This window comes from Lynx canadensis, chromosome D1 (assembly GCF_007474595.2).
Source record: "Lynx canadensis isolate LIC74 chromosome D1, mLynCan4.pri.v2, whole genome shotgun sequence".
NCBI classification, from domain to species: Eukaryota; Metazoa; Chordata; class Mammalia; order Carnivora; family Felidae; genus Lynx; species Lynx canadensis.
Window position 1 is genome coordinate 60623066 of NC_044312.2, and position 72089 is coordinate 60695154.

At 40.5% G+C, this 72089-nt stretch overlaps 1 protein-coding gene across 1 annotated transcript; it reads left to right on the plus strand.

Moving 5' to 3' along the window:
- The first annotated feature begins 35136 nt into the window (after nt 1–35136).
- Nucleotides 35137–36090, plus strand: LOC115524468 (olfactory receptor 52M1-like). Its single transcript, XM_030330783.1, has one exon. It carries the CDS (start codon nt 35137–35139, stop codon nt 36088–36090), a length of 954 nt encoding a protein of 317 aa, XP_030186643.1.
- The last annotated feature ends 35999 nt before the right edge of the window (nt 36091–72089 follow it).

The following is a 72089-nucleotide window of genomic DNA, read 5'->3' on the forward strand; positions in this document are numbered from 1 at the left end:
CACGTAACACCCAGTGCTAATCAAAAGTGCCCTCCTTAATACCCTCACCCATTTAGCTTGTTTCCTACCCACATCCCCTCCAGCAACTCTTGGTTTGTTGTCTGTAGTTAGGAGTCTATTTTATCATTTGCCTCTTTTTACCTATGTTCATCTGTTCTATTTCTCAAATACTACATATGAGTGAAATCATGGTATTTGTCTTTCTCTGACATTTCCCTTACCATAATACACTCTAGCTCCATCCACATTGTTGCAAATGGCAAGATTTAATTCTTTAATGGCTAATATTTCATTATATAGATATATACAGATACGTATGTATGTACACACACACACACACACACACACACACACACACACACACACACACATCTTCTTTATCTATTCACCAGCCGATGAGCATTTGGGCTCTTTCCATAATTTGACTATTGTTGATAATGCTGCTATAAACATTGGGGTGCATGTGACCCTTTGACTCTATTTTTGTAAATACTTAGTGCAATTGCTGAGTTGTAGGGTAGTTCTATTTTTAGCATTTTTTTGAGGAATCCCCATACTGTTTTCTAGAGTAGCTACATCAGTTTGCATTCCCACTAGCAGTGTAAGAGAGTTCCCCTTCCTCCTCATCCTCACCAACATCTGATGTTGCCTGTGTTAGGTTTAGCCATTTTGACAGGTGTGAGGTGGTATCTCCTTATGGTTTTGATTTGTATTTCCCTGATGAGTGATGTTGAGCACTTTTTCATGTGTCAGTTGGCCATCTGGATATCTTCTTTGGAGAAGTGTCTATTCATGTCTTTTGCCCATTTCTTTACTGGATTATTTGTTTTTTGGGTGTTGAGTTTGATAAGTTCTTCATAGATTTTGGATACTAACCCTTTATCAGATATGTCATTTGGAAATATCTTCTATTCCGTTGGTTGCCTTTTAGTTTTGCTGATTGTTTCCTTCACTGTGCAGAAGCGGTTTATCTTCATGACGTTCCAATTGTTCATTTTTTGCTTTTGTTTCCCTTGCTTTTGGTGATGCGTCTAGTAAGAAGCTGTTATAGTCAAGGTCAAAGAAGTTGCTGCCTGTGTTCTCTAGGATTTTGATGGTTTCCTGCCTTACATTTAGGTAAATTTTTAAGAATATTTTAATTTATTTTTGAAAGAAAGGTCATCCATTTTGAATTTTTGTTTATAGTGTCAAAGTGGTCCAGTTTCATTTTTCCACATATTGCTGTCCAGTTTTCCCAAAACCATTTGAAGAGACTTTTTTCCCCAATGGATATTCTTTCCTGCTTTGTTGAAGGTTAGTTGACCATATAGTTGTAGGTCCATTTCTGGGTTAATTCTGTTCCCTTGATTTATTTTTGTACCAGTACCATACTATCTTGAAGATTATATCTTTGTAATGTAACTTGAAGTCCAGAATTATAATGCCTTCAGCTTTTTATCAAAACTGCTTTGGCTCTTTGGGGCCTTTTGTGGTTCCATACAAAATTTTAGAATTATTTGTTCTAGTTCTGTGAACGATGCTGGTGGACAGAACAGATCAATCAAACTAGAAAGTGGTTCTTTGCAAGAATTATTAAAATTAATAAACCCCTAGCCAGACTTGTCAAAAAGAGAAAGAGCTCAAAATCACAAATAAGAGATCACAACTAACACTACAGAAATACAATTATAGGAGACTATGAAAGATTATATGCCAACAAATTGGGCACATCTGGAAGAAATGGACAAATTCTTAGAAACCAACTACCAAAACTGAAACAGGAAGAAATAGAAAATTTGAACAGACCAATAACCAGCAAATAAATGGAAGCACCAATAACAAATTTCCCAATAAACAAAACCCCGGGGCCAGATGGCTTCCCAGGAGAATTCTACCAAACATTTAAAGAGTTCATACCTATTCTTGTGAAACTGTTCCAAGACATAGAAATGGAAGGAAAACTTCCAAACTCATTCTACAAGGCCAACAGTATCTTGATTCTAAAACCAGAGACCCCACTAAAAAGGTGAATTATAGGCCAATATCCCTGGTGAGCATGGATGCAAAAATTCTTAACAAAATACGGCAAATTGAATCTAAAAGTACATTAAAAGAATCATTCACCATGCTCAAGTATGATTTATTCTTGGGCTGGACTGGTTCAATTTACAAATCATATTATATACCACATTAATAAAAGGATAAGAACCATATGATCTTCTCATTCAAACTAGAAAAAGCATTTGACAAAGTACAACATCTATTCTTAATAAAAACCCTCAAGGTAGGGATAGAGGGAACATACCTCAACATCATAAACACCATATACAGAAGACCCACAGCTAGTGAAATCCTCAATGGGGAAAAACGGAGCTTCTCCTCTAAGGTCAGGAACACAACAGGGATGTCCACTCTCATCATTGTTATTTAACAGAGTACTGGGGGCCCTAGCCTCAGCAATCAGACAAGGAAGAAGTCACTCAGCAAGGAAGAAGTTAAACTTTAGTTATTCAGAAAATGTGATATTCTATGCAGAAAACCTGGAAGATCTCATCAAAAATTTGCTGGAACTGATACGTGAATTTAGTAGATTCACAGGATATGAACTTAACATACAGAAGTCTGTTGCATTTCCAGACACCAATAATGGAACAACAGAAAGATCAAGGAATCAATCCCATTTACAATTGCATCATAAACCATAAGATACTTAGGAATAAACCTAACTAAAGAAGGTAAAAGACCTGTACTCTGAAAACTATAGAACACTTATGAAAGAAATTGAAGAAGATTACACAAAGAAATGGGAAAACATTCCATGCTTATGGATTGGAAGAATAGTGTTAAAAACGCTTATATTGCCCAAAGCAATTTACACATTTAATGAAAAATTTTCTGTAGAAAGTTCTGACATATACACGAAGTACTTTTGCCATCACTGTTAGTAATATAGGATATTCCATCTATGAGAACCCTCGAGATTTCCTAATTTTTCACACAATATTTTCTCTTCTCTATCCTTATTGTCAGGCTCTGAACTCTTATTTCAACCTCCTCACCTGCCTTATGGGCTCTTACTTTCCTAATTCTCTTCTCTAGTACTCAGGTGCCATTATGAAAGTACAGAATTAGTTTATGGGATATCAAACAGCTATATCCTGGGTTAGGAAGTTATAGGCAATGCATTTGCAAAGCAGAACACTGCTTTCTGGCCTTGCTGTTAAGTAGAAAAGCAAAGCATGGCATGTTGTTAATGTGTATCTAGGGGGCACACCACACTTCCCTTACCTAGTTAATGTATACCTAGGGTTAGGTCCTGCCTCTGCTCATAAATTCCTTAGACCATGTTATTTCATAGGATATCTTATGCTGTTTTCTACCCTGTTTCCTACATCTGCCCTTTTGAAGTTTTGGGAAAGCCTTAACTTGTTTTTCTGCACATTTTCAATACATTCTTACTGTCACATAGCCCATTGACGTATTAATAGCACATTGTTTCCCTAAATGTATGCTTAATAAATAGGTGAGCTTGAGAGAAACTAGGGGAGACATCCTTTAGCCTCCCTCTCTTGACTTGAATAGAGTCTGGAGTAATTCTTTCTGCCACCATCGACTTTACAGCATAAAGCAAAAAGCAGAACCCACAATAGGTGACCCCAACATGATAGCCACATGACTGAGATCATGATCACTTAGATATGAAGACTCCAGATGTCAGAATTGACACGTTCCAGGAGAAGAAAGTTAAAACCACCTGGACTTCAAACATACCTCATCCCAGTAAGGGACAGTAGTACCTGCTTGGGTTAACTGGCAACATTTCAAGTATTCAGGGAGAGTATTTTTCTTTACCATGGGCCAACAAATGACAAACAGCTTTTATATTTAAGAAACTTCACAGCAGTTTTTAAAAGTTTTTTTTTTAATGTGAAATTTATTGTCAAATGGTTTCCATACAACACCCAGTGCTCATTCCAACAGGTGCCCTCAATACCCATGACCCACCCTCCCCACAGCAACTCTTAAAGGCAGCTCACTGTACTGTTACAGATTAATTACATTGTTACAAATAACAGGGAAGGTCTAACTCTGGTTTCCAGCCATGGTACAGTTGATCTAGATCTATGGGAACAAGTAGGAAGAAATTTAAAAAGAAACATGAAAAGGGAAAGAAGGTTCCTGCTTCCATTTTAGTGACCTGGAGTTTAGTCCCTATAGCATTATGTCACAGGTAGCTCTAGAGAATGAACAAATTATAAAAGAAAGCCTAGGGGCGCCTGGGTGGCGCAGTCGGTTAAGCGTCCGACTTCAGCCAGGTCACGATCTCGCGGTCCGGGAGTTCGAGCCCCGCGTCAGGCTCTGGGCTGATGGCTCAGAGCCTGGAGCCTGTTTCTGATTCTGTGTCTCCCTCTCTCTCTGCCCCTCCCCCGTTCATGCTCTGTCTCTCTCTGTCCCAAAAATAAATAAACGTTGAAAAAAAATTAAAAAAAAAAAAAAAAGAAAGCCTAACATCTGCTTCTCCTATGGCACCTCCTACAATGGAGGACAATTTCCCTCTGCCTCCTCCTCCTGTCTCTATTCCTCCTGATTGCTTAAAGCCAATACCTATATCGGAGGGACATAAGCCATCGGTTATGCAGTAATGTTTACAAGAGGGATATGCCTCTGGGGAGCTTCATGCATTCCCCGTCATTACCACTGCTGTACATCAACCTACGCATGAGTCCCTCCCTTTTGCTGTTTTTAAGGAATTGAAACAGTGTTGCAGAGAACGGTATGCAAAGCTCCTTTACTAAGGGGATAATTGAAGCATTAACAGATATGAAATGACCCTTTGGGATTAGAAGGCATTAATAAAAATCATACATTCCCCCACTCAGCATTCTGTGTGGGCTTTAGAATATCAAGGCTGTTCCACACAGGCAATTTGTAATCGAGATTTGAGTATTCCAGTAGGAGTAGAAATGCTACAGGGCATAGGCCATGATACACAACTCAAGCCCATGCTCATGTTAGGTTATTCCAACAGTACTCTACTATTGTGATTGCTTCCTGGTCCCCAGTCCCCTGACACAAAAACAGGTTCCTTTGCCTCTATGTGGCAGGGAGCCACTGAGCCTTGTGTTAATTTCAGGAATAGGCTACAATGGAGTGTTTCCAGACAGATAATGAAGCTGCTCAAGTTTTACTGCAGCAATTGGCCTGAAAAAAATGCTAATGAGGACTGCCAGGCCCTTCTCTCTGGTGTAGGTCTTCAAGCCACAGGTATACATGAATTCATTAGGATGTGCCAAAATGTGGGGACTGAAACACATAAAGCAGAAATTCTTGCTGTTATGAAGCCCTCACCAGCGTCTCATGCCTGCTTTAAATGTGGAAACCCAGGGCACATACAAAAGGACTGTCAACCAACAAAGGGACAAACTAGTAAGTTATCCATTAAGGATTGTCCCAGATGTGGAAAAGGAAAACACTGGCAAAGCCAATCTAAATCCAATAAGGAAGGACTACCTCTCTTTGGGAATAAGAGGAGCGTCAGCCCTTATACCCCCAATCCCAAGTTGAGCAAAACCATACAACCCCTGCTCCTCGGGTTTTTTTAAACCAGGTCAAGAGGAGTTACAGACTTCCAAGTGGCCACCACAGGAAGTGTTGGACGGATTTATGCACTACCTCAGCATTTTTAAAGGAACAAGATCAGTCTATATAATACCCACTGGAGTATCTGGCCCCTTACCCCCTAACACAGTAGGAATTATCCTAGAAGATCTAGCATGAACAAAAAAGGCGATCTTTATAACAGCTAATGGATTACATGTCATTCCTCCAGGAACACAATTAGCACAACTATTCCTAATCCCTTTCAAAGTTCCAGGAACTCTAGCCCAACAAGGGGGCAATAAAGAATCTGGAAGCCCAGGATCCACTGAGTTATACTGGACTCAAACCATTCAATCTGACAAACTTTTTAAACTGTTACTATAATTGGAAAGCAATTTACAGGGCTAATTGATATTGGAGAAGATGTTTCCAATGAATGTAGCTTTCCATGAATGGCTTGTACAATGGGAAAAAAGACCTACCCTCCTAGCTGTTACTAGAGTGGGAGGCACCCATGTACTATTCTAAAGCAAAAGGCCACTCATATGTATCAGGCCAGAAGGACAAACGGATTATGTTCGTTTATTCTACCAGTTCCTATGTCTTTATGGGAAAGGGACTTAAAGAATGGAAAGTAGTCAGTCTTTTAATAGGGGCCATGGTTAAATTCCTCCCCTTCCACTGGTATGGAAATCTTCCATGCCTATTTGAACAGTGGCCCCTAAAAGGGGAATAATCAAAACAAACTAAGAATCTAGGTTTTTAACTGTTGGAGGCCAGTCATATTGAATCTTCCACTAGTCCTTGGAATACAACCATTTTTACAATTCCTAAGAAATCAGGAAAATGGAGATTGGTTACATGACCTCAGAGTTATTAATGCCATTATCCAACCTATGGGGGGCGTTACAGCCAGGCTTGCCCAAACCTGCTATTATTCCTTCAACAGGGCCCATTGACCTTAAGGACCGTTTTTACCATACCTCTTGAAAAAGACAAAGAATGTTTTGCCTTTTCTCTACTTGTGACTAATAGCCAAGAGCCTTTGTCTAGATATCAATGGACAATGTCTAGATAACTCAAGGAATGATTAATAGCCCGACTATATGTCGATACTTCAATTCAACAAGCCTTACTGCTCACTCAAATTAGGATGGAAATCTTACCATTATATGATGATATTCTTGCTGCTCCTACACAGACCTTACTTTCGCAATATATCAACACTTACAACTTTCCATAAAAGAACATGACTTCAAATAGCTCCTGAAAACGTTCAAATGCAGGAGCATTGGCAATATATAGGACATGGAGTCCTTTGCTCAGACAATATGTCCTCAATGCATCTCTTTTTAATGGTTACTTTTCCAACATAGTTAAGTGATTGAAAACTACAGAAGACCTGGTGGTTAGGTGTCATTACCCTAATTTTTTAATTTAGGTTCCAGTTAGAGTGTAATATTAGTTTCAGGTGTACATATAGAACACTTCCACACGTTACCCAGTGCTCATCCCAAGTGCACTTAATCCCCATCACCTATTTCACCCATCCCCCCACCCCACTGTGGAAACCCTGTTTGTTTCCTAGTTAGGAGTCTGTTTGTCACTGTCTCCTTTTATTCCCCCCTTTGTTTTGTTTCATTTCTGTGTGTTAGTGAAGTCATCTGGTATTTGTCTTTCCCTGACAGGCTTATTTCACCCAGCATTCTCTCGCTCCATCCACCTTGTGGCAAATGACAAGATTTTGTGTTTTTATAACTGAATAATATTCCATTCCATATACTACGTCTCAATTTATTCATCAGTTGATGGGTACTTGGGTAGTTTCCGTAATTTGGCTGTTGTAGAAAATGCTGCTGTAAACATCAGGGTGCATGTATCCCTCTGAAGGATTATTTTTGTATTCTTTGTGTAAATACCTTGTAGTGAAATTGCTGGATAAGGTAGTTCTCTTTTCAATTTTTTGAGGAATCTCCATAATATTTTCCAGACTGGCTGCACCAGTTCGCATTTCTACCAACAGTGCAAGAGGGTTCCTCTTTCCCCATCCTTGGCACCACCTGCTGTTTCATCACTCATTGATTTTAGTCATTCTATAGATGTTCAATTGGTCAAATTTGTTTCCATACAACACCCACTGCTCATCCCAACAGGTGCCCCCTCCTCAATGCCCATCACCCACTTTCCCCTCTCCCCCACCCCCATCACCCTTAGTTTGTTCTCAGTATTTAAAAGTCTCCTATGGTTGCCTCCTTCCCTCACTTCCCCCCCCTTCTCCTCCCCCTGCCGGTCTTCTGTTACGTTTCTCAGGATTCACGTGAGTGAAGACATATGGTATCTGTCTTTCATCTCTTTTTAGGTACTACTCATTTACGTACCTTAAATGATTTTCAAGAATTTTTTAGGAGCTATTAATTGGGTTCATCCCAGTTTGGGAATTACTACAGGACGGCTTTATAATATTTTAAAAAGGAGACACTGCTTTAGATTCTCCCCACAGTTTAACCCCCAAAACAAAAAAGGAATTATTCAATAATCATTAAAAAAAATAGGCAACTACATCACTGACGGTTTACACTCTTTATTAAAAAAGTTTTTTAACTTTTTTTTGAGACACAGAACATGAGCAGGGGAGGGCAGACACACACACACACACACACACACAGAATCCGAAGCAGGCTCTAGGCTGAGCTGTCAGCACAGAGCCAGACGTGGGGCTTGAAATCCATGAACTGTGAGGTCATGACCTGAGCTGAAGTCAGACGCTCAACTGACTGAGCCACCCAAGTGCCCCACCACATTTATATTTCCTGCTTTCCATACACCCACTGGTCTCCTAGGCTAGCTTATAAAAGAAATTCAATGATTAGAATGGCTTTTTCTTTCCCACTCATTTGAGAAAACCCTCACTTCCCTATATACAACAGGATTATTGAAAGACAGATATTATTGCCAACTGATGGGATACGATCCAGATTTCATAGATCCTGGGGTATCTTATGAATGCTTTCAAAGGATTCTTACCCAATCTATGGAACCCCAAAGCGCTATGGCAGATTTGTCGGCTAACCTGTATACTCCCTGCCAGACAAATTACACAATTACCTATTTTAAACATAACCTTACCCAACAAGCTATCTCCACAGCCAATTTCACAGGCAATCATGATCTCCGGTCATGATCTCATGGTAGTTCAAACCCTGCATCGGGGTCTCTGTGTTATCACAGGGCCCAATTCAGATCCTCTGTTCCTCTCTCTCTGCTCCTCCCCCAGTCTCTCTCAAAGATAAAAACAAACCAACAAACAAACAAAAAAACAACGTAAAAGAGGTAGAAGGGCCAGGCAATGGTGAAGAGGATAACTAAATGAGTAGTAGTGTCTTCTCTGCTTTAAAATGGTTGAAATAGCAAGTGTATACATAAAACTTCCATTTACTCTTTTTCTTCTTTCCAAGTTATTTAAATTCCATTAAAGTTTAAATTTAGTTTCAGGTGTAGAATTTAGTGATTTAACACTTATATACAACACCTGGTGCTCAGTACAAGTGCCTTATTAATCCCAATTACTCTTAAAACCTACTGAAATCTAGGAGTCAGTGCTATATAGGGATATCTCCTAAAATGTGGAAATAGGAGATTTAAGTGTGAGTAGGATGGGAGGAGATGAAGGCAAAATGGTATCCCAAAGAACATTTGAGATTCTAGAGGTAGAGAATCTGAAAGAAGGTGAGAAGAGCTGAAAGATAGAGGGAAAAGTTATTGTCATAATCCTATGTTGATTTCTATGAACCTCTTTCCTGAAGCCAAGAGATGTGAGAACTGCAAAAGTTCTCTTGACAACTAGGAAGTCTTGTAAACAAACCCTTTGAAGAAATAACTGCAGAACAGAAGTTAAATCCATGAATTTGGGTGAGCCTCTGGTTTATTTGCATATACTTCTATAATAGGGTAGGATTTTTCCCATAAGGAGACATCCCACTCAGTTGAAACGTTGTTTCAATTGTAGAAGAATGGCTTGAGTTAAGAGCTCTGATCCTGGATATTTAGAGATGTTATCTGGTGAATTCTGCTTATCTGACATACGAATTTCTGTCAGGATTCCTAGTGGGAAATTTAACAGGTTATTGTAAACACATTCCCTTGATCATCCCAAGGATCTATACAGTCCAAAACCTACACCTTTAGATTTTTCTGAGAACTAGCCATAATGGGGCTTTCCCTCAGCTCTTTCTAGAAAGGGCCTTAGAATATGCCTCCTATGGGATGGGGAGAAAAAGACTCCTTTGAGCACATGGTCTCAGCCTGTGCCCATGCTGGTGGTAACATGGAAAACTTCAGCGTTTTCCTAAGTCAATAACTTCATCAAGATATGGCAGCTCTAGGAATGTTATATAGCTACTATTGTCCTCTAGTCTGGCCATTTCCCAGGACCTTTGTTCTGTTTGGGGGATTAGGAAATGATCCATACCAAAGACTTTGACTTCAGGAAGTGGTACAAGGACACTCCTGGGGATTCAGGGCATGACCTCCTCTATTTGAGTAAGAGGTTCTGTGAGGCATAGCAGCCTCAGGATGTTGGCAGTTTGAACATCAATACCCTGAGGAGAGCCGCTTTCTAGCAATCGATCTTAAGACTGTCTTGGCTGACTTCTGAAGCCACATTTTAGGAGATTCTAGCAGCTGTTAGGGTTATTCAACAGTGAAGTAAATTTGGCTTGGTTCCATGGCCTCACATCCATTTCACACACCCTTTCTTTTCCACCCTTATGCTTACAGAGTTCTCAGAAGTGCTACTCTCCATCTAGGTTATTAGAAATTTCCACTGCTGGGAACTTCCCCCTCTAATGCCTTTTCCTTACCCCACTCCATTCTCATCACCAGAAGACTTTGGTGAAATAAGATAATGAAATAAGTTGTGTATAGAAAATACATGGAAAACTCAAGATCTACTGTTCTCCTAGGGTCATTCATAGGAATGAAGTCTGGATGCTAAACTATAGGAGTCCTCTACCATATTCCCAATAAACCTAATCAAGTTTGTTTCATATGACTTTTGTGAGAGAAGTTTTGCAAATTAATAAAGTCATTAATATAAGATAGCAATTATGAGGCCTTATAGTAAAAATACCAAGAAATGTGGGCTGGGGAATTAATTAACTTCCCTAAAACAACTTAAAGTTCAGGAGTATTTAACTTTTGGTAAACCTTGACTATCTTGTTCTAGACCTTTGACTATTATTACAAGTCTGTGACAGTAACTATTTGCTGTGGTTTATGAACCCTTATTTATTTTGGCATAAGTTTTTATATTTCAAAGTAGAACTTCCCATATAATAAACATTAGATTTTGAGCATATTGCTCCTTTGTCTCTTTTACTTATTTCAGTTAAATGGAACTGCAGATCTATGGACTTTCTGATCCTTTTTACCCATGCTCCCTAATAAGTCTAAAGTTACTTAATGTACATAAATTTTCCATTAAATTGTTAAATTGGTTTCCTATAATTTTTAGTTCAACCATGGTCTCTGGCTGCTATGAGGGATTTATTCTTCCAGTCTACCCTTATTGTCAGGTACTTATGAGTGCTAAGTACCAGGCAGAGAGATACCACTCCTAGTATTTGCAACTACTCTCAGCTGAGAACAACAATGCAGGATAAGGTGGTTTTTCCGAAGAGGAGGGAGGGGCAGAGAGCCAGAACGCCACCACTGGAACACATTCTGTGTGTCTCAGACACATGTTCTCTGTACCAGGCAGCCACATGGGTGAAAATCTGCTTCTCTGAGCATTATCCATTAGTCTGAGATCAGCTTTCTCATTTATAGACTCATATGGGTCTACAATGATTTATTTGTCCTGTTTTGGATGACACCATAGTAAGTTATTTTATTGTAGCTTTAGGGAAGGAAGAATCTTCTGTCTTCTATAACTGAAGAAAGTTTTTGGTGTATTGTGTATACCACTGTTGAATACTGGGTTACATGTGTCATAAGAAAGTAGATTAGGATGGTGAGATAGCTGGAGATTTAGAACAGGTATTTGATTAACAAAAAACAAAACAGGAGATAACATTATGGAGTTTCCCCAAAAAGTTAAAGATAAGCCTACCATGTGATCCAGCAATTCCACTTCTGAGCATATACACAAATGAAATGAAAATGGGACAGATATATACACTGCCATATTTACTGCAGCTTCACAATAGCCAAGATATGGGGACAAATTTAGTGCCTATCAATGGATGAATGTATCAAGAGGTGATACATACACACACAGGAAGATTATTCAGTCATGAAAAAGAACATTTTGCCATTTGCAACAATATGAATGGACCTTGAGGACATGCTCAGTGAGGCAAATCATATGGTATTTGTCTTTTTCTAAAAAACCTAAACTCCTCTCAAAAAAATAAACCTTTAAAACAGCTAAACTCCTAAAAATCAGTACCATGTAATTTGGTAGTTACCAGAGAACTGAGGTGGGGGAGTGGGAGGCAGGGAGGAAGTGGAGAAGACGGGTGTTCAAAAGGTACAAATTTGCAATGAGTAGATAAGTCCTGGATATACAATGCACACTAGTGAATATAGATATTATAGTCAAATTTGCTAAGAGACTGGATCTTAATTATTCCAACCACTAAAGAAATTATGCGATGTGATAGAATTAGCTATTTATTACTACAATGGCAGTCATGGCATAGCATATAAATATGTAAACATATTGTACACCATGTGACATATGTAAATTTAAATTTCAATTAAGAAGTCAGCTGTTTAAGTGCAGAAAGAAAAAACTCTCAATTAAAATTTCTCCATACTATTCTTTTTTTTTATTTAAAAAAAATTTTTTTTCAACGTTTATTTATTTTTGGGACAGAGAGAGACAGAGCATGAACGGGGAGGGGGCAGAGAGAGAGGGAGACACAGAATCGGAAACAGGCTCCAGGCTCTGAGCCATCAGCCCAGAGCCTGATGCGGGGCTCGAACTCCCGGACCGCGAGATTGTGAGCTGGCTGAAGTCGGATGCTTAACCGACTGCACCACCCAGGCGCCCCCTCCAAACTGTTCTTTAAAAACTGAGGTAAAGACATTCCCAGATGGAGAGATTCATTGCTAGCAGAGTTTAATTATCAAGGTTGCCCTTCAGGCTGAAAGAAAAGGATACCAGAGAGTAAATCAAGCATGTGGGAAAGAATGAAGAGCATCAGAAACAAAGGAAATTTCATAACTGTTCTATGTTCCTCACTTATTGACCAGTTTTATGTTACATATACACCTAACAAAGCACCGAAACATAGGGAGAAAAACTGAAGGGAAAAATAATTTGAAGTTTTAATACCATATTCTCTATTTATATAATGATTAGACAGCAAGGATATAGAAAAATTGAACACTACCAACCAAATTAAGTAGTTCACATTTATAAAACACTATACAATTACAGAACACATTATTTTCAGTCACACATGGAACATTCTTCAGGATAACCAGATGGTATGCCATAAAGCAAGTCAATAAATTTAGAAGGACTTCAACTATGTAAGTATGTTCTCCAATACAATGGAATTAAGAAATCAGTAATAGTAAGACATTAGAAAATCCCAAATAGGGATTTTCTTTTAACTTCTAAATAATCCATGGCTCATAGAAAGAAGTGAAATTAGAAAACATTTTTAACTGAATGGAAATATATATCAAAATTTATGGGATGGAGCTAGAGCAGTGCTGTGAGGGAAATGTAGTTTTAAGTGCCTGAAGTATAAAGGAAGAAAGGTCTCGAATGAGGAGTCTAAGCTTCTAACTTAAACTATAAAAAGAGCAAACTAAACCCAAAGTAGGCCAAAGCAAGGAAATATAAATGGCTATCAATGAATAGAAAACAGGAAAGTCAAAAGATACCAAAATCTGATTTAAAATAACTAGTTGACCAGTCTTTAAGACTAAGGGAAAAAGAGACAAATACTAAAATCAGGAATGGAAAAGGGGACCTCATTGCTGACTCTGAATTTTGTGGGTATGGAGAGGGCATGATATTTTGGAAAAGTGAGACATAAGATAGGGCTGGCATAATTTAACTTTGAATGTGTAGAGCTCCTTTAGCACTTCTAATAAGAGACTGGTCTAATTACTAGAGAAGGAATTCATCTCCCCCAAGACATTTGCTTGGCTGAGACTGGGAAGGGAAAAGTTCTGAGATCCCTCTGGACAGAATGCCGATCGATTGATTCACTTATAAAGTCTTACCAAGTCCCATCTACTTCCTAGGTATTTATCAGATCATTCCATTTCCCATCAATTACACTGCTCTCTAAATCTGAGTATAGTTCTCTAGGAATCTACAAATTTGAACAACTTTATGCACCTTCCACACACCTAAAACATGGAGCAACTACAAGATAACTGCAATGAGGTAAAACTAATTAGGAAAGGAAGTTACCAAATGATTACTGACAGCCAGAAGGAAGGTGAATCAGCCTGCTCAGGCTGCTGTAATGAAGTATTACAGACTGGTTAGCTTAACAAAAATTCTCAGTTCTGGAGGCTGGAAGTCTGAGATCATGGTACCAGCATGGGTGATTTACAGTAAGGACTCTCCTTGATTTCAGGCCACCATCTCTTTGCTATGTCTGCATATGGCCTTTCCTTGTGTGCACATGAAGAGAAAAAGGAGAGTGCTCTGGTGTCTGAGGACACTAGTTCCATGGGATCAGGACCCCACCCTTACAGCTTCTTTTAACCATAATTCTTTGGAGGGCCCATCTCCGAATAGCTAACCTAGAGCTTTAAAATTTGGGGATGGGGAAGGGGAATACATTCAATCCACAAATTATCTCATGGACTCCCATTAGACTTTTTACCCATTTACCTGGTCAAAGCACTCACTATTATCAGGAGAGTGGTTGTCAAGTTAGCTGAAAGCTTGCATCCACTGGGAGACCTACCCTTGCACTTTGTCTTTCATAGCCATCCCTAAGAATAACCCTGAAAGGAGTCTCCTCCTAGGGGCCATTTGACCACAGCACAATTCCTATTTATTGGTGGATATAGAAGAACTTTAGGATGGCCTCAGATATTGAGCAATCACAGCAGTCCCATTTCTCCATACTCTGGTTTTGCATTTTAGTAACAACTTCTTTAAAGCCCAACTTGAAATTGGCAGCTTATCAATTTATAAGGACCACTTTGGTTACTGTTTACAGAGGTTATGTTGAATCATGATCTCTGTACAAATCAGTGTTCTGAAGGAATGCAGACTCCATGGTTTAAGAGACAGAGACCATTATCATGGTGTTGGTTTTCAAGTTCAGCAATAGATTGGAGTAGTGAGGCAGAAGTGTTGGTTTTCTTCTATATGTCATAGATTCAATTTGTTGGGATTCATGGCTTGCAGAAGTTACTTGAGATATGGCAGCTAAAAATCAGCTACAACTAAAGCCAGCAGAGAATACTTTGATCTCCACTCACAATCTCCAGCATTATTATACATCTTTGAGTCCAGATTTCTTTCCTTTTGTTTTTTCATCTATTAAAAGTCTCCATTTTCCTAACTTTATTCATGACAAAGTTAGGTCAGATTTTTACCTCAAATTTTGGACTTGCCAGTTTCCCTAGTTGTATTAGCCAATTCCTTAAGATTACCCCTCCAATTGGTTCTGTTTCTCTGGAAAATCTTAATTCAGCTTTGGAAACTATAAAGAACATACTTTAAAGATGGGTTTTCTAAATTGGTTCTGGGTATCTAATTCAAATCTGATTAGATATAGCCACTATTTCCAACAGTAAAGACCATGAGCAGTTCATGGCATGATAGGGCAATAGAGAAACTTGAAGTATTACCATTGGAAACCTGTAGTTAAATAAAGGAGGCAAGGTTACTGGTGACTACGTAGGATACCTTCAAACGTGTGTCAGAGTAACAAGTAGAATGGGATTTGCTGGTTATTCCTGATATCACTGGATAAAGTGGGGAAAGAGAAAGATGAGCTCAGACATTCAAATTCCCAGATCAAGAGCTACATAAGGACCTGAAAGTGTCTATGTGTGCCTTGTAGCCACAGGGCTGAGACTTCCGGGGGCGGGGAGTGAGAAACAGACAAAACCAGAATCTTATCCTGGGACTGGCTAAATTATAATGCAAGCTGAACTCAGCCTTGCAGGGAATCAAAGTAAGGGTCTTGGTTGGGAAAAACTGGAATCCTGAAGTTGAAAGGGGATATATGAGAAGACCCAGATAAAGCTGGGGGACATGGAGCCCCTTCATTCTGATGGAGCCCCTTCATTCTAGTATGGAGTATAAGTCTAGTATAGTGTATTCCTAGAAATGAAGTATATAGGAAGCCTATTAAATTCTTGATCTGTAGAAACAAGATTCTGGTAAGTCTAACCTGAATCTAAAAAAAAATTTTGCCAGTGGAAGTGGCCTCTCCACCTGAGTTGATTAACCCTACAATGGCTGAGGAAACTTAGTTGTTTTACCTAAGGCAATTGCCACACAGGACAATGCAGATTCTCCTTAGGATCCACTCCCACCCCACTTTACTTTTCGGTCCAGCAAGAGCCCTAAAGGTGAGGTATAAAGTACGACCCAGGAGAAAACACACTACTCCAAAAGAACATGAGTTTTCTAGTTCATATAGACAAACCCACAAAATATGTGTGGGAATGGACATTAAGGGTGGTGGATAGGAAAGAAGATAAACTTCATGTGGTCAGTTTTATTGAGGTGGGTCCAATAGCAGATATGCTAGATTTAATGTTACAGCTCAGAATCAAAAGGTCTATAGCAGCTCAGTTTTTTGGCTGAAACACGGACATAAGTGTGGCCCACAATAAATTAACTTGAAATGCCAAATCTGCCTTGGAAAACTAGGAAAAGGAATCCAGAGACTGGAGAGAAAATGTTAAGGTAGATTTTCCATTTAAGGTCAGTTCACACACCCTTACAAGGGTCTGGAAAATATACCTTTCACCACAGCTGTAAGAATGGAGTTTGTGAGAGGAGCCCCAGAATCTTTGAAGAGCTCTGTGATTGCTCTCTTCTGTAGGCCAGGCCTTACAGTCTACCTGCAATGGGAGAAATTGGATGCTGGGATGGCAGGAGCCAAGTGGTAGGGTTTAATTGCCAAAGACAAGGTGGGCATGGTTACTGTGATGGACAGGAGAGTCAAAGTACCAATCAGGATTTTCTGTCTAGTATAGACTTATAACTATATACTTACAGTTATAACTTATGTAGTTTATATATACATATGTATATATACTATTATAATTAGCATAGATTTATAACTCTAAGTCTAGTATGGAGTATAAGTCTAGTATAGTATATTCCTAGAAATGAAGTATACAGAAACCCTATTAAATTCTTGATCTGTAGAAACAAGATTCTGGGTAAAGTCTAACCTGAATCTAAAAAAAAATTCCTGGCCCCTCAGTCAATTCCCAGACTTGAACCAGTTTACGGATTCAGAGCCTCTCGAATGAGTGGGAGGCCAAGTTCCCTTGAGGGGACACTACAGGGTACGTTACCAAAAGTTTATAGTAGTCATTCTCCCAGTCTTCCCCAAAGATACTTATTTTTAACTAGGGTAACTGCATGAGGGAAAATGATCAGACCGTTTGGAGAATTACTAGACACAGGCTCTGAATGGACACTAATTCCAGTATACTCAAGATGTCACTGTGGTCCCAACAGTAGGGATTATAGAAGTAAGGTGATAGAGTTTGTTTAAATCCATCTTAAAGTGGGCTAAATGGGTACCCAAATCATCCCCAGTTTCAGAATACATAACTGAAAGACATACTCAACAATTGGCAGGATCCCCACATTGGCTCTCTGACCTGTGGTGTGAGGGTTATTAGAATGGGAATGGCCAAGCAGAAGCCACTACAACTCCCTCCAGGAAGACCATAAACTAGAAGCAATACTGCAGTCATAGAGGGATTATAGAGATGAATACCACCAAAGACTTGATGGACACAGGGGAGGTAATTCCCAACACATCCCTATTTAGCTCTTGCAGAAGAAGACAGATGGATCTTTGAGGAGGACAATGGATTCTTGAAAGCTTAACCAGGTGGTGACTAGTTGCAGTTGCTATGCCAGATGTGATTCCATTGCTTAAGCAAATTAACTCATTCTCTGGTGTCTAATATTCACCTATTGATCTTTCAAATGCGTTTTTCTACATCCCTTCCAGTAAGGATTACCAAAAGCTATTTGCTTTCAGTTGGCAAGGCCAGAAATACGCCTTTACTGTCCTACTTCAGAGGCATATCAACTCACTGGCCTTAGGTCATAGTTTAATTGTCCAGGATCTTGTTCACCTTACCCTTCCACAAGATATCACACTGGTCTACTGCATTGATGCCATTATGCTGATTTGACCTAAAAAGCGATAAGTAGAACTATTCTAGTGTTATTGGTAAGACATTTGTATGTTAGAGTGAGACATTTGTAGGAGTACAGTGCTATGAGGCATAAGAGGAATACTGATTGGGAAGGAAGAAATAATGTTATCTGCAAACAAATACAGCTTTATCATCTATGTAGATAATCTGATGTCCTATCAACTGAGCAACCACAACCAAGATGTCCCTCAGTAGGTAAATGCATAAGTAAACTAGTGTAAATGAGAACGATTACAGCAAGGGTGCAGGATACAAGGCTAATATACAGGAGTCCATTGATTTCTTATGTACCAGCAATGAACACATGGAACTTGAAATTAAAAACAGTAAGGTCAGAATGGCTAAAATGGTTCCTCAAAAAGTTAAGATCCAGCAATCACACTACTAGGTATTTACCCAAAGAATACAAAAATACTAATTCAAAGGGATATATGCACCCCAATGTTTATAGCAGCATTAGCCATAGACAAATTATGGAAACAGCTCGAGTGTCCAGCAACTCATGCATGAATAAAGATATGGTATAAACAATGGAATATTACTCAGCTATAAAAAAGAAACCAATTTGTCAATAAATTTCATATAAAAAAAAAGAAAGAATGAAATATTGCCATTTGCAACATGGATGGAGCTAGAGAATATGCTAAGCAAAGTCAGATCAAGACATACCATATGATTTCAATCATGTGTAATTTAACAAACAAATGAGACAAGGGGAAATAAAAGAGGCAAACCAAGAAATAGACTCTTAACTATAGAGAAGAGACTGATAATTATCAGAGGGGATATTGATGGAAGGAGGGGGATTTAGTGCACTTGTGATGAGCACCGGGCGTTGTATGGAAGTGTTAAGTGACTATATTGTACACCTGAATCTAATATTGCACTTTAGGTTAACTGGAATTTAAGAACCCCATAATATTTACATTACCACCAAAATAATTTAAATACTTCTTAGGTATAAATATGGAGTATGTACATGATGAGGAAGACTAAAAATGAAATCAAGGAATTACTAAAATGGGGATATAGTCCATGTTCATACTTAGGAAGACAATATTGTCAAGATGTTAATTCTTCCCAATTTGATCTACAGATTTGATGCAGTTCCAATCAAAATCCTAGCAAGTTTGTGGTTATCAGCAAGCTAATCCAAAAGTTTAGAGAGGCAAAAGAACCAGAATAGCCAATCAAATAATGAGAACAATGTTGAAAGACTGATACAATCTGACTTTTAGACTTACTATAATCAAAAGGAACATGATGCCTAGTGAGCTGCTTTGTTTTTGGAGGCAAGATATCCCTCTTCTGGGTGTGTTACTTGGGCCCACTTACCGAATGACCCAAAAAGCTTCTAGTTTTGAGTGGGATATGGAAATAGGATCTGCAACAGGCCCAGGCTGGTGTATAAGCTGTCCTGCCACTTGGCCCATATGTTCCAGAAAATCCAATGGTGCTTGAAATATCAGAAGTAGGGATACTTATTGGAGTCTTTGGCAGGCCTCTATAGGTGAGTTGTAGTGCAGGGCCTTAGGATTTTAGAGGAAATTCCTGCCATATTCTGTGGAGAACTACTTTTCACTTAAACAGCTCTTAGTCTACTATTGGGCCTCAGTAGAGACTGAATGTTTGCACATGGGTCATCAGGTTATGATGTGACTGGAACTGCTTATCATAAACTGGGTCTTACCTGACCCACCAAGCAATGAAGTAGAGCTTAAACAGCAGTGTTTCATCAAATACAAGTGGTATATATATGATCAGGCCCAAGAAGGCCCTAAATGCACAGGTTACATTGTCTTCCTTATGCAGAGGAAGACAAGACTTGGGCCTGACTTAAAGATAGTTCTGTACCATATGCAGGTACCACTCAAAAGTAGACTGCTTCAGCAATATAATCCCTTTCTGTGATATTCCTGAAGGACAGAGGTGAAGGGAAATCCCTGAAGTGGTCAGAACTTTGAGAACTGTCATTTATTTTTCTTGGAAGGACAAGTGGCCAGAGGCACAATTATAGACTGGTTCATGGCCTGTAGTTTGGCTGGATGATCAGGGACTTGGAAGAATAATTGGAAATCTGGGGATGATAGACTTTTCTGAATGGGCAAGGTATTTGTGTCCCAGGTAAATGCTCACCAAAGAGTGAATTTGATAATCAAGCGGATAGGATGACCTGTTCTATGAATATCAGTGAGTCCCTTTCCCCAGCCACCCCCGTCATTATCTAATGGGCTGATGAACAAAGTGGCCATGGTGGCAGGAATGCATGGCCTAAGCACTATGGACTTCCACTCACCAATGCCAGCCTATGGTGACTGCTACTGGCTGATGAGGAATTCAGCAAAGACTACACTGAGTCCATGATATGGCACCATTCCAAGGTGATCAGCCAGCTACCTAGTGACAATGATTGTTATACTGGACTGCTTCCATCATGGAAGTGGTAACATTTTGTTCTTCTTGGAATACTTAACACTTAATGTTTATTTTTGAGATAGACAAAGCACGAGCAGAGGAGGGCAGAGAGAGGGAGACACAGAATCCTGAACAGGCTCCAGGTTCCAAGCTGTTAGCACAGAGCCTGACACGAGGCTTGAACTCATGAGCCATGAGATCATGACCTGAGCTGAAGTCAGACACTTAACTGATTGAGCCACCGCGATACTTAACTCTGGATATGGCTTTGCCTTCCCTGTATGCAATGCTTCTGCCAAATTATATGTGGACTTAGAATACCTCATCCACAATCATGGTATTCCACACAGTATTGCTTCTGATAGAACTCCATTCAAGGCAAATAAAATGTGGCAATGGACCCAATGTTATGGAATACACTGGTATTTTCCCCCACCATCCTGAAGCAGCTGGCTTGATAGTGTAGTGGAATGGCCTTTTGGAGACTCAGTTACAGTACCAGCTAGGTGGCAATATATTTCAGGGTTGCAAAAAGGTCTACAGAAGGCTCCATTGGATACTCTGAATCAGTATCCAATATATGATACTATTTCTCCCACAGCCAGTATTAACAGGTCTAGGATTTAAAGAAGTAGAAATGGGAGTGGCACCACTATTATCCCTAATGACCCATTAGCTAAATTTTATGCTTTCTGTTTCTACAAACTTAGGGCTTATAGAACTAGAGGTCTGAGTTCTAAAGAAAGGAATGCTACCTGGAGACAATGATTCCATTGAACTTAAAGTCAAGACTGCCACCTGGCTACTTTGAGCTCCTCCTGTGTGAATCAAAAGATAAAGAAGGGAGTTACTGTGTTGGCTGGAGTGATCGATCATTACTACAAGGGGAAATTGAACTTACTCCAAAATATAGGTAAGAAATAATATGCCTAGATATACAGGAAATTACTCAGGGTGTCTCTTGGTATTACCATGTCCTATGATTAAGGTCAACGGAAAGCTACAATAACTGAGGTAGGATGATAACTGATCACGATCCTTCAGGAATGAAGGTTTGGATCATTCCACCAAGTAAAGAACCATAACTAGCTGATGTGAAGGCAAAGGGAATACAGAATAATGGAAGAAGGTAGTTACAAGTAACCAGTTCTAGCCACACCTAGAAGGTCAGTGTAGGCAGAGGGTAAAACTAAGGAACTACTAACACTGGGGAGTGTAAAGGAATGGTCTCATTTTGTGGATTAGGATCAGCTTCCTAAAGAACCTTTACCAAAAAGGTATCAGGAGTGTAACTAGTTCGAGTGTTGAGTCATTGGTTTTAAATGCTGCAGAGTGAAGAACATGTCTGGGTTAAAATAGGATCTGCAACTCACTGTTGATCAGATGGCTGTACGTGGTCCAGACACACTGGAGATAATTCCTGAGGAAATGGCCAGCCTGGCAGTCTGGATAAAAACCACCATAATGTGTTTATCCTGAGAAAAGGAATTGCCAAATTCCCCCTGTAAATGCCAAGTGAAACATTCAGGTGAAGTAACCAATATGCTTCTTATATGCAAGTCATGTGGAACTGGCTTTATGAGGACTGGGATATTCTTGCTGAATATGCCTGTTACCCAGGTTATGGTAAATGCTGCGAGTAAGGGGCTCCCTTTGAATAGGCACTCAATGTAATTCAATATGGGATGGATAGAGTGGACAATGATGGAATTGAAACAAAGCTGTTGATGCAGCACTAAGGACTGGGTGGGTCAAAGGCACATCCTGTTGGTCTCCCAGTATTAGAGGTCCCTAAATCTGTTCCTATCTGCCCCAGTTTGGAGGAATTTAAGAAGCAGAAAGGCAAAAATAAAGTTGAGAAACCTGACCAGGAAATGCCTGGGGCTATGATAAAGGCAGATTAATCAAGGGCGCCTGGGTGGCGCAGTCGGTTAAGCGTCCGACTTCAGCCAGGTCACGATCTCGCGGTCAGTGAGTTCGAGCCCCGCATCAGGCTCTGGGCTGATGGCTCAGAGCCTGGAGCCTGTTTCCGATTCTGTGTCTCCCTCTCTCTCTGCCCCTCCCCCGTTCATGCTCTGTCTCTCTCTGTCCCAAAAATAAGTAAAAAAAAAAAAAAAAAAAAAAAAAAAAAGTTGAAAGGCAGATTAATCAAGGTATAGATTAAGGTCTACCACCTGGGGACCCAAGGCCATGGGCACATGTGCAGATAAAATGACAGAGGGAGGAAAAAAAAATTCTGGACTCCTTGACACAGGAGGCCAAGGTATTGTGAATCTGAAATCTGTTGAAGTCTTAATGGGGTATAAGATTATGTTGGGAGGAGGATATGGAAATATAGCAGTTGATAAGATTAAAGGTGGGAGTTTATTTAGATCAAAGTTGGGATTCTTGGGTTGCCTGGGTGGCCCAGTCGGTTAAGCATCCGACTTTGGCTCAGGTCATGATTTTGTGGTTCAGGAGTTTGAGCCCTGTGTCAGGCTCTGTGCTGAAAGATCAGAGCCTGGAGCCTGGTTCAGATTCTGTGTCTCCCTCTCTGTGCCTTACCTTGCTCACCCTGTCTCTCAAAAATAAATGTTAAAAAAAAATTGGGATTCTCAAACAGACTTTTTGAGGTGGTCACATCTCCTTTACCTGAATTATTGGGATGGAGATTATATCCAACTAGATTGCTTCCCCTACCTAATACTGTACAACAGAAGACCTTGAAATCTACCTTCAGACCAGCTTTAATTGAACGTGCTAAGTGGGAATTACTGAAACTGCCTGAGTCCACTTAGAACCACACAGAATACTTAGTAGGCAAAAAGATTACCACTTTAATGACATGCTGGAAGTTGGATCATTGGTACCAACAAATTCCGTGTGGCTCATGAAAAAGGAGATGGTTCATGGAGACTAACCATGGATTATGGAGGCTTAAATAAGTTGTATAGCTCAGCATTTTCAGAACTGGTTTCAATCATACAAAAAATACAATGGAGGGAAGAAGGCTGGTACTTAGTGATTAATTTTACAGATATTTGCTATGTCTTCATGGAAAAGAGCCAACCACAGTTTGCCTTCACCTGGGAAGGAACCCACTTACCTTTACTGTCTGCCACAGGGTTTTCTGAGCTCGCCCACTTACTGCCATAATTTTGTTAGAAGGGATTTGGACTGGATGCAGATCTCAGTTATGGTATCAGTGTAGTGTATTATCTCAAATTAAATCCAGGTAGATTTTAGTGGCCAACTGGGGCTGGTTAGTAAATCCAGCAGATGTTCAAGCACCTGTACAAGTGGTAAGATTCTTGGGTATAACTTGGGCAGGAATTACCTGGGATATTCAAGTGATTATGAACAAACTGTCACTACCCACTCCTAAAACCAAGCCAGAAGCCCAGAGTTTGGTTAGTTTATTTGGATTTTGGAGAACTCATTCCATATCTGGCAATATTGCTAGCTTTTATCTATAAGATTACCTGAAAGAAAGCTATATTTGAATAGGGACCTGAACAAGAACAGCCATGTCTGACTTCTACAGGCTGGCTCTCCTAATGCCTTTGGGTTCTTATGACCCCCACTCAGGATTTTCCAAGTATCTTCCACCTGTACTCATGTAGACTGGAGCTTATGGCAAAAGTCCATGAGGGTCTCTTAGCAGCAACTGTTGGGATTTTGGAACAAAGAATTCTCAGATGTTGCCATCTAGTATATGCCATAAGAGATCTTAGCCTTCTTTTGGGCATTAAGACTGCTTCAATGACTGAAGGACATAATCCTGAAAACTGAGATACCTGTAGGGTCTTGGGTGATGTCAGAGAAACACTAACAAGGAAGGCAATTCCTAGAGGGGTTCAATAAAATGGAATGATTTGTGTAGAAGCATGCAACCAGGGGACTGAAAGGAGGTACCCATCATACTCATGAGCAGGTTATCCCTTTTCCTCTAGGGCCAACTTTGGAGCCACCTGAGGAACTGCTAGAATGAATTGCCACGTGGACAGTATCTGGTGAACAGCTCTTGAGTGAACAACAAAGAGCTGCTTGGTTTTTGGGCAGCAGTTTCAAGATGAATGGATGACATCCCATTTGGGAAACTGCCACATAAGACCACCAGATAGAAAGGCTTTGATTAAAGAAGCTAAGAATAAATCAGCTTAATAGGCTACATTGCACATTTATCTAGCAGTGATGGAAGAATGGTGCAATGGTAAAAAGCCCCTAGGTTTATTTACCAACTCATAGGCTATAACCAATAGCCTGGCTGTATGGTCAGGTAGATTGGCAATGGAAAACTGGACTATTAAAGGGATGCCTAAATGGGGCATGGCCCTGTGGAAGTCACTCCAGAACATAAGGGGCACATCGGAGTAGGACATATTGATGCCCATTGGAAGAGCCTCTTCCAGGTTTGGAAAGGAATTAGAACTACCTGATGGACTTTTCCATGTGCTCGAGGTGGCTATGTAGGTCTATGAAGTGAGTGGACATAGTGGTACTGTAGCAATGTAGAGTTGGGCTGAATCTAGACATTCTTCTTGCACCCTGCAAGGCACAAAATGTCAGAACGGTTCTGTCAACAAGAGAGACTGCATATGGTTATGGGACAAATTCCTGGGTGATGGGAAGGAAGGCCCCACACATAGCTGGCAAATGGATTACATAGGCCAATGCCAGTAACCCTTGAGGGGGGAGCTATAAATGGATCCTAATAGGAATAGATGCTCTAGACTGGGTCTTCACATCCAGTGATAGATATAAGTACCCAAAATACTGTTAAGAGGTTGAAACAGAAGATACTGCACCAATCTGGGCCACTGAATTACATTTGTTCAGACCAAGGGATTCATTTTTCAGCCCATAATGTCCAACAGGGGGGATAAGATATCACATCAAATGGACATGTTTATCACCCTCATAGTAATGGTCTGATAGAGAACTGGAATTGGCAGTTGAAAAATTTGCTGTCTAAAATGGGGAGACATGGGGAAGAGACAAAAACATGAATAGCTGGCTTACATGCCTCCATGAATATGTAGTTATATTCAATATGAGGGGGACTAAGGGAAGGTCCCCACTGGATAGATTCTTCTGTTTTTCATGGAAATTTTGGTGAAGAATGGGGGAGAATACTGGTGTGACCACACAATTCTTTGTATCACTTCAATTTTTTTCCCTACTTGTTATAGTGGTCCAGGGACCAGGGATGCTACCGTGGGTGCTGAAAGTGGGGGAGGATTCCAAAGCAAGAAACTCTGAATTCCTAAGGGCTGATGGCATGACTTGTAGCTGCACCCTATTCTGGTGAAGTTGGGAATGATAGTGAATGCAGTTACAGTAAATGCAGCTGTATTTCCTGGTGAGGATAGCCTGCTAGTTTTCTACTTTTGTAAACTACCCTACATGAATGGAAGTGGGCTAAGGGCGAGGCACTTGCTAGATTAGTGTTACTGCCAGCAATGTGGATCAGTACAGTGGCTGAAAGTAATATCCCTTCCAGAAGGTGGAAAAGTCTAGATAAAAAATGACAAATGGACAGGGGAAATAGCTTTACCAGAAGGTAAAGGAATAAGTGGGTTAAACAATGAAGGAAAGCCAATAGTTGGTTAATACACAAAGGTAACATTCTCTTGCTCTGAGCCTCTAAGTACAATTATTGTAACAACCCCTGTCCTTAACAGTGTCTGGTATATGGGCAAGGGAAGATTGTTGGAAAGGCAAAGCAAACACTTCTGCAATTCTTACTGGTTTGTTCTGTAATGGAAGATCCTAAGTCAATGTGAATTAGAAAAAGGTCAGAAGCCAGAGGAGGAGATATGCCAGGAGACCTCTCCAGCCTTAAGACTTTGGACAGTAACAGGTCAGCTGAGTCTGGCCAGGATCAAAGATCAGGTATCTAAAAATGGTATCTTTAGCCAGTCCTTATAGCAATCCTGACTACTGTTCAAGGGTGTGAGACCTTGACCTTATACTCTTGGATTTTAATATTGGTCTTTAAAAAGGGTTTGGAGTGGGTTAATAGGTACCAATTATATGTGGTATATAAGAAATCTACTTTAAGCATAAAGATGCATAATATGTGTTTTGCTATCCCTTTACTAACACTATCCCTTTGCATAATAGGTCTTTTGCTACCCCTTTACTAACACTAGTCAAAAGAAATCTGGTTAATTTCAGACAAAGTTTAGAGCAAGGGAAAATTACTGGGATTAAAGAGGGGCATTAAATAATGCTAGAGGTTGGGGCGCCTGGGTGGCTTGGTCGGTTAAGCCTCCGACTTCGGCTCAGGTCCTGATCTCACGGTCCGTGAGTTCGAGCCCCGCGTCAGGCTCTGTGCTGGAAGCTCAGAGCCTGGAGCCTGTTTCAGATTCTGTGTCTCCCTCTCTCTCTGCCCCTCCCCTGTTCATGCTCTGTCTCAAAAATAAATAAACGTTAAAAATAAATTTAAATAATGCTAGAGGTTAACTCTCCAAGACAATCCTTAATGTGTATACACTTTACAGATCAAAACATGCAAGGCTAGAACTGCAAGGAGAAATAGATGAATCCAAAATTATAGTTGGAGATTAACTCCCCTCTATCAGTGATAGATCCAGCAAGTAGAAAATCAGGACATAGTTGAATTGAACAGCACCATCAATCAACTGGATCTAACTGACCTCTGTAAGTTACATTATTTAACAGAATATTCTTCAAACTCACGTGGAACATTCACGAAAGTAGCACTTTTTTAAATGTTTATTTTTGAGAGTGAGAGAACACAAGCAGAGTGGCGGCAATGAGAGGAGGAGACAGAATCCAAAGTGAGCTCCAGGCTCCGAGCTGTCAGAGCAGAGCCCAACATGGGGCTCAAACTCACAAACCATGAGATCATGACCTGAACCGAAGTTGGACACTTAACCAACTGAGCCCTAAGATAGGATTCTGGGCCATAAAACACACTGTCTAGTAGGTTTAAAAATAAGTCAGTCTACTCATACCAAAATGGAATTAAACTAGAAATAAGGACTGCTGGAAAACCCAATACTGAGGTTAAATGTTTTTTAAATAGATGGGTCAAAGACTTAAGTTAAATAGTTTGAAGTTACAATAAAAATATGATTTGTATTTTGTATTCTAAATTTTATATTCAAAGTTTGTGGAATGCTGTGAAAGCAGTGCTTAGAAAAAAATTTAGCCTTAATATATATTAGAAGAAATGAGATCTAAAAGAGGACCTATACTTCTCTCTTGGAAAACTAGATGAAGGGATTTAAGCCTCAAGTAAGCAGTAAAGAAATTAGAACAGACATCAATGAAATTGAAGTCAGGAAGTCAATGGAGAAAGTCCAAACCAAAAGCTGGTTCTTTTACAAGATCAATAGAAGTGATAAACCTCTAGCCAGGTTAAGGGGGGGAAAAAGATACAAATTATTAAACAAATGAAAGAGGGACCATAACCACGGACCCCTACACGGTAGAGGAGTATTCTGAACTATACTCATACATTTGACAATCTAATGAAACAGACCAATTCTATGAGAGATCATCTCTGAAACTCGAACAATAGATGAATATAAAGAAAATGAATCAGTAACTTTCTAACACAAGACACACAGTCCATATGGGTTCACTGGGGAATCTCAAAAACAGATACAAAAATCCTCCGCAAAATATTAGCAAACCAAATCTGGCAACACATATACTGTGACCAACTGAGATTTATTCTAAGTATGCATGGTTGACTCAACATTTAAGAATTGCTGTAGTTTATCAAGTCAACAGGCTAAAAGAAAAATCATGAAGTCAATGAATGCAGAAAAAGCATCTGACAAACTAGCAATGAAAAATGTAGAATTGGAACCTACGGTATATGAATTGCAATTTGTTTTTCACACACTACCTATGTAAATTTCAGGCAAATTAGTTAGCCTCGGTGTGTCTCAGTTTCTTCATCTGAGAAATGAGGATTATAGAAGCTCACATCTCCTCAGGTTGTTTTGGTGAAAAGGAGAAAAAGAATTTGGGAGATGATAGCCACAGGAACGAAAGTATAGCAGCACAAGGTAGTAAGGGGAGGAGAATATAAGAGGGGGTACTTGATACTGGGGTAGGGATTTCATTTAATGACTGAGAATTAGAAGCTTTTTTATGTTTATTGGTATAATACAGCCCATAATTTGTCAAGTCATTCTGACACCTGAATTAAGATTTTCAAATCTGCCTATGAAGATGTAGATCTGAAGGGGATTCTCTCATCCAGTTGTACATCCACAGTTACTTCAGGCTTTAACAGAAACCTCCCACATCCTGGAAAATACAGAAAAGAGTAAATCACCAATGGTACTGTGTGGGAGTGGGTAAAGGGATGCTAGGGATCTGATGGTTTGAGGCTCAGAGAAAGTTGATTGGTGGAATGAAGGATATAGAGGGAGGTGCAGGATAAGAAAGGATGTGATAAAGTTCACAAAAGGTGTGAAAACTCAGGGGTGTGTGTGTGTGGGGGGGGTCAAGGATGGGATCAAGATAAGGAAAACCCGGGTTTAAGGATAACTTGGTCAAGGACACATGTCTAGGAAGTGTCAGTACTGGTAATCAACTAGACAGATGTGGGTTCACGTATAAGATCTTACCCACTATAGTATACCACTTCCTTCAGAAGTAAGAAGGGGCTCGAATTTGATCCCAGATCCTGGCTCTACCACTTATAAGCTAGGAGGATTTTTGGAAAAGTTCTTTATGTTGAGCACCAGTATTCCCATTTATGGATGAGAAAAAAAAAATCAGCCTTCAGACTTCAGAGAAGATGTATGCATGTCACTCAAATATTTATTCCCACCTACTCCAATTCAGGAGTTGACCTAACACACTGAAGAGTTATTTTTTAGGAATTTCACATAAAGGATGGCTTATTTCAGAGCAAGAATACAACTCATTGAAAGAGTTATAAACCAGAAATCCAATATTCAATTTATTTTGGGTCCCTGGTATCCATAGGTTAGCCTGACCAGAATAGCCTCCTTATATTTGATGGACTTATAAGGGAAGCCATGTTGTAAGACAGGGCTGATTGGATGAAGGCAAGGCTGAATCAACACATTCAAACATAGGATTAACATGTTTAACATGAAGCTTGAGGTTTTCCTTTGTGTTGTGGAGCTGTCATGGTCTCTCATCCTTGGGCCAGGATGCCCTCTCCTGGACAGTGCTAGAATGTGTATGGACCATGTTTATTTCGGATTCATCTCTGCTTCCAAGGCTGAATAGACTTCTGACTCCCATTTAATACAGATTTAAGATATCCTATGGGGAACGTTAGTATCTTTAATGTTCTTTTACACAGCTCATATGCATACTTCTCTATCAGTTGAAAAAGGTGGTCTTGAGTTGGTCCATAAAGTCAAATTATTAAAGAGGCCTTATAACCTTTAACATGATTCAATTGATACTTAGAAATTATAGTCAATAAATCAGTGTATCATGCAAGATATGAATACGAATCATAGCCAACCTACTAAATTCTAAATTTAAAGGAGGAGTTCAATTGGATGTGGTATTTACTGAACCAAGTTTCAAAAGCTAGATATAGATTTATATCTGGGATGACATTCCTACTTTACTTGGCAGAGGGTATAACATGTGCACAAGCACAAAAGCAAGGAATTACCCTGCAGCTACAAGCAGTTTTACATAGAATATAAACTTAAGGTTGGGAAGGAGGTAGCAAGGTTCTAGAGTTCCCAGATTTTCCTGAGGTGTTGGAAAATAAGATACTCTGGAAGGGGAGTAAAAATGAGAGCCTTCATGTATTGATTCTACTGCATTAACCCCTGTTCTGACCATGTTGGTTCCTGGTCCAAAGGAGACAGGAGGTCTCCTAGGCTGATGAGAGCTAATGCTTCTGAAAGACACAAAAATTATAGTAGTTCTAACAATGCTGTTTATTAAGTGCCTGATAGGTTTTCTTACAAGCCTCTTCATACACAGTATCTCAATTATGAAAGCTACCCAGAGATGATTATTCCTACTTTACACTAAGGAAAAAAACAAAAAAAACCTTGTTCAAGGTCACACAGTGGGTATTATGACTGAACTAGCTTGCAAACTCAAGCCTTTGGAGCTTCCAAGTCCATGTCTTGCCACAGTCCTAAATCATGATACCCACCAACACATAAGCATCCCATTATTATACACCAAGATGGGTGCCTGGGTGGCTTAGTTGGTTGGGCGACATACTCTTGGTTTTGGTTCAGGTCATGATCTCAAGGTTTGTGGGTTTGAGCCCCACATTGGGTTCTGCCCTAAGAGTTCAGAGCAGGCTTAGGATTCTCTCTCCCTCTCTATGCCCCACACCCAAAACAAACAAAAAGCAACACCAAGAGATAAACCACTTTCTCAGTTTGGCTTCTCTCCTTTCTGAGGAATGGGAATGGGATGTTAGGTTGGAAAGGGTAGTTTCAGAAAGACATAAAGGAGATGCACTGCTCTACCTCCAAGTCCATGGGATCCATTCCTCAATAATGTGAACCAGAGTGGGGTGGGGGGGGAGGGGGGAGTCCACAGTATATGGTTTTTAGGGAATAGTCATTGGTTTGTCTTTTCAATTTTTTGGTTTGTCTTAAAGTTTAGAGACACTATTATCACCTCCAAATACTTTCAGAATATCAAAACTTCATTAGATATTTACAACCATGCTGAACTCTAATTACAAGGAGATTCTTCATCCTTTTCCTATAAAAGCTTTTATGATTTCTATTTCTACTGGTGCCCTTAGAATAGCTACAGACTCCAGGGAGGCCAGATACAACCAGCAAGAGCAGGACTTGGACACCCAAGTAATCATGACTCAATTAGAGAGTCTGTCTGTTCTCCTGAGACCTCTCTGGACCAAGCCTGACATAATAGGGATAGCTATGCTTAAGGTTAGATTTTGTGTTCACTCTTCTGGGACAAAGCCTGTTATTTTCCTTCTTTACTAAGGGAAGTGGGAAGGTTAACAAGTCCAGATAGAATTCCCTCAACCCCTGAACAGAATGCTTATAAGTGCCAGGCCTCAGTGGCATTTGCAGAGCCCTAGGCTCTTGCTGACACTACCCAGCAGAGGTAAGAGCATTGTATAAAAGGGGAATCTAGAAAAGGAACAGAGGTCATCAGGAGGGGTTCCAAGACTATTAGGATGAACAGACTTGGGACCCTTGGGCATTCTTCTGACTGTGCTCCTGTGTAAGTCTCCAAGACAACACTCAGAGGGAAGGAATTCTCTTGGGAAGGGACTTGAAGTGTGGAATCCATACAGAGCTCATGCTTCCTTACAGATTCAAGGAGTCTGAAGAGGCCCTCTAGATTGCTAATGGCAATCCAAAACACTCCAAGACACCTGCCAATGTTTTCAATACGCAATAGGTTATTCTCATTCAACATAGCTAGGCATTGTGTTACCCCAGGGATTATACTAGAGAAGATAGGAATGCTCCTTATTCTTATGAAACTTAGATTGTTTGAGGGATCATCCATGTAAGTAGGCAATTCAGAGCACTGTGTGTGTATAGTACAAAGACAGGCACTGAGCACAGACAGGGTTGGAGCGATTTAAGGTGACATCTAAGTTATGGAAAGGTGCATATGTAAGGATTGGCTAGGTGAAGAGGAATGCCATCCCAACACCAAGAACATGGGTAATTATTGGAGGCAAAAGAACATGATATAGTTAGAAAGTAGAAAAATTCAGCCTTGTTGGAAGGTAGTGGGTAGGGTTAAGAATGGTAAAAAATCTGGTTGGTGTTGGCAGATGTATTTGGATAGAGCTCAGGTGGCAGGTTGGCCTGACTCCTTATATCCTCATGGCAACTCTGAGCAGGAGCTTCAGTAGCCTCCCCTTCTATTGTGTTTGAAGTGTGAAGGCTGTTTGACTAGGGAGACCTATGTTAAGGAATGTTAGGATCTTAGGGAAGGATGGGAATGGGGCAGTCAGCAAAGTTAACCAAGACTCAGCCCAGTCCCATTTAACAATGGAAGTGCATCTCTCCAGTCATGGGTACCCTTTTCAGTTTTATGAGGGGTTTCTGGAGATGAATAGGAAGAGGAAAACATGGAGAGGAAATGGTCATTGGGAAAAAGAGCTCTGTATGTTGTCAGGTATAGGGGAGCAAAGAGAAAGGATACAAATAAAATCTGCCTTCTTCAGGGCTTGAGGCCATTCCAGGGGATTGAAGACATTTGGCTTGGCTCTAGTAAGGTCTGATGTAGTACAGGTGTGCTGGATTTCAAGAGAAATCACTTCTGATGTCTAGAAGTCCCTAGTTATACTTAGCTTTGTATGTAACTTGGGCTGTGAGATCTTCCAACAACAGGACTTCTCTGCCCAAACTCCGAAGGAAATGATTCCCCAGGTTGTGAGGCAGTATTGATGAGACTCAAATGGCATCAAAAGAAAAAAAAAAAAAAAAGACTGCTGAAACCTCTTCACTAAAATAGGAGGGTAACTGCTGAGGGAGGAGGAGCATGGGGATAGAAAACAAGTTCATTGACAAGTCCTGTTGATTTTTCCATTCAAGCGTTCTTCCTTTTCTGGAATAAAGATTCTCTATGTGATTACACCTTTGCTTAGTACAGCATCAGGTTATTAAAGCCAGTTGATTAGATGCAAGGGTGAAGTAGACAAGTCCCCTCTTAAGTCTAGAAGTCCTGGTAAAGGTCATTTAGCCCTGAATGCCATTCATTTTCCTGTAGAACTAGTTCTGTAAAGTTGTCAACTTTCAGATTACATGTCCTGCTAAGGAAGCAGACAACTTCTCAAAGACAGTACTGAGTGAAGATTGTATAGTATTGGGATCTGGTGTGACCCATCCAAACCAGTGGCCTGGTGAAAGTGGCAGTTGAAGAGATTATCTACAGAGGCCTGGAAAGGGTTAAGGAAACTGACAAGGGGATGGTAAAGCACCAGAACCAACCTTGCACATTATTATCCTACTCAGGCCTGACCACATAAGGGAAGATGCTGTTGCCAGAAAACAAGAGGGGTCACTTTTTAGAGCTGTTGCCTTTGGTAGAAAACCATGGCAAGGCCATATGTGTGTGGCAGGAAGGGAACTGGAGAACATGTTCCTGATCTCCAGTCTCCTTTTCTTACCTCTTGTTGGTGCCTCATATTGGCTGAACTCCTCTAGAAGACAGAAGAGAAGGGAATCTGAGTAATGCAGCCCTATAAACTCCAGCTTATAGGGACCTAGGACAGGGCTTCAGAGGGACAAATGGAAAATAACCAGCACACAGGGTGAAAAAACCAAGACAGGCTCCCCTTGCCTGACTTCACCTGGTCACATCAATCACAGGCTGGTTCCTATGCTCTTTTTTTTCCCCCAGCCTCAATGATTCAGCCTTTTTACTGCTACTGCCAACACTGTTCCCATTTGTAGTGATATAGGAGAACCTTGAGATGGAGAGGAAACCCAGCTCATCGAGAGGAATTCTGTGGGATCAAGTCATTACTATGGTGGTCATCCTCACAGTACCACGGCTCCCTAGAGAGGCATTCCAAGGTTTTTTGAACTTTAATATTTCAAGACCAAAAATATATCCAATATTCTCAACTGCGAAGAGCTAATGCTTACTGTTAATGTGTCAGACATTGCATTCTTGTTTAATCCTCATGCCTCCTCTAGGCTACAAGTGTTTAAGTTTGTTGTCAGTTGAAGTCAATTATATATGATATGATATGATATATGATAGGATATGTATGTAAACTTGCCTCAGCTCCTACTGCCAGGATCTGAAACCAGATCTGGAAAATTCCAAAGCCCAGACTATTAACTATCTGCTATAGTCAACCCAACAAGGTTCAAGATGTAGGAGACAAAGCTTATATGTTTTTCTCCTTCCTTGACATTCCTCTAGTATAGATAGGAAACATTCTGGTATAATCCTTTAGACCCTGAAGAAAAACCCACACAAAATTGCTTCTAGGTCTTTTCTCAAAATACAAATATCCCTTTAGCCAGTTGTCCTGAACTCCAAGTAGGACATTTCTTCTTTGGCCAAATACTTGTCCTCTAGGCTTCATGCCACTCAGAGCTGAATGGGTCTTCTTCCCTAATGGGGAGAATGCTCTGCTTCTGGAGCCTTATCCTCTATCTAGCCTCCATAAAAGGAGAGGGCCCTTGCAAGGATCTGCCTCTCGGCAGACAAACTGAGTTACATTCAGCAGCTTTTGCTTTTCAGGAATTGCTTTGTTTCTATCCTTCAAGGTCCCTTTTCTTCACCGGTCCATGTCTTAGTGATTTTTGGCCTGTAGATTAAAGGTTTCAGATCATCCAACAGCAAGTGTTGGCCTCAAGCTTAACCTTTGATTTACCACAGAGCCTAGCAGTCCTGGGGGTCTATCAATGTCTTTTCAAGAAGCTCTCATTTTGAGACCTAATAGAATACTGAGAGATACTGTATAGTTTACCTTTAAAGGACTAAATAGGTACTGGTCTGCCTTAGGTCATTTCAATGATTGATGCAAGAACATTGCTCCTTGGGAGTCCTATTATACAGAGATACTCTTACATTCAAATATGTATTTGGCTTGTGCTTGGAAAATTTTTGTCAGGTAAAATTTTGTGACCGTAATAATATGACACTTACACTATGATATTGTTCCATGATTTCTTTTAAGAAGTTTATAGCATCTTACCAATGATTCTATTCTTTATTATAGGATTTAATAAAATATTTCTAGAAAAAGTTTCTACTGCATTTTGGGGCATGAGTGAGAAGGTTCATTTATGAATCATGCTCACTTTTCAAAATTCCTGCTCAGTACCCAGCTACTTCCAGCTTGCCGGCATCCCAGGGCTGGAGTCCCTGCATCTCTGGCTTTCCATCCCCTTTGGCTCCATGTACCTGGTTGCTGTGGTGGGGAACATCACCATTCTGGCTGTAGTAAAGGTGGAGAATAGCCTGCACCAGCCCATGTACTTCTTCCTGTGTATGTTGGCGGTTGTTGACCTGGTTCTATCCACTTCTACTATGCCCAAACTACTGGGAATCTTCTGGTTTGGTGCTGGTGATATTGGCCTGGATGCCTGCTTGGCCCAAATGTTCCTCATCCACTGCTTTGCCACAGTTGAGTCAGGCATCTTCCTTGCCATGGCTTTGGACCGCTACGTAGCCATTTGCAACCCGCTACATCATACCACAGTGCTCACTCATGCTATGGTGGGATGGTTGGGGCTGGCTGCCCTCTTTCGGGGGGTACTCTACATCGGACCTCTGCCTTTGATGATCCGCCTACGGCTGCCCCTTTACAAGGCTCATGTCATCTCACACTCTTACTGTGAGCACATGGCTGTGGTCACCTTGGCATGTGGTGACAGCAGGGTCAACAATGTCTATGGGCTAAGCATTGGTTTTTTGGTCCTAATCTTGGATTCCATGGCTATTTCTGTCTCTTATGTGATGATTTTCCGGGCTGTGATGGGGCTAGCCACACCTGAAGCCCGACTTAAAACCCTGGGGACACGTGGTTCTCACAACTGTGCCATTCTGATCTTTTATGTTCCTATTGTGGTTTCTTCTCTCATTCACCGATTTGGTCACCAGGTACCTCCTCCAGTCCACACTCTACTGGCTAACTTCTACCTCCTCATTCCTCCAATCCTTAATCCCATTGTTTACGCTGTCTGCACCAAGCAGATCCGGGAGCGGATTCTCCAAATGCTGAAGACAGAAACTAAGTTCAAGTGACCATTACTTCCTTCCCTCTCAAACATATGGAGAAGGTATTTAAATATGGTGGGCAGCTTGGCAAATGGGAGCTTCAAGCCGTCTGAGAGGTTAGGCCCAGTGTTCTCCAGTTTTTGTGATTCCAAAGGAATGTTAAGAATGTACAGCTTTAAGTTCTATTTATGTTTATTTTAATGACTAAAGGGTATTTGAGCTGTAAAGGTGAAATTATGATGACCTCAGTAATACAAATAGTTAGGATATTTATAAGAATTAAGTGCTGAATGAACGCTAACTTGTGAGGTAGTTAGTACTGTTCACATTTTACACATTGGAAATAGGATAGAATACCCTTGCTTTATCAGTTGCATGCAGAGCTTCTAAGATGCCTAGATCCAATGCTTTGGAGTTTAGAATGTTATATAATAGGTACTACTTTTTTCTGTGCCTGCTTCAATTCTAAAAAAAAAAAAAAAAAAAAAAAAAAAAAAAAAAAAAAGTCATTTTATTCATGTGGACTTAACAACAGGAAAAGCAATTTTGATTTAAGCCTTTAAGCCAAGATGCTAAAATTGCTTGTACTAAGAAAGCATGGAGTGTTCTAGAAGAACATGGCCTGTTAAAAAAAGATCAGCTTAATGAAGGGCAGTGGACAAGATGATCAGGTTTCAACATGACCTTCGTACTTCTCCTGCAGACCCATTCCTGTCAAGTAGCCTGAAGCGTGTGAGGGCTCCATGAAGAGGAGAACCTCTACTCCTTGCAGTAGCTCTCCCTGGGTACATCTGTAGGATCCCTCACTACATATGGTCTTTTTGAATTGATCACAAAATAAGGTGAAGTTAGGAGTTCTAGCATTTCTAGGAACATTGACTTTACCTTCAAGTATTAGTTCAATATCTAGAAAGGGACTATAAAACACTTTGCTAGTTAAGTAGCTGCTGTTGAAAGTTACTAATGTGATTCTTAACCACAGTTTGTAGGCAGTTACTGTCCCTGCTTTGCACATGAGAAATGGATATTCCCAGAAGTGACAGAAGAATTGCCCAAGGTGACTCAGTTTATAGGAGGTAAAAAAAAAAAAAAAATTCAGCAGTTAAATTTGAGAGAGAGTGAGCATTCATGAGTGAGCATGAGGAGCAGAGGGAGGGGGAGAGAATCTCAAGCTGGCTCCATACTTAGTGCTGAGCCAACAGGGGGATCTAGGCCTGATCCCATGACCCTGATATTATGACCTGAGCCAAAAATCAAGTCCAACACTCGACTGAGCCAGCCAGATGCCGCATGGAATTCAGTGGTTTAGAATTCCAAAGCCTCTAGTCCTTATGACCCTCATTTTACTCAGCTGTGGAAAAGATGAAAAGCTTTTTTAATAAAGGTCTGAATGGTTGCATATTTAATGTCTCTTACACAGCTGACACTATAGTCAGTCCCAACTGCGAATGCACAGATCAGTTTCCCTTCTAAGGGTAGAACTGGATGCAACTCAAAGTTGGATTACAAACCCTTAACTATAACCAGGCAGGAAGATGTTGAGTCTATTGAGCTTTAGGTATACAACAAATGATCACAGACCTTAGTATGAAGGGAAGTAGTCAAGTGCAAATGAAAGATCACTATACAACAACCAGAATAAATGATTTCTGATTCTGACTATTGGGATATCTAGAATGTGTTCATTTAGGGTTCTGATTATATTCACATTTCCCCGAAATCTCTAACTTTTAGCCTATTCTATCCCATATAGTTCCATCATGGTTTAGCTTTCCTGAACCTTAGGTCTGAGTTTGGGAAGAGTCAAATAGTCTTCATAAGCAAAGTCCTATTTTGCTTACCCCCACCATGGTTGGGGACCAAGGGAAGGGGTTTGGAATTAATGTCAAGTATGTGTTCACCGGATCTCAGGTGAACTCCTCTTTGTGGAGGAGTGTGGGAAAAGGCAAGGACAAGGACATGGCCTGGAGAAAAGGTCTGAAGCTTTAGCATTTAACTACCAGGTTAAAAACTGGAGAGAGGTTAGAAACCTTGTTATTCTCCTTCAGTGCATAGCATTTATATTTTCTGAGGGAGAATATGCTCAAGGGACTTAGGTATAAACTTGAACCCAATTTATGGCACTCTTCATTTGGAGTTCAGCCTAGCACATGAATTTGCTTTTTGCAGAGTAGCTATGGAATATCAATCCCTCAACTCTTATGTATTTTAGTATTGTGAAACCTGGATGTAGCCAAGAGGCATTCGGTTTGCTACCTAAGCAGAAAAGACTAAGGGGTTTTATAGAGCATACAACAAAGCATGGAGATTGTTGTGGCAACCTTCAAATATGCCTCCCCCATCTCCTGTGGTAGGAGTGTGGTTGACTGTCAGCCTTAGCTGTTGCCATCTAAAAATCCATCACCATGTTCCGCTGAGGTCACATTTTCCACAAGCAGCTCCTAGCCAATGGCTAGGCATTATAGGGCTGGAGGGTAGGCCCATTCCTGCAGGACAGAATACTTGTGACAGGTAACTATGGCTATGGGACTCCTCACTGTACTTCTAAAAGCTTCGGCAAGGCCAATGAAGTCTGAGACCTTTCCTTCCTTAACCTCTTTCAATACTTTACAGAGGTCAGACTGGCATTGTGAGCGGATAGCTTGCCCAGCATTTAGCTCCCTCTGCATTTCTCTCATAGGCATAGCTTCCAGTAAGTCTAATCCCATCTTGTGGTCTGCTTCTTAGAGGACCAAGAGTGGTCAGAACAAGCAGAATGTAAAGTGGACATCTGGCTGGCTCACTAACTGCCTGGCGGAGGAGGACGATGCCACCTTAGTGGGTAGGGCATAGGTAGTCCTTCACACAAGATGGTGACTCAATTGCTAAAGATTTCACTAGTGGGGAATTAAGAAGATATCCCAGTAGGGGGGAAACACTGTTGCAAGTGTGAGGATACAAACATTTGAGAAATGTGGGGGAGGGTACAGTCTATAAAGTCATGGATTTTGTTTTTCTAAATTACACTGATGCCTTGCAGAAGGATGGTAAGATTGAGAGCTATTAACAAGCAGTTAATGGTTATGCATGAGAGCCTGAGCATCTGCTTACTTACAAAAATATTCTTATCTGCTGCAATAATACAGCTAAGTGACAGGCCAAAGACCGTTGTTAGAGGCATAGAGCACTCAGTGTTTGAATGCTCAGCCAGAGAAGGTCAGGGTTCTATTTTGGAAAACCTGGGACACTAAAACATGGCATGGGAACCTATGGATGCCTACCTTTGGGTATAGTGGCCCTATAGCTACTCCAAATGCTTGGACTTTGAGGTGACCCACATTTCCTTAGTAAGGGGTGGCTTCTGTGAGGCAACAGGTGTTCTTCTCCAGAGCCATCCTCACCTCTCTTCCTGGCTACTGTGCTGATAACCAGGGTTAAAGGGTAGTATACCCTCCCTTTCTGGGGGAGGCAGGGCCCAGGTTCTCAGAATTAGCTAGCACATACTGACATGAGTACCTGTGGGAATGGTTTGGGGAGTATTTGATCAGGAGGAATAGGATGTAAATATGTAATATTAAGACTAGATGAAAAAAAAATTCAACCTGGAGGCACTTTCTTGGCATGTGGGATTTATTACCCTTGCGAAGACCCTAGGAGATTGTGCAAACTCCCTGTTAGAGTGGCTCCTTTAAGCCTGAAAACAATGGCTAATGAGAAGCAAAGTGAAAATGCTTAGGTTGTCCTGAAAGGTAAAAATAAAGATGTAGGTAATCATATTGTAACAGGTTGTTATGTAATGACAGAAGACCCATCAGAAAATTATGTTCAGTTGAACACAAGACACAACATCCAAAACCATCATAACTGGTGATACAGGCACCAGTACCACTGAGAAGTTCAATGGTGGCTCTCACTAGGTCTGATGACAGCAAAGGTAGTTCTAGTTGTGGGCTCATGATGATCAGTGGGGATAATGGAGAAATTGAGACCAAATGGAAGCATTTGACCACAAGTCAGAAGGCTGAAAGTACTTTAAGAACTGGTAAAGTCAAAGGGGCTTTGCTCCAGGGGATTGTGGAGCTGTTTTAGTGTTTTTGGCCCCAAGGGCTGAAACAGGTGGGTAGCCAGCAAGGCTCTGGCTTACCATCTAGAAAAACAAAGTACAATGGATATGAGACTAGGGATGGTCATTGCAATAGTCAATCTCTTGCTCAGTTTCCAGACCTGTACTAATTTTCAAGATCTAGGACTCATTAACCCAAGAGGTACCTGGATCCCTAAGGGGAAGGACTCAAAAAACCTCAGTTCTATACCATGATTCCCTGAACTCTTCTCTAAAGAGAACTATGGTCATTTAGGTAATTTTACACTAGGAAGAGAATACCTAGACATTGAAGACTGATACTGATAAACTCAAAGAACAATCATGGTCCCTCTACTGGAGTTGGGGCTCTGCTCTAGGTAGTAGAATCCAGTCAGTAAGGGGTCTTAGAGAAAGTCCAGTTCTCAGTGTGTCCTGATTTCACGAACTTACCCAGTGGTCACTTCTAATCAGTCACTAAGTGGCTGAAGAACTATTAGAGTTGGAATAACTACCATATGGCATACCTGGTCTGTGAGGGAAGAGGTAGCACAGTGGGGAAGGCCAGATAGAAGTCTCCAAAATTTCTCTCCAAAGTTAAAAAAATGCTACTCAGATCCATGATAGAGAATTTAGCAACCGGGCAGATGTATTGTTTATTCCAATTTCAAGAGGACTGAGAAGTTTCCATTCACATGGGATAGGCAATAGTACTCAGCTTCCCTCAGGGGCATGTTAACTTTTTTTTTTTTAATTTTTTTTAACGTTTATTTTTGAGACAGAGAGACAGAGCATGAACAGGGGAGGGGCAGAGAGAGAGGGAGACAGAATCTGAAACAGGCTCCAGGCTCTGAGCTGTCAGCACAGAGCCCGACACGGGGCTTGAACTCACGGACCGTGAGATCATGACCTGAGCCGAAGTCAGACGCTTAACCAACCGAGCCACCTAGGCGCCCATGTTAACTCTTTTTATACCATAATATAATCCTAAAAGGACTAGACCTCCCACAGAATATCGCAATGATCTACCAGTGACAGGTTGATTGGGCAAAATACACAAGAAGTGGACTGTGAAAGCCTTAGACACATATGCTCCAGAGGAAGAGACAAATACTGAGAATAGTCAGTAGCCTAGCATTTCAGTGAAGGTTTCCAGGGGTCCAATGGTAAAGAAATGTTTCTAAAGTGAAGATCTTCATCTTGCAAATTCTATACAAGGAGAAAACAATGCATGGTAGGCTACATTTGATTCTGGAGATAATGTATTCCTCACTTAGGAATTCTGTACCAGAGGACATGGAAGCCTTCCAGCTTTGAGTGGGCCCAGAGCAGGAAAAGGCTCTATCGCAGGTTCAGGCTGTGGTGCCAAACATCAATGACACATAGGTCATAGGAACTAATACACTCAAGTGTTAGAGGTATCAGTAATGGGGAAAGAAACAGCATGTAGCTTATGGAATTCTTATACATGCCCTAGTATTTAAGTTAGGCTGTGTCACTTAGAGCAGAAAACTGTATAACTTGATAACTCCTGGCATTTTGTTAGACCCTGGTAGAGACAGAACATTTGGCCATGGGACAAGTGATCACGCATCCAGAACTGCCCATTAGGAGTTGGATGTATCAGACCTAAGTCAAAATTAGACAGGTCCAGCAGCATTGAGAGATGGAAATGGTTCATCCACGATCAAATCTAGGAAGATCAGAGGGCAGAAGCATGAGCAGGAATTCCAGAGTCAGGTCATCCAGAGCATTTGCAGTAGTTCTCCTGCAGATCACATAAATGGCCATATGAAGCGGTCTGTTACACCAAAAGAAAGAAGAAGCCAGAGACTGGTTTATGTTTTATGGGTTGGGAAGGCATGACCTAAAATGGATGGCAGATGCATTATAGTTACATACAGAGGTGGCCTTGAGACTTTGAAAGAGTGGAGAATCAAAGTTTCCTAGTTGGCAGAATTTCAAGTGGTACGACTGGTCATTCATGCTCTGTGAAAAGTAAAGTGGTCCAAGAGTCATCTCTAAGTCCTTGGGCAGGGGCCTACAAAGTAAGAGACAGGAGATTTAAGGTAAAGAGGTCTGAGAGAAGGATGGGGGTTGGGTTCAAGTTGAGGAGTTTTGTATCTGTGTAAAATGTACACCAGAAAAGGCTCTGAACTAAGCCACTGAGGCAATTCTGCTGGTTGACATTCAGTGGTCATCTCAGGACTGGTGTGATGGGTTATTAGAGTAGCATCAGTGACAGCAAAGGAGACTGTGTGAGCTCAACCAAGTAGATTCCTACTGAGCATGGAGTTCAATGCTGAAACCTAGACATAATACTATTATTCAAGGAGACCCCTTGGTAAGTCAACTACTTTGAAGGTCTGTACTGCCAGTGATATGTACTTATCCTGGGTGTGGATTTTCCTTTCTTGTCTACGAAAGCCTCAGCCAGCACTACTTTGAAGGCTTCCTGAATGACTTATGGGAAAGAGATCCCACATTACACAGTAACAGAAGAGTAGACATTCTTCACCATAGGATATGCAGCATAGGGATCATGACTATGGGATTCACTGGAAGCATTAACATTACTTCACTTATCAGAAGCAGTTAGACTCAATTCTGGGGCAGTCTTCTAAAAACACAGCTGAAAAGGCAGCTCAGAGGCAGCACTCCACACAAAAAAGTGGCCATCCTTTAGGATGCTGTATTTGCATTAAATTAGATCTCTATCTGGTGCTTGGTCCCCAGTAGGATACAGGAGTCCAGGGACAAAGAGGTAGAATCAGGAATATGTTACAGTCTCAATCATCCACTAGGGGACTTTTGCTTCCTATCCCAGGAAATACAGTCTCTGAATGGTTGGAAGTCCTGATCCTCAAAGGATACAACAAGGGTTCTGTTGAACTACAAATTATAGCTGCCCTCAGGCTACTTAGGACTCCAGTGCTTAGGGACCAACAGGTAAGAGTTACTATCCTGGCAGGAGTAACTGACCTAATTGAAGAAGCAGTTGCTTTTACACAATGGATATGGGGGAGTTTGTAAATGAGAAGCCAGGTGATCTAGTTAGGCATTTTCTAGTGCCCATGCCCCATTATAAGCATGAGTGTACATGTGAAACAATCCCCAAATAGGAGTATGATTACCAAGGGTTCAACCTCCTCAGGAATGAAGAATTGGGTTGCTTCATCAGGTAGGCCACCAAGATTTAAAGTGGTGATAGCTATAAGATTCCTCAAGATTCAAGATTCCTTGAGGGTGAGAGGAATTCCAAATAGACAGTGGAAGGAAAAGAGTAACAGTTGTGGTTCTGATAGGAGTTCCAGACTGGGGTTGAAGTTCTACCGGCCTTCCTCTTCTAGTTTACCCACAGCAAAAGAGGCCCATAGGAACTATGGGGTTGCTGCTCCCAAAATATGAAGGACACCTGTACCATGCAATAAATTGTGGTGACCATGAAAATATGCTCCTCAGATCTGATTGCAGGAAGCATATGTGACTAAACAGCTTCTATCACACTGCTCAAGTCCACGGCCCTGCCTGGGTTCCACTTCCTGTGGGGTGGCTTCCAACCAGTGAATGAACATAGCACTAATAATGCAGACTTATTCTTGTGAGACAGTGGACTTTCCTTATGGGTGCCTTTGGCTTAAGTACTCCTTGTGGCCTTGTCAAAACTTTTAGAAATGCACTGAAGTCTAAGACCTTCCTTCCCTTCTTACCTCCCTCCTGCACAGAGATCAGACCTGCATTGTAAGCTTATAATTCTTCCAGCCTCAGGATTCCTTTGTATCTTCCTTCATGGGCATTTCCCACTGAACGAATCTCTGACACATGTAGTTCCTTCTTGACATCTGCTCTTCAGAGAACCTATTCTAACACAATTACGGGGAGTGCTGCTGAAAAATGTTCAGTTCATGTTCACAAGTCAGTCCTGTGAGAAGGGCTAATACCGCTTATGGACATGAAGACTTTTATGAAGATGGACTTTCCAAAGACTTCTCAGATGTTTAAAGAATGAAAGCCACGTAGCCATTACAATCCTCAGCACACAGCTCAGCAAGTCTTCTTCCTTACCCTAGAACAGAATTCATGGGGGGAAATTGTAGTACCAATATAAATCTGAAAGACCTAGCGTCAGAAGTGTCCTATAGCAATTGAGTTCAAAGTGTAAAGGTAGAGCTGCTCCCTTGATGTTACCATAGGCACTCACGATGAGGCTTTATGGGAAGGGAGAGTATAATAGCTGAAAACTGATCTAGACTAATAGACTGATTTGTTACAACCCGGTTTCCTCCATTTTTCTCTTTAGCAGTTTTTTACAATATTTTTGAGAGAGAGAGAGAGAGAGAAAGAGCGAGCGCGAGCGAGCAGGGAAGGGGCAGAGAGAGAGAGGGAGACACAGAACCTGAAGTAGGCTCCAGGTTCTGAGCTTCCAGCACAGAGCCAGATGTGGGGCTCGAACTCACAAACTGTGAGATCATGACCTGAGCCGAAGTTGGACGCTTAACAGACAGCGACCCAGGCGCCCCCAGCAGTTTGTTTTTATGTTGAGTCTGGTTATGGGTAGAGAGTCTTTTTAGGTTTCCATTCTAAGCTACTTCTCTCTCCCAATTCTTGGACTCATGAGAATATAAGGGATACATTATCAACCACTTGGCCTTGTAAGAACAAGACTTCTGAACATCTCTGGGTTCTTAGAGTAAGCAGAAAAATATTTCTGGAGAAACTTCAGCCACTTGGCTGAATGTTGGTTGTGTGGACTGCTTCAGTTGTTAGTATCTCTTATGTGGAGGTCCTATTCTCTATCTGTTCCCTCAGGCTGTCCTCCCCTCAAGCTTTCTTCTAAGTCCACTCTTGGACTGGTTACCTGAAGGGACAGTCTCAGCCCCAAACAAAGAATTAATATTAAATCTTTTTTTTTTTTTACCCATCCCTTGTGACAAGTGGTGGGACCTCTGTTTCATATACAATAAAAATGGCTTCTTATTCAGACTACACCTCTATCCATGGAGTGGTATTGAAGGATTTGTGTTAAGGTTTTAGGGTGGTTGTAAGTAGATGTATACACAAGTGAAAATATTTTCGAAGTTCTGTAATACAGTATCACACCCAAGTACCTCCAACATAAAGTCCTAGGCAGGCCTATTAGAATCACAAGGATAATCGTGAAAACTATTAAAGATTGAGCCCTGAGAATCTTTAATAGTCTTTTTGGGTGGGAGACCTATGGTTCTCTGAGATTAAGATGGTTGACAAGTATAACTGCTGCCTTCCTTCCCCAAGATCAGTCTCAAAAGGTACCCTACATAGGAAACTATAATAGAAATTCACACCCTGGGGAAGGTTGGGGTGGGAAGAGACTGGAAAGTTTGTGGGGGTAGTAGCATTGGCCCGAGACAAAAGACAGACACCCAAGCACTACTATGGGACAATGCAATAGATAATGGACTATAAGAGCTTGGGTCTTGTTCCTCCCCTGCATTGCCTTGGAATCATCGGTGCCTAGTTAACATTTGTGTGGACTTTGTCCTTAAAAGTCAAGTCACAGCTGCAGAGGAGCTCTGTGTAGGTGGCTTCATGGAGAAATAGGTAGGGCACAATTAACTTTAAGTAACAGCATCCCCACCCTCAGACATTCTCAAAACTGACAAGTTACCCAGGAGATTTCTCCTTTTAAACCCTTTCCATAGAGAACATGAAGTTTTAATTTTGGGGAGGAGGGGAAAGATTTACTATCTATATTTGGTGCCTTGGGCTCTTTGCTTTAGGATTAGTATATCTGCTCATTGGTGCTGGGAATCTGCAGTGCCATTTGCATTGTCTAGTAGTCAATACTTCTAGAGAAGTCAACTCACAGGCCAGAAAATGTTTGAGAAACAACTATTCCAGAAGGCAAACAACCCGCTAATTTAAAGTCCACCAGAAGCAGATTAGAACAGATCAACCACTTCTAGAAGTGGTCCCACATTTGGATTAGTACGCTCATAAGACAAAAACAGGTTTTACCTGGCATAAAGTTGACTTTATAGATGTAGATGGGACAGGAAACAGCAGCTCACCATTCTCAGTCTCCCTGGGAAGTTCCCCCATCTGCAGCTTCTTGGACCCCTCATCCCTATAGCAGTGTGAAGGGTTGTTAAGGATGATGCTAAAAATGTTCTATTCTGCCTTGGTATAGATCATGGCATTGGATTCCTATGGAAGTTTTGTTACTTAGGTTACACAGGCCCAAGACCTGTGTCCCAGACCCTCAAGTCCAGGTATAGTCTCACAGACCAGAAGACTCAGTAAACAAGACAATCAGTTCTTTGTAAGCAGTCTCTTAACTCATTAAGGTAATGAGACAGGCCTTTCAGTAAGTTAAGTCTAGCTGGAAAAAAAAAATCAGATGGAAGATAATTGGATGCCTACCTTATTCCATATACAAAAATAAACTCCAGGTTTATTAAGGACTTAGATGTGAAAGTAACTTTATATCATTACTAAGAATTATGATTAAGTTTTAGGTCTTAGGATAGATGAAGTTTTAAAAACAAAGATTACTTCAAGAAAGTTAGGACGTTTGACTAAATTAGCAGGAAGTGCCTTAAATTGGGAGGTTACAGATGGGAAGACTCCTGATATATACAGAGGACTTATAAAAAGAACTACCAAGAAGAATTGCAAACAAAAAGAGGATGGACAAGATTATCAGTCTCAAAGTTGAAGGCCACATCTTTTAGGGCAACCCAATGACTAAGCAGGGGGCACGGAAACACAGTGGTCAATGTGGTCCAATTTAGGACAAAACTGAAAGGTCACTAAAACAGCTCCTGGAGGAGTTGGTCAAAGCTACAGTTCGATTTTCATCCTAGCTTTTTGCCCCTGCCAACTTTTCACTTCTCTCCATGCAACACTCCTTAAATATTCAACACTAACATTTGGTATTTGGAGAGGTTCAAGGAAATATATACTAAGAAGGTAACATGTTAGAATTCCAACATTTGGTAACATCGGGTAATGAAACCTTATCCCTGTTGTAGGTGAATCACAGATAGCCCCTGGTAGCAGTCTGATCATTAAGACTTACTGATGTATTGGGAGGATATACTTGCTAAAAGTAATAGATTGACATAGGAGGCACTTGTGAAAGGTGTTCTATTAATTCATGTGTTCCATATCAAGCTAGGATGAAGACAACAGCAGAGCTACTCTATCTGTAGAAGAATCAAGATCAGGAGGTTAATGGCAGTTTACTTAATCAGTCTTCATAATCCTTTGCCCTGTGTTTAAAGTTGAAACACAGTTGATTGTCTTCTCTCCTGGGAGGGAAAAAGAACTTTTAGGAAGAGTGCATGGTAATGACTCTACCAGTTTTTTCTCCCAAAGGGACCTACAGCCATTTATTCAGATACTTGCCACTGTAAAAAGGAGAACTATTTGAGAATGTTTGACACAAGTCCTAAGTAACCCTCATACCCAGAAACCCAAAGATTATGGCCCCCCAGTCAGGACAGGGAAGCATAGGAGAACTAGGTAACAAGTGGATTCCTGGCCAATAGCCAGCTTACAGAGGGTCCTCTGATTCTGGGATGCATCTTATGATCGTTCACCTTACCTGAATGTATAGTCAGAATGGATATATGTATCTATTCATGAGTTTGGCCTAGGAATCAAGAGGTATAGTAGAGAAGGCTGAAGCAAGGCCTTTGGAACTTTCCTCTTTTTCTGAATAGGACAGTAAATGAAGATACTGTGTTCTTGAAGGGATGGAAGAACTTAGTGATGCTTTAAAATGACCTAAAGCATGGGGTCACCTGGGTGGCTCAGTCAGTTGAGCAGGTCATATTCTTGCAGTTTGTGAGTTTGAGCCCCACATGGATTTGCTGCTGTAAGTGAGGAACTTGCTTCAGATCTTCTGTCCCACCTCTGAGCCTCCCCTGCTTGTGCTCTCAAAAATAAACAGGACATTAAAAAAAAAAAGCGACCTGAAGTCTGCGGAGGTGGAAGTCCCCATCACATCCCCATTTAATGCACAGTATGGCACCTGAAACAGCTAGCTCCTGGAGAACACTCCAAATGCATGTACTAGCCCCAACTAAGTGGTGTTGCCAGATGTGTTCTCTGCTAGAGCACATTAACACAGTCATGTACATGGCACACCACCATCGATTTGGTGGATGCTTTTCTACAGGACAGGAGCTCAGATACAGTTTGTATTCACCTGAAATGAACACTGGACACATCTGTAGTTTTGCCATAATATAGCTGAGATACCTGGAGCTGTGCTCTAAGATTCTTTGATGATGAAAGTATTCTATAATCGGTATTCAGTTTAGTAGCCACCAACCACACATGGCTATTAAGCATTTGAAATGTAACTTGTTGGAGGCCTTAGGGTTACACACACACACACACACACACACACACACACACACACTTCAGAGCATGGGAAATAAACACTAAGAAAATATCTAAGTGATTCATAGATCTACTTGGTCTTTCAGGCCAAAGCTGGATGGCTGCTGCACTATCATCCCACACAAGAGTAACCTTGAACAACAGTGGAGAGGGGTACATCCTCCCAACAGGTATGGCTTCCGTCAGTACTCCTCGTTCTCCATTTTATATAAAAAGGGCTTTCATTTTGAGGTTTAGCAGTCCTAGGTTGAGCAGTCTAGGCCTGACTGCTGGTCAGGCCTAGAAGGAGAAAAACTGAGGACAAGTTGGTATAGAGTAGAGATCTGTGGATGGGCATATGGGAGTAAGCTGAAGTATCTTTATAGAGAGTGCTAACGTCCATCAGAAACCATTTACCAGAAGAACGTGCTAGTCCAATAGATACAATGGGAAGATCCTGCAAAATTAGTTTTGAGACTGGCACCTCATTCTACACCACTGTAGGCCAGAATTATGACACCAGAAGTGTTAAGGTGGTTGCCAACTACCACATTAGACCTAAGGCCATGTTAAAAGTCCAAGACATTGCTATGGTGTCTCCAAAGTTTGAGTCACACAAGTCTATAGAAGATCCAGAAACCACAGGGGTGATAGCTTCTGTATCAATATGAAAAATCACAGCCTAATATACAGTTGCTATGTTAACCAGAAAAAGCATTTCACAAAGTTTAACACTAAAGAAAAAAAAATCCTCAAAGTGGTTTTAGAGGGAACATACCTCTAACATAATAAAGGCTGTATAGGAAAAATGCACAGCTGAAATTTTATTCAATGGTGTAAAAGAGCTTTTCCTCTAAGATCTGGAAGACCAGAAGTCCACTCTTACATTCATTCAAGTACTTTCTCCAGTAAGGACAAGTTTGGTGGGTAGGCAAGTAGAAGAATACTCCATTTTCTGAGACATAAGTTTAGCTACTTACATTTTCTTAAATATGATAGACAGCTTAAGTTTATGCCTTTTAGTCACCCTGTATATATTATCCGAATACTGAGTTTGTTCTTTGGTTTCCAGCCCTTTATCCTCCTTCGGCCTTGTAGATTGACTTAAAGGAACCAAGTTCAAGCACCCAAAATGGGGAGGAGTATTCCTGCCTCTGTCAAGGAGATTTAGCCAACAGAGGCTTCCACATTAGGGACACACTGCCCCTGAAGTAGTTCAGCCCAAGACTGACAGGATGTAGCTAGTATCTCCTGTACGCTGGTACTCCAAGGTAGAAAAAGATTAGGATTTCTACAGCATCTTTGTCACAGGTAAAGGCATAGGAAGTGATGGAATTGGGGTTGAATGATAAACATTGCCTGGAGACAGATGACCATATTACCCCTAGAGACAAGTAAGCATCTTCTGGAAGATTCTGGGATTTATGAACTTTAGGAGATTGAGACAAACCATAAGGATGTAAATGTAATTTTATAATCCTAGGTTAGGATACAGGACAGCACTTGTTAGACTAGGAAATTTCTGGGGACAAACCTAGGATAATCATGAAATGTAGTCAGTATGTATTAAGTGTTTTGATAAGTTCATGGGGGATTGAATCTAAAATATAAGGAGAGAAATTGCCCTTAACTTCCAGGGCAAGGGAGTCTGGAGGAAAAGGAAAAGGAAAAGGATTTCATAGGGTCAGAAGCCCTGCTTCTTCAAACCTTAGACTGAATAGGCAGCTATACCCTCCCAGGGCTTTGAGTCCCAGATGAAAGTAAGAGCCTATAAACCAATACAGGTGTTGTAGGGATTGGCAGATGGAATACTTTTTGCTAACAGCTTAGTTTTTATCACCAGACCAGGATTGCATTTTCAGTTTACCCATTAAAAAAAAAAGTTTCATGTGATCTAGAAGTAAATAGGAAGGTATGGGACTCAGTTTCTAGAGCTATGCACAGGTAGGAAGCATTATGTTAGTTGCTCCAAGTTTATGGATTTGAGAGGCTTTTAGGAACAAAGGGATCAAACCTCACTAGCCTGAATACGAAAAGTAACAATGATTGGGGTTTAGGGAGTAGTTGTAAGTCAGGTCAGAAAAAGCAGTATGCTATTACCCAGCTGCTCTCCTCCAGAGAGGACTATAACAGAGTTACAGTTGGTAATAGTTTCAATAAAGGCAGAGCTTTGGATTGGACAGGAGAGCAGGAGAAAACCCCTGTTCCTTGTATTCTTCCTTCCATGAGGGTTTTGGTATTGTTTCCCCAGAAGTGAACGTTTTAGTCCTTCTTGGACTTATTCCTTCCCAGGAGGAAAAGGTTTGATTGTATATTAAAGCTGACACTCTACTTTGATCTGGTGGCTTGTGCCTGTTCAGTTGTTAATGACATCCTCAGGAATGGGAAGTTGTTTTTGGTTTTGAGAGGGCCAATACTGGGGCACCTGGGTGGCGCAGTCGGTTAAGCGTCCGACTTCAGCCAGGTCACGATCTCGCGGTCCGTGAGTTCGAGCCCCGCGTCAGGCTCTGGGCTGATGGCTCGGAGCCTGGAGCCTGTTTCCGATTCTGTGTCTCCCTCCCTCTCTGCCCCTCCCCCGTTCATGCTCTGTCTCTGTCCCAAAAATAAATAAACGTTGAGAGGGCCGATACTATTCCCACTTTAGGGAAACAAGTTACTGTTTTTGCAGCATTAATGAAGTCTGCTCAACTACTGGACTTCAGGTGTTCCTTTTAGGTTATGGAGCACAGTGAGCTTGGAGTCGCAACGAGAAGCTGCTTTTCTCATTGCCCAGTACCAGGAATCACAGGATCCCAAGATTCCTAATCAAGGGCCATCACAGCCTGACACAGAAGACCTCATTTGAGTTACACTGGATCCAGATCAACTTGCCAAAGGAAGGTAACTGCAAAGGAGGACAGTCTAACCCTGCGTGGTTGATGGTCTTATTAGTAAGTGTTAAGAGGCATTTGTGAGCTGATGTATTTAGTGATGGATCTTTGTCCTGGAATTTGAGTCTGATGACTGAGGTCAACCCTCAAACTTTTTTTTAAATAGCGGCACTCCAGCAGGGGAGAAGGGCAGAGGGAGAGAATCTTAAGCAGGTTTCACGCTCAGAATGGAGCCCGATGCTGGGCTTGATCCCATGACCCTGGGATCATGACCGAAGCTGAAATCAGGAGTCCGATGCTCAACCAACCGAATCACCCAGGAAGACAACTTCCTTGGAATTCAAGAGAAAAATACTTGGGATATCTTGTTGCTAGAGAAGAACCCAGATGTGAAGGCTGAGAGCCAACTTGGGTGCATAATTCCTTAACCATTTTTTTCCTGGTCCAATTCACTTTAAATTTTAGTTAATGAGTTCAGTGCAGTTCTATAAGCTGGTCTGATTTTCCTGCTAAGTGGACTGTAGGACTGAGTTGCTTCCTGAGTGGAGAAAAACCTTGGGAACATAGGATTTTAAGCCTCCACTACTGTACCAAACTCCAGACTGCATAGCACAGCCCTTTCTCCAAGGGACAGAGTTGTTGAATCTCAGACCTTCCTGGACTGGAGTCCCAGCTAGAACTGTGTGCTGCCCAGGCTACCACAAACATGGCATAATCCTTGACCTGCTTCCACTCTATCTGGGAGATCTCTCATTTCTGGTCTTGTGGGGCCTGGCAGGGTTTGGGGGGTGGGTGGGAAGCCTCCTGCACTGGTTTTCACTTAGTGAGTGAATAGCCAGTTCACTATTGATCATACAAAGGTGACCATGTTCTCACAGTGTAACAGTTGACAGGAGAAAGGACCTGAAAGACATGGTTTAAGCAAGATTCCTCCAAGTGATAGCTGATAGAAGTCTTCCAGACTTAAAAAACTGGAAGTGTGAAGATGTGGAGGAAGGACAGAGCTTGGGCTTTCCCAGGAAATAGGAGAAAGTTGGTGTGGATTAGAAATACTGGGGTTCCCAAATGCTAGTTACATTCCTTTCTCCTATAGGTACTTAGACAATTAAGACCTGTGAGCCAAGTAAACCTTTTAGTACCTGGTACAGTTATAGACTTCTGAAACTCTTTACATTTACTCCCTTAGTTTTCATAACCACCTTGTAGTAGTATTAGCCTGATTTTACAGGCAAGGAAGCACTGAGGACAAAAGTTAAGCAGTTTCCAAGGATGCCCAAGTCCTAAATAGTAGAGCCATAAATCAAGCCCAGGTAGTCTGACCTCAGAATGTAGGCTTTTAAACAAGTATACTAGGTCATCTTACCATAGAAATTAATGTTTTGGTTTGACTGATTAAACTGGAGTATGGGACCAAGATCTAGATTCACTACCTGTCCACTTCTCAATCCAAGGTGAGATTTTGATGGGCTGAGGAAACGATAGCCTGCTTCATAAAGACACACAACCAGTCTTTCACCTATAGTCTACAGATGACCCCAGGATTAGAGACAATTAGAATATGGACAAGTATTTGACTTTAACTCCATAAGCCAATAAATAGATCAATAAGCAACCTTTGGGGTGCCTCAGTGGCTCAGTTGGTTAAGGGTCCAATTCTTGGTTTCAGCTCAGGTCATGATCTCACGGTTTGTGGGCTCAAGCCCTGCATCGGGCTCTGTACGGGCAGTATGGAGCCTGCTTAGAATTCTTAAAATGACTCAGATTAAAAAAAAAATTAGCATCCCTTTTGTAGGGGCCAGTGAGAGGTTGAGAGAATTCAGGATTTTTTCCAATGCTGCTCACTTGAGTGGGGGTGTGTGCATATGTCAGTCTTCATGGAAATGGAGATTAAGTGATAATCCTTACATTGATCTAACAGAGGCAAGCAGGAATAGGATTCCCATAATATGCCAGAGTTTTTGGCTTCAGAACACTAGATATAGTTAAGCAAAGTTCCAATTTCAGGAACCAAATGCAAAGTCCTAAAGGAATCTGGATAAGTGTGAAGATGAGCTTTGTGGGCAAGTATAAGGAAACTTTTGAACATTAGGCAGCCATTAGTGAGGAAGGGGACTGCTTATAAAAGCACTGTCAGAGGGATGTATATGTCTTATATGGGCAATCGAGTGATTAATGTGTATTAATTTTCAAGAGAGATTACAAATATGACCAAGCAACAGGTAACAGTAGCCAGCAGGAAAAAAAACCGAAGAACAAACATGTACTGCGTTTGTATTAACCATATACTCCCAACACCCACACTTCCACCTCCACACTATGGCTGTTGGTGCCACAACTCTATAAAGAGCTTAGAGTAAAGGCAAGCAATCAGAAGTCCACTTATAGAAACAGGAAGGAGAAAAGGTAATAGCTTACATCATGAATTTTTCTATTCTTGTTGAATATAGCCTGGAATCAAGCAATTTGAAGGTGGATAATAATGGGCTCAAGGATCTGTGCACTGCAGTCCTTAGTAAGGACCACAGGAAATTCAGATATCCCACTGCAGAAAGGCCTTTAGTATAGGTCTATGTGAAGGAAGTCTGGGCTTTGTTGTTCCCAAAAGGGACTGCTTCGTATCTGCTCAAGTGAAATCTTGGTACCAATCCAGGACATGCAAACTCTGGAGAAGCCTTTGATGGGAGCTTGGGATTGTCAGTTACAACAGCACTGAGAGCTGAAGATGTAGTCACCATGGCATGTTATTTTCTGAAGAGTGACTGTTCTCCCTGCTCTGACCTGGATTGCTTTAACAAAGCCAAACAGCATGAGTAGAAGACTGGTTTAAACATCCCAAGTTGAACCCAGCTGAGGAGTCATCAGATAGGAACTGTAAACAAAAAGCTCCCAGGTGATCTGAGTAGTCTTCAGCTGAAGACATTCAGGCACACAAATTTAGTGAACCACCACTGAATCATCAGCCTTCAGTTCCTATAGGACAAAAGTCGTAGAATAAGACCAAAGCAAAACTTAGCAAAACAGGAAACAAGATCTCCACTGGGCTTTAAGGTTTTGTTCATGAGTGCCAGCTGCTAAGATACATGTTAGGTTGAGCAGCAACTCCTCCCATAGCACTTCTGTGTTGGCTCAGAGGAATCCTTAAACTACCAACAGCTATGGTACCCTACTACAAGGGGCACTTTCTCCTCAACCCAGGTCTCCGTTCTCCTGGCTCTCACCTTCCCTGCTACAAACTCCTTCAACCTTTGATCCAGGCTTTTACCACCTTCCTTCCCCACAAGATGTGAGCTGCCACTTTCCACCACACTAATTGGCATGTGTAGGGAGTGGTTGGTTTGCTGTAGGACATCTTTATCTAAAGATTCTGACAGAATTGGAAACAGATCCTAAGATATCCCTTTTATGAGCCACAAACGTGAAGAGTTTTAATCTTACATTGGATCAAGAGATGCTCTCCAAGGGAAGGCAGCCACAGGTGAGGCTATCAGACTCTTCTGGGATGACAGTCTTGTAAGTGATGAACAGTACCTGGGAGTTTCTGAATTAAGGACACAACTCATCCCTTCAGACAGGATTAACTTCTCATACACTTGAGGGAAGAAACTTTAAATCCACTTTGAGGGATAGACAAAGGAATACTATTGGAAAGGGCACTTAGGTTTCACTTCTCAGTAGGTTCTCAATGCATTTTATGGCTTCTTCTGCCGGTATCAGGATTCATTCCTGGAGTACAGAAGTAGCCTGAACATGAGGGAATGAGGAAAGTTTCTAGGATCAGCATCACAATCCCATCCCCCATAGAGCCCATATACATTCCAGGATCTTGTTACTTAAAAATATTAGGAGGTTAAGTAGAGACTCTTCAGGCAGAGAAATGTCCAAGCAGAAAATCCTATGAGAAAATGGGGTTTTGAAGTAGAGATTCTTACAGTATCTGTAGGTTTAACATGAGGAAGTTTAAAAGGGAACTCTCTTGGGTCTAGGATCCCACAAACACCTGAATGTTGGTGTTAACAGTACTGTTATGAACAACTTGAGTCTAAAATCCAAGGGAAGGAAGAGTTTGAAGAGAGACCACTTGAGAAAGAATCTCAAGGACTGGAACAACTATGGGCCAAGGAAGAACACAAGAGGACCATGTGCCTTTATGAGGACAAAGTAGACACTAAGTCATGAGTTTGAAAGACAGAGTTGAACAATAGGAACAGGAGAACTATTCCTCAGTAAAAGCCATTCCCTCAGCCTACCTTTCTAATTCCAGCAACACCAATTGAATCAGAACCTAAATGAACACCAAAATGTTTCTAAAGGTTCAAGCTACTTGTTTGAGAGGAGTCGAAAGAATAAAGAATGTTCAACAGCCCTTGGTCCTGAAGAAGGGCTTTGTAAAACATGGACTTCAGGCAAAGCAAGTGTCCTATAAAATTCTTTAGACATCAGGAGTCATTTCTTGAAGCATTTGGATGGCTCAGAGGCAGAAAGTAGCTACAAATTAAGCCTAGTGAAGGCATTGGAAGGACAATAGGTTATATACAGAGCTTCCTTTTGATGTGTTCTTTTTGACTCAGAATAGTAAAAATAGCCGGTAACCCTAACAAGGATGGGGAGGTTAGCTTTAAGAAGAGATTACAGCAAAGTTAGAACCGAGGCTTGAGCTAATCAGAGAAGGTCCTTTCTTCAGCCTTGCATTGTAAAAGATACTAAGTCTATGAGTTAGAGATACCCTTAAAAAAAGCAGGATTAATTTGAGAGAGACCTCCCAACCATTAGCTAGTATCATCCCAGCTAGATGGGTTCTTTGGGAGCTCTTACCAGTCCCAGATTTTCCAGCAAGCCCACAACAGGGAAGTAAAGCAAGCCTAGATAGGAAGAATGAGCTCCACCTGGACTAAGAGGTAGTTTCCAGTTTTGATCAGCCCAAAGCGTCTCTCTCAACCCAGCACTAAGTTTTGTTCTTCTTTGTTCTTAGAGAAAGGAAAGAAAGTTGAATTTACTGCCTAGGTCTCAACTTCTCGGGACATTTTGTGATTAGTGAGATAAAGGGAACTAAGTCTAAGCGTTTTATAGTCTCTTGTCTGTCTTTCCCACAGCCAAACAACAAGAAATTCCCCATCTCTTAAAGGAGACAAACAGAAAAGCAGAGAAAAACGGACACTGACAGAAAAGAGAAACTAACTTTTCTAGATCCCGGAAGCTCTCCTGCTACTCAAGTTCGGCGAACCTGGCTTTAGTCAGCAGCATAAATACCCTAGTGGACTGTGGAAGTCTCACTTAAATAGAAGGTGAGAGAACATGATTGGTCAGTGTTGGAGGCTGGACGTGATTGGTCAAACCAGAGCCAATAAGCTTCCTGAATCTTTTTAACCATAAGTAAAGTAGCAGCCCAGGATTGGTGCTGATTTTTACTTTTGATTGGGAGACCCCTGAGTGTGTACACCTGTATGATAATTAACTCTCCAACATTTATGGTCAGGATTCACAAGGAAAAAACAGTTGCAACTGACAGAAATGGGTTAGAATCTTAAAACAGCAAATAAACTCAGTAAATAGTAATAGTACACCATTCCACATGAAAAACGTTAAATTTTCTTTCTGTATTACTATAGAGGAAGACCCACGTCATGTTCCTTTATGTGTGAGTAGAAACCACTGCCAACGTTCTTCTTTTTGGGTCTCAGTGGCCCTAACGGTCTTCCTCCAGAAACATGTTTGGGCAAGACAAGAATGTGTAACTAGTGACCAGTCACTTCATGGTCTCAAACAGATGTCTCCGCTTGATATCAAAACCCACTTTTCACGTCTTAGAATTTTTCTCAAAACATCCTCATCCTTAACTCCAACCTGTGGAAAACTGGTGAAATCTCTAGCAAGCAGCAGAAGCACCATTTACCATCCTTACCCTGACAAAACCACCTTAGTAGAGGAGTGCCCATGCTGCCTGGAGACTACTCATAAGTTTATGGTCTCCTCTCCAGCAGCTGTACCAGCAGCATCACCTGAGACCTGTTAGAAATGCGAATTCTCAATATTCCGAATTAGAAACTCTTGGGACAGCACTCAACCATAAGTGGTTTCACAAGCCCTCCATGTGGTTCCAATGCATGCTGCAGCTGGACAACTACTGCTCTGTACCAATTCAGCCAGAATCCTGGGGGCCATGCTGCTTTCCTAAACATCAAGTGTATCTTTTGTAAGTCTGTCTGGGTGATTTCCATGTGCAGTCAAGGTTGTTGACCACTGCCTTCATTATGCATGGATTCAGTTACCATCTCTATGCAAGCTGGAAGTGATTACCAAATCTTTAATTCTGGTCCAGGCCTCCCTCATCTCGCTTAGGCCAATATATCCAACTGAATTCTAGAGAACTGATTATGGGTAGGGCTAGGTGTTCAGTGCTTTACAATTTACCATTTCATTTAATCCCTGAGAGGTAGCTATTTTCATACTCCTTTTATAGTTGAACTGAAACTTTTAGATATTAAATCACCCACTCAAAATTAAACATTTCATAAGTGGCTAATCCCAGATTCAGGAACACACCTTGCTTGCTGAGCACTATATCATTGTTCATGCTACTTATCAGAAGTTCATCACTACACAGAATCAGCTAACTGGAAATGTGACATGATTGAGTGACAGAATAGAGCCAGAATAATTTAGAGCTGACTGGAAATTATAGGGGAGCTATATGGAATTCACACAGAGTCTAGGAAATCCTGGAATGAGGGTGTCACATAGTAGAAGCACAATTCTAGGTTTTGGACATTTATTCTAGGTTGAGACATATATTTGTGTCAAGAAAAGCCCTTCTCCTCTAAGCACCACCTCCACTTTGAGTATCACAATAAAGGTTTCAAACTATATTAATCCTAAGGTTTACCAACTAGCACTGTTTCATTTTTTAAAAAGATTATCTAACTTCCTAGACAGAAAAGGAGCAGGCAAGCAACTCAGCAGCATTGCAGAATTTCTGGGTCAATAAATTATTAAATCAACAAATGATAAGTGGGTACTCAAGTATCTCCTATGCATCAAAAGCTCTAGTAGGTATAGAGAAAAGGTACTGCTTTAGAATAACCTTGATGGAAACCCGAATGAGGAGCATATTGCACAATGTAAGTATAGGAAGCTTCAGAATTCATTTTTTGGGGGTAACATCATTCTGCAGCCAAGTTAGGGTACTAATAATGCAGAAAGGAAACAAACAATTATACACCATTCACTTATGGCTAAAGGCACAAAAATATTTTAAAAATCAGTAAAATGTGCATTATAATGATAATGATAATGTACAAATAACCAAGAGATTCTAACCCCAAAGCACAAAAAAAAATTAGGTTAACATTAGGTTAATGTTAATAATGCAATTCATTTTTAACTTAATGCAATTCATTTTTCAAAGCATTCCTGGTAGGTTGAAGATTAGAAAAAAGAGATCTCACATGTGGAGGCGGTTATTTTTTTTTAATTTTTAAAATATGTTTTTATTTATTTTTGAGACAGAGAGAACAGAGCATGAGCAGGGGAGGGGCAGAGGAGAGAGAGAGATAAAGAATCTGAAGCAGACTCCACACTCTGAGGTATCAGCACAGAGCCTACGCAGGGCTCGAACTCACGGGACAGTGAGATCATGAACCTGAGCTGAAGTCGGACACTTAACTGATTGAGCCACCCAGGCACCCATATAAGGTTATTTTAAATCCATGACCTATTCTATCTAGGATGCAGAAACTTATCAGAGATTAGACATCCACCCAGAGAAGGGCAGATGCATCATATTTCAGAGGGGTTCTACTGGGGGAGGGTCACAACTGCTAACAGACACTCCTAGAAACACTTAGAATCTCCCTTTTCTGGAAGCTCAAACCTTGTTGTGCCTGACCTTTTACATTGGGGAATTATATCACCACTCAAGAAAAGTTTAAAAAGTAACAAACACTGGGGTGCCTAAGTGGCTCAGTTGGTTGGGTGTCTGTCTCTTGATTTTGGCTCAGGTCATGATCTCACGGTTCCTGGTATTGGACCCTGCATCAGATTCTGTGTTGGCCATGGGACTTGCTTGGGATTCTCTCCCTCTTTCTCTCTGCCCTTCCCCTCCCTGCCCACATGCACACATTCTCTCTCTCTCAAAATAAATAAATAAACGTAAAAAAAAAAGTAGTAACTAACACTAATTTTATGTGGGTCCTTTAAAGGAATGTTTCAGGCATCATATCCTTCTCGAACCAAATGCCATGTTAACCAGGCAACACTTCAGGTCTAGAAAGCAGAATTAGTGCCCATGAATCTTCAAATAATATTTCTACCTCCAGTTTCTTTCATTCTTGAAAGACTATTTCCTTTCAATTACATTAATAGAATTAACACAAAATTAATATTTCTTGAACTTACTTAACAAATATTTAACTGTCACTACATGCAAGGAATTTCCTTGTGAGGAAAGGCTAAAACTAGAAAGACACAATACCTTCCTGTATAGATGGATACACCAATGATCGTATGACTCCTTGTCAACGAGGAAACTAGAGGTGGGAAGTGAGAGATAGGAATTTGGGGCATGAGGTGAAGGGCTATCTGGTAGTACCCACCATGACCTCGATCAGGCTCTACACAGAGGTTGCCATAGCAGCAGCTGGAATGAAACAAATGGACAGAGTTCCAGGACACAGATAAAGATGAGAGGACCCCAAATGGTGTAAACAAAGTCTGATATACATTGCATTCCTTGCACCATGCATATCTACCCATGTCCCATTATATCCAGCTCCAGTACCACAAAACAGCTGTACTAGAAATCCTAGAGCAATTGGGAGAAATTTGAGTATGAAGTGAGTACTATGGTTATACAGAAGAATGTTCTTATGCTTAGGAGATTCATGTTGGAGTATTTAGAGGTAAAGTGTCATCATATGTATATCAGGTGTATTTGTAAGATGTGGTTATATATATGTATATATGTGTGTGTATATGCATTTATATATAAACTTATATATGTGTGTATATGTGTGTATAAATAAGTTTATTTATACACACATATATGCATTTATATATAAACTTATGTATAAATACATATACACATATATGTATTTATATATAAATATATAATTTGTATTTGTATATATTACATATAGATAACACACATATATAAGTTGATATATAAATACATATACACACATATACACACACATATGCACACTCATACATATATCCTTGTGTGCATTTAAGACAAATATGGTTAATAATTATTTAATCTAGGTGGTGGGTTTACAGATATTCATTGTACTATTTCAATGTTTATGCATATTTAAAATTTTTCATAGATTTGAAAAAACTGTCCTACTACCCAGGCAACTTTGTTTTCATGCTTGTTTGAGAATTAATGACACTATCTTTAGAGACAGATGTCACTGAAGTCAGCTTGTGAGGAAATCTGGTACCCAGTTATCCACTGTTACCCTATCCCTGAAGCCATGTACTTTATATATGTTTCCAAACATGCAATTCATCACTAGATTCTGGGGCTCTAAGCACCTGATTTGGAAAGGCTCATGTTAATTGGGTCAGGGAATAATATACTGTAAGAAGTATCAACCCTCTGTATTAGTTACTTATGGCTGTATAACAAATCACCCCCATTTAAATGTAAGGTTTATTCTGAATCAAAATCAGGATCTTCAAGAGATCTCAACACCATTATGTCCACTGCAGCACTACTCACCATAGTAAAGATATGGAAACAACACAAATGTCTGTCAACAGAGGAATGGATGAAGCAAATATGGTATATACATATAATGGAAAATTTCAGCCTTAAAAAGGAAAATTTCAGCCTTAAATGGATCCATGTTATCCATTTGCGATAACATGGATCAACTTAGAGGACATTATGCTAACTGAAATAAGAGAGGCACGGAAGGATAAATACTGCATGATTCCACTTATATGAGGTATCTAAAATAGGGAAACTCATAGGAGCAGATCATAGAATGGTAGCTGCCAAGGGCTGGAGGGAGGAGAAATAGAGAACTGGTGCTGAATGGATACAAAGTTTCAGTTATGCATGATGAAAAAGTTCTAGAAATCTGCTGTACAATATAGTACTTATAGCTAACAACAAGGTATAGTGCACTTTAAAATATGTTAAGAGAACAATTCTCATTTTAGGTGTTCTCACACACACATACACACAAACAATACACGGGGGTGATGGATATGTTTAGCATCTTGATGGTGAGGATGGTATCACAGGTGTTTGTACATGCCGAAGCTCAATAAAATGTATACATTAAATATGTACAAAATTTTAAATATCAATTATAGCTCAATAAATCTTTAAAAATTTTGGTTTAGGGGCATCTGGGTGGCTCAGTCAGTTAAGTGTCCTACTTCAGCTCAGGTCATGATCTCATGGGTTGTGAGTTCAAGCCCCACATCGGGCTTGCTGCTGTCAGTGCAGAGCCTGCTTCGGATCCTCTGTCCCTTTCTCTCTGCTCATCCCCTGCCTGTGCCCTCTCAAAAATAAATAAAAAATGGAAAAAATCAGGTTTAGTAGCTTAAAACTAACACTTATCATGTCACAGTCTCTGTGGTCAGAACTCTGGGCATGGCCGAGTTGGATGCCTCTGCAGTCACGGTGTCATTCAGGCCTTAGTCATCTCAAGGCTCAACTAAGGGATGATCCATTTCTGGGCTCACTTGTGTGGCTCAGCCTCAGGTATTCTGGCTGCTTGCAACATGACCCTTCTTGCCACATGGGCATCTCCATAGAGCTTCTCACAACAAGGAAGTTTGTCCTGATTCCCAAAAGAGAGAGGTCTGAGAGGGAGAAAGTGAGAGGGTCAGAAAGATGGAAATCACAGTCTTTCAGTGACCTCATATTGAAAGAGACAGTTCAATGCTTTTGGCACATTCTATTTGTTAGAAATAGGTCACTAGTCCTTCCCACCCTCAAGGGGAAGTAATTACACAAGAGCATGAATACCAGGGAGTAGGGATCAATGGAACCCATTTTAAAGGCTGCCTACCATACCTTCCTGCTTAAATCCTAAAATCCATTATCAGACCTAGAACCAAGTCAGAATAAAGACATACAACCAACATTAGTTAACTTTTAATTAACTTTTTCTACTCTTAGAAAAAGTACCTTTCAACATAGCAAAAGAAGAAGAAAAGGGAAGCATATGGCTCCACACAATAAGAGCTCTCCTACTCAAACTGTGCCTAGGGCAGCTTACAGGGCAGTCTTGTGGGACCTCATTTTCTGCCTGCCAGCTTGTAGTCACAGTCAAGTCTGCTTTCTGTGGCTGTTCCTGCTGTCAACTGTCTTGGACTCTGAGAGTTTTCATGCAGATAGTGTATCATGCAATACGCTCAGGACTAACATTTGAACAGGTGTGAATTGTGCAGAGTGACAAGGTGAATTACAAGTCCTCACTGATCCCATGAGGAACTCTGGAGAGAAGATGACCCTGTACACTTTTCCTGAATTGGGCAAGGGGGAAAAAAACCCGTGTACCCTGAATCAAGGAGACACTGGATGCAGTCGCTGCATTAGGAAGGTGATAATTTAGGGTAGTGCAGCATCCTTTGGCTGAAGGTAATTCCTGGAAAGGAATGCAGCTGGGAGCCCTCAGTGGCCAGCACTCCCAGCTCCTGAGTAAATGAATGCTTCAGCCTTGAAGGGAGATCTATGTGGTGCTCTGCAGTCTACAACTAGGGAGTGTTCATAACTGATTAGTCTTCTGAGGGGACTTGGGGTGGGTAAGGAAATAAACCCTCAAACTTTTCCTGATTGGAGAATGGACTCTCCCATTATTATAGTATTTCTTCTTGGTTAAGAAATCATGAAATAGGGGCACCTGGGTGGCTCAGTCGGTAAAGTGTCTGACTCTTGATCTCAGATCAGGTCATGATCTCACAGTTTGTGAGTTTGAGCCCTGCATGGGGCTCTGCGGTGACAATGCGGAGCTTGCTTAGGATTCTCTCCCCCTCTCTCTCTCTCTCTCTCCCTCTGTCCCTCCCCCACTTGCACTGTCTCTCTCTCTCTCAAAATAAATGAATATACTAAAAAAAAAATTAAATAGGTATGCTAAAAGTGAACATATTTTTAAAGATAATTAATATTAAGAGCAAAGAAAAATCCCAGAGATACAATGTAAAAAGATGTTATAACAAAAATACATTCACCTCAACTTTGTTACTTTTCAGATACAAAACAAAAATGAATGAGATATAACTATTAGAACTAAAATATGAGAAACACATAAATTTGGAAAAGAAAATTAAATACTTGCTAAATTTCTTTTGTATTTATTGGTTAATTTTCTAGCAGTGGAAACCTTAGAGAAGTACATGTAGGGAGTTGGAAGTAATAGGTTTTCATAGCAGGAGCCAAAGACCTTCAGTAATTGATGTCTCTATCTGAACTAGAACCTCAAGAGGCTTATTAAACTGATCCAAATCTAAGGAGAATTATTCTGCTGTTTGGAAAATTCTGTTTCATGTTCTATACAAAGACACACTTTTGTGAAGAAGCAACGTACATCTTGTAGGCTCTTCATTAGGTGGTATTGTGGCTGGTTCCACATGGCACAGAATGAAATTCTTGGAAGATAAAGTAGGGTCATGATGTATAGTATCTCAAGCAAAAAGGGTGTGATTGAGATGGAATTGTGTATCAAACACTTACATGCCTGTATACACATATGCACACACAAATGCCCCTGCACACATGCACCCAACACCTGCCCTAATGCCTAGGCTGCATGTCCAGATAAAGCTCTGGCCTAGTGAACCATATACAAAATTCCCTAGTTCCTCCAACCTAACTTCTGAGGTTTCAATGCCTGCAGGCAGTGGAGATTTCCAACTACTGCCTAAAATCCATCCATTTATTGACTAAACCATCTCTTCCTTTCACGTTCTACTTTCTTGTCCAATGTGTGTCCTGGGCCAGGTAAGTGTCATATTTCCATTTATAAAAAGACTATAGAGTAATATTCCATTGTATAGATACCACATCTTTATCCATTCATCTACTGATGGACACTTGGGCTGCTTCCATAGTTTGGCTATTGTAAATAATGGTGCAATAAACATAGGGGTTCATATATATTTTCAAATTAGTGTTTTCATTTTCTTTAGGTAAATATCCAGTAGTGCAATTACTGGATCATATGGCAATTCTATTTTTAATATTTTGAGGAACCTCCATAGTGTTTTCCACAGTGGCTGCACCAGTTTGCATTCCCACCAACAGTGCACGAGGGTTTCTCTCATTCCATATATCGTTGCCAACGCTTGTCATTTCTTGTGTTTTGATTTTAGCCATTTTTTTAAATTTATTTTTTATTCAAGTATGATTAATATACAGTATTATATTAGTTTCTGGTGACATATAAAAAATATGACTCTTAAACACAGAGAACTGATAGTTGCCAGAGGGGAAGTGGGTGGGGGTGAATGGGTGAAATAGATAAAGGGGATTAGGAGTACACTTTTATTTATTTTTTTTTAAAGTAAACTCTACACCCAGTGGGGCTTGAACTCACAACCCCAAGATCAAGAATCACATGCTCTACTGACTGAGTGAGCCCTGTGCCCCAAGAGTGCACCTGTCTTGATGAGCACTGAGAAATATACAGAATTGTTTAATCATTATATTGTACAGCTGAAACTAACCTAACAACTGCATGTTAATTATAATTGAAAAAATTATTGAAATGAATAAAAAAAAAAAAGGAGAACTGATCCAAACAGGTTGGAGTCTTTAGTTACTGAACAGACCCGTATGTCACCTTATTAGCTAAGCCTCTAATTAACATCAGCCTCTAAATTCTCCTTCTTGGCTGCATTCTGGGGCTTAATGCCATACCCCTGATGTGATTAAAAAAATTTTTTTTTGGGGCGCCTGGGTGGCTCAGTCGGTTGGGCAGCCGACTTCGGCTCAGGTCATGATCTCACGGTCCGTGAGTTCGAGCCCCGCGTCAGGCTCTGTGCTGACAGCTCAGAGCCTGGAGCCTGCTTCGGATTCTGTGTCTCCCTCTCTCTGACCCTCCCCCGTTCATGCTCTGTCTCTCTCTGTCTCAAAAATAAATAAACGTTAAAAAAAAAAAATTAAAAAAAATTTTTTTTTTACACTTTATATTTTTTGAGAGAGAGAGAGAGACAGACAGAGTGTGAGTGGGGGAAGGGTGGACAGAGAGAGGGAGACACAGAATCTGAAGCAGAGCTCCAGGCTCTGAGCTGATGCGGGGCTCAAACTCTGGAACCATGATATCAGGCCCTGAGTCAAATTTGGATGCTTAACTGACTGAGTCACCCAGGCACCTCCCACTTTGTGATTTTCAAAAAGGAGTGGTCCATACTAGGCTTCTCAAATGTTAATATGCATGCAAATCACCTGGGAGGTCTTGTTAAAATGCAGACTGATTAAATCAGTCTGAAGTGAAAGACAAAATTTTGCATTTTTAACAAGCTCCCAGGTGCTACACTACTGTCTGAAGATCATACTTTGAGTAGCAAGAGTTTAATAGATCCTAATCATTTCCTAAGTACAGCTGAAATCTTATCTTCAACAACTGCACAGATTAGTCCACTTGTAACAAGTATCATTTTGACTAATGATCATGATGATAAATATTGATTAAGTGTCTTGTGCCAGGCAATGTGGTAAACTTCACATGTAGTAATATCTCATTTTTTGTTAAACCAACATAGTAATAATGTTACAACTAATCTCCAACTTACAAATGAGGAAATGCACATAAAGAAATTAGATGATCTGGTTAAGAGGTTTGTCCATGGGATATTTTTACTTGACCTTTGAGTCAGGAAATGTAACTTTACAGATTCATAGAGCAATCAAGGGAATGCTGTGATAAATCATACTCATTTGTGTGATATGCTCAAACTACTTCAGGGGCCACTATTGTCAGCTGAGCATTAGTGCCTTCTTGAGGGATGAAAAACACTTTTGGTTCATTTGGAAGTACTCATCTGTTTCACCCTGGACTTTTCAGACAGTGCCTCTATATACCATTCTCCACCATGCCTAACTCCAAAGTATTCTTTGTGGATTGCATGGTATGTTCTGCTTGGGACCTCCCTAATTCAGTTGTACATATCCCTCCATTTGTCATTAAAATAACCCAGTCATATAGCCTCTTTTTTAGTAATGTCTGAGTCATGCTGCTATTGGTAATGTGATCATTCTCATATTCATTATCTCTACTCTGAGAAAACATGGTCACAATATTCATCATGTTAAAAATTAAACGAGAACCATCTCTACACAAAGCACAATTCACTCACTAGTTAAGCTAACAACAAGCTGTGAATGCTTACAATTGCAGCTCCTTTAGGTCGGGGCACTTACACACAGCTCTGACTTTGCATGCTTCACAGATCATCACACATACACTACACAATACGTACAACACATCAGCAGTCAGGGGAGGAAACACAACCACAGACAGCTACAATGGGAGGTGGGTAATCTCTGCTATACCTGTTTGCCACTACATGGGTTAGTGATGGAAGCCAAATGGAAGCAAGCAGTGGAAATTAAGAGTCCTAGAGAAACTAAAGAGAATAATAAATTAAAAAAACACCAACAGCTTTCCTCTCCCTCCCTCAGATAAAAATGCTATCCATACTAATAATTCAAAAAACTGTTTTCCATTATATCAAGAGGGTACTCATGAATGAAGAAATGTAGCAAGCCATCAAAATTTCATGAAAAAGCTTATGCAGATTTGTTATTGATGGTTCAGGAAAACAGATGCTTTCAAATGCAAAGAAAATGACAGACATCATCTATATTCGGGTATTATAACAAGAAAAGAAAGAACTGGAATTAAAATATTTCAGCCTTTGAAAATTCTCCACCTTCTCCCATCAAAACAAATAAACAAAGGAGAAATTGTGAAGCAGAGGAAAACAGTAACAACACAAATTAATACGTCTTATGCATTTGCAGATACTGAAAAGAAAATCCTCACATAAGAAACTTAAAACCTTGGAAGAGAAAAGGACAATAATCAGGAAGATATAAAAGAAAATTTGACCAGACTCAAGAAGGGAATTAAAAAATAGACGAATAGTTTGCCTAGAAATGCAAACTAAATTAGAATTTCCTCAAGAGAGAAGGCATTCAACTTAAAATTTCGTTAGGGGCAAGAGAAGATAGAATTGGAAACACCTAGGTGGGTAAACAAAATAAAGAGATGAAGGGGATCAAAGAGAAAGTAACAGATACATAGGAAAACAGAAAAAAACCATATCATCTTCCTGAAGAAGATTTAAAACTGATGGAAATTAGAGGTGATCTTAACATGCATTTTTAAGAGGACTCTATATCTATAACTATTTTTTAAAGTTTATTTGTTTATTTTGAAGCAGGGGAGAGTCAGAGAGAAAGGGAGAGAGAATCCCAAGCAGGCTCCACATTGTCAGTGCAGAGTCTGGTGTGGGGCTCAAACTCACGAACCATGAGTTCATGACCTGAAATCGAGAGTTGGACGCTCAACCCACTGAGCCACCCAGGTGCTCCTGAAATTGTCAACTTTTGAGACTAATTTTGGTGAGTACATCAAACATTAAAAATAAAGAAAAAAGTGCTTTTGATATTCAGGAGAAAAAAATACAAGTCACTTATAAGGAAAATAAAATCAGTTTTGAATTATACCTCTGGATAGCAATATACAAAATCAGTAATGTTAGGGAAACATTTTTTTTTAAAACCTCAGGGAAAGAAAGTGTGAACCAAGATTTTACAAACAACTAAGCTGTCTTTCAATATTAATGATATAGAAAAATAATGTTAAACATTACAGACAGAGAATATGTTAGCCACACTCCTTTCCCAAGGAATCTTAGTAGAGAACAAGTTTGATCCAACCAGAAGATGGCTGGGAAAACTTTGGCAAAAGAACCGATGGTGAGGGATGAATATATTTATTTGTTATCCAAGACTTTAAAAATGTAGAGCAAGGGTAGAAGAATGCCAACCAAATGTTATGTGTTCTGGCAAAATGGGAAGAGTGCAAATAAGAATGAGAAGTGAAGCGAGAAAAAAGAGAAAGTAAAAGTTTATTTCACTGATTATCCTCTAGGTAAGAGGTAGGGACAAAACGATATCATTTAAAGCTGACAGGCAAAATAGTAAAGGGCCTAAGTAAAAAATGGGGAATGAGGGACACCTGGGTGGCTCAGTTGGTTAAGCATCCAACTCTGGATTGATCTCAGCTTAGGTCTTGACCTCAGGGTTGTAAGTTCAAACCCTGTGTTGGACTCCATGCTGGGCATGGAGAGTACTTAAAGAGAAAGGGGGGAACGAATGTTTATTATAAAAGTTATTAATAATAAAGATATCAAGTAGAATAACACAAACCACCCTAAGGCTAAAAGAAATACAAAAATAGAGGAAAGAAAATAGAACACACAGAGCATGTAGTAAAATACAACATGAAGTAACATGATAGAGTTGGAATAAAATAAATCATAGTATCATTAAATATAAATTAGTCCAACTCATCAAGTAAAAGAAAAGGATTTTCACACTAGCTCAGAATGCAATATCCAACTGTAAAACAAAGTGATTCAGATAGGTTAAAGTAAGGAAATAGAAAAGGTTTATCGTGCATATATGAAGTAGCAGCTGTTTTCCTGATATCAGACCAAGTATATTTAAGGCTAAGATATCATTAAGCAATACAAAGAAAGATACTTTATAATTCTAATGACCTTAATTCATAATAAAGATCTGTTATAAATGTACACCAAATGATGACACAGCAACCCCCTTTATACAGCAGAAACTACAGGAGACACATAAATAGAAGCAGGTTCATAGTAGAAGGCAATGACACAGCAATTCTCAGCCCAAGAAAAGTCAAGCAGACAACAAATTAGTAAAGCTGTATTAACCTAAACAACATGACTAATAATGTATACTCTAACAGAGAATACACATTCTCAATTACACCTGACACATGCCTAAAAAGTGACCACTTATTACATAATAAAAACACTAAGTTCCATAAAGCAGAAATAATAAAAATTTCTTAGAGTACAGCATAAGAGGCTAGTATTTATAAGAGACTTCATACTCTTCTACCTGGAAAATTAAAACTCTTTATGGAACAATTCTGGGTACAAAAGAACTAATCAAATGTAGAATTTCAAACAATGGTACATACTGAAAATACTTCACATCGGAATATATGTAATAAAATAAAAGCAAAGTCAGAGAAAAAAACTTAATTTCAATAAACAAAAAATAATACAAGTCCTAAATTTACAAGCTTAGAACAAATGAAGCTAAAATAAAGCTAAAAGAATAAAGATTAGTGAATAAGTAAAAAAATGTGCATAACTTAAAAACATAACTAATAAATAAAAATCTGGTTATTTTGTGGTAGTGTCCCCTCCCTAAGGAGAGAAAAAAAAAAAAAAGAGAGAGAGAGAGAGAAAAAGAAAAACAAAACAAAAACAAAAAATAACTTCAAGGTAACTTGCCTATGCACCTATGGGACAAGATCCCTCATGACCTTGTAAACTGAGACTACTTAATCAGACTACATGTTTATGTGTGTTACCATATATGGGAGACAAAGAAATAGAAAATGTATATAAAAAAACTATGCCACGGGATGTTTGGATGTACGAGGCTCAGTTCTCAGAGTATTAACCCAACTGAACAGTGCTGGCAGGAATAAAGTAGCTTCCTGGGAAGAAAAGCCTCGGTGTCATGACTCTGTGCAAGATCCTGCTACAATTTGATACAATAAATACAGAAGAATAAACTAGCTGAGATAGGGAAACCAAAGGACTCCATAAAAATCTGCTTTTTACTCCTTTTCTTGCTTCTATTCTTGCTAGGATTTGCACCCTTCTTTACACATTCAAGTAATGTATGTCCTCATTGTAAGGGACAAGGAGTTCATGATTTCTTTGACACCTTCCAACACAATAGATAACATCTAAGGAATGACTGTGAGAGAATGACTGGACAAAGCCATCATATGCATATTCCAGGCCACCGGCACCAGACATCAGGATGTCTAGACCCTCTGGTTCCAAGGAATAAGTGACTTATGAAGGACACCTGGACCTTTGTCCTTGTTCTGGTTAGACCTGGTTAGTACCTGTCTGAGAGGACAGGTACACGAGACCACTGTCCTCAATAAAAACACCAAACCCCTAGCAAAGATGAGACTCTCTTCCTTTTCCTTTATGAGTCTCCCAGGTGCTCTGTGTCTAACTCTCTCTTTCTTCAGTAAATTCTGCTCTCACTTCCTCCTGGTTCGTGCTTGATTTCTATCCTTTGTGTGGCCAAGGATTCTCTTGGCTGGTTCTGTGGGACCTCCCCTTCTGGGTCCTTGGACCCAGCACTGAGGTCCATCTTGGTGCAGACTGTTTTGGTCAGGTCTGTCGCAGTCTTTTGTAGTACAGTCCCTCCTTTCCAGAGCATCCTGCCCCCACATTCCTGCAAGATACGCTACTCAAGGGCATAGTTTTAGCTGTCCTAGAAGATCTATGACATAAAGTTTCAGCTATCCAGGAACACTGGATTTGGCAGTTACAGTTGAGGGCACCCAAGTACAGTCCCTGCACTATCTCACTCCCAAAACCCACAAAAACCTGCTAGATTCAGATGATTTTATAGGAAACTAACAGGAAGAGAGAGAGAGAGAGAGAGAGAGAGAGAGAGAGAGAGAGAGAAATTGCAGAGAAAGAAAACATTCATATCTTTCCTTACAAGGTAAGTATTGCATTGATGGCTGTACCTGATAAAGATTGTGCAAAAAAGGAAAACTAGAGACTAACTTCCTTGTAAGTACTGATATAAAATTCTAATTAAAATAACAGCAATGCAGAATTCTTCTACCACACCAATTCTTCTGCTTGGTCTTCTTTCTTTTCAGGCTACATATGGCAGCTTTGTAAAATAACTATTTTCATGTAATCTGAGGTATTCTTCCACGTTCTGTAGGCTATGACATTCTGAAAGTGGGAGAACCAAAGATTCTGGAAACTCTTGCTTCTCCATAGAATACCTTTTCTATGTCATTGTTCTGTTATCTTGGGTCTTTGCCCTGTGGGGAATACTTCTTCTCTCTTGGAACTCCTCTGCCTTGGGGCTGGGTGTGCTGAGCTAAGGCCTCACTACTTGTGAGGATCCACTATTGCCAGTGATGCCTCAGTGGGAGCCAGGGTGAACCCCAGGGGAAAGCAGTCCACCTGTCCCCATTGCTGCCTCACCTCATGCTGGGGCTATTTGCATTAGTATCCCTTTTGCCTCCTGCATTTCACTGCCCACTTTCCTTCCTATATTCCACATTGCTGTCTAGGTTTACATTCTGGCCTGTGCTCTGAATTATCCTGTAGGCCACAAGGACCCACAGATTTGAGTTTAAACTTTTAAGTACAGCAGTTTTGGGGACTAATTCTCTTGCAGGCTTGAAGAGTGGACCTTCTAATAGATGCTAAACCCAGTAAAGTGGACCTAAGCCACCCCGTGTCATCATTAGTAGTGTGCTGGGTCACGCTGAGGAAGGCATGAAGCACCCCTCCTCTCCTCAAAGGCAATGGAAGGCCTCTCACCATTCATAGCGCTGATAACTTGGTCTCTGCTGAGGAACTGGGGAGCTGGGAGCATGCAGTATTGTCTCCTTATTTTTCATATTCCCATGTATCTTTTGCCATTATAAAAAAGAAATTAT

Excerpts from the sequence above, each read along its gene's own strand:
- LOC115524468 (XM_030330783.1), top strand. The coding sequence starts at position 35,137 with ATGCTCACTTTTCAAAATTCCTGCTCAGTACCCAGCTACTTCCAGCTT.